The sequence below is a fragment of the Triticum urartu genome, chromosome 5, assembly GCF_003073215.2.
Source record: "Triticum urartu cultivar G1812 chromosome 5, Tu2.1, whole genome shotgun sequence".
Taxonomy (NCBI): Eukaryota; Viridiplantae; Streptophyta; class Magnoliopsida; order Poales; family Poaceae; genus Triticum; species Triticum urartu.
The window spans coordinates 652,809,296-652,881,384 of NC_053026.1; the positions used below are offsets into that span (position 1 = coordinate 652,809,296).

The window sequence follows — 72,089 nt, forward strand, 5'->3', positions numbered from 1 at the left end:
TTACTAAAGAACTCCCACTTAGATAGACATCCCTCTAATCCTCTAAGTGATCACGTGATCCAAATCGACTAAACCATGTCCGATCATCACGTGAGATGGAGTAGTTTCATTGGTGAACATCACTATGTTGATCATATCTACTATATGATTCATGCTCGACCTTTCGGTCTCCGTGTTCCGAGGCCATATCTGTATATGCTTGGCTCGTCAAGTATAACCTGAGTATTCCGCGTGTGCAACTGTTTTGCACCCGTTGTATTTGAACATAGAGCCTATCACACCCGATCATCACGTGGTGTCTCAGCACGAAAAACTTTCACAACGGTGCATACTCAGGGATAACACTTCTTGATAATTAGTGAGAGATCATCTTAAAATGCTACCGTCAATCAAAGCAAGATAAGATGCATAAAAGATAAACATCACATGCAATCAATATAAGTGATATGATATGGCCATCATCATCTTGTGCTTGTGATCTCCATCTTCGAAGCACCGTCATGATCACCATCGTCACCGGCGCGACACCTTGATCACCATCGTAGCATCGTTGTCGTCTCGCCAATCTTATGCTTCCACGACTATCACTACCGCTTAGTGATAAAGTAAAGCATTACAGCGCAATTGCATTGCATACAATAAAGCGACAACCATATGGCTCCTTCCAGTTGCCGATAACTCGGTTACAAAACATGATCATCTCATACAATAAAATTTAGCATCATGTCTTGACCATATCACATCACAACATACCCTGCAAAAACAAGTTAGACGTCCTCTACTTTGTTATTGCAAGTTTTACGTGGCTGCTACGGGCTTAAGCAAGAACCAATCTTACCTACGCATCAAAACCACAACGATAGTTTGTCAAGTTGGTGCTGTTTTAACCTTCGCAAGGACCGGGCGTAGCCACACTTGGTTCAACTAAAGTTGGAGAAACTGACACCTGCCAGCCACCTGTGTGCAAAGCACGTCGGTAGAACCAGTCTCACGTAAGCATACGCGTAATGTCGGTCCAGGCCGCTTCATCCAACAAATACCGCCGAACCAAAGTATGACATGCCGGTAAGCAGTATGACTTATATCGCCCACAACTCACTTGTGTTCTACTCGTGCATATAACATCAACACATAAAACCTAGGCTCGGATGCTACTGTTGGGGAACGTAGTAATTTCAAAATTTTCCTACGCACACGCAAGATCATGGTGATGTATAGCAACGAGAGGGGAGAGTGTTATCTACGTACCCTCGTAGACCAACATCGGAAGCGTTATGACAACGCGGTTGATGTAGTCGTACGTCTTCACGGCCCGACCGATCAAGCACCGAAACTACGGCACCTCCGAGTTCTAGCACACGTTCAGCTCGATGACGATCCCCGGACTCCGATCCAGCAAAGTGTCGGGGAAGAGTTTCGTCAGCACGATGGCGTGGTGACGATCTTGATATTCTACTATCGCAGGGCTTCGCCTAAGCACCACTACAATATTATCGAGGACTATGGTGGAGGGGGGCACCGCACACGGCTAAGAGAACGATCTTGAAGATCAACTTATGTGTCTAGAGGTGCCCCCTGCCCCCGTATATAAAGGAGCAAGGGGGGTGCGGCTGGCCCTAGGAGGAGGCGCGCAAGAGGAGTCCTACTCCTACCGGGAGTAGGACTCCCCCCTTTCCCTAGTTGGATTAGGACTTGGGGGGAAGGAGGAGAGGGAAGAAAGGAAAGGGGGGGCGCCGCCCCCCCTCCTTATCCAATTCGGACTTGGGGGGAAGGGGCGCGCGGCAGCCCCTAGGCCTCCTCTCCTCTTCCTCCACTAGGCCCATTAAGGCCCATTAGGTTACCGGGGGGGTTCCGGTAACCTCCCGGTACTCCGGTAAAATGCCGATTTCACCCGGAACACTTCTGATGTCCAAACATAGGCTTCCAATATATCAATCTTTATGTCTCGACCATTTCGAGACTCCTCGTCATGTCCGTGATCACATCCGGGACTCCGAACAAACTTCAGTACATCAAAATATATAAACTCATAATGAAACTGCCATCGTATCGTTAAGCGTGCGGACCCTACGGGTTCGAGAACAATGTAGACATGACCGAGACATGTCTCCGGTCAATAACCAATAGCGGAACCTGGATGCTCATATTGGCTCCTACATATTCTATGAAGATCTTTATCGGCCAGACCGCATAACAACATACGTTGCTCCCTTTGTCATCGGTATGTTACTTGCCCGAGATTCGATCGTCGGTATCTCAATACCTCGTTCAATCTCGTTACCGGCAAGTCTCTTTACTCGTTTCGTAATACATCATCTCGCAACTAACTCATTAGTTGCGATGCTTGCAAGGCTTATGTGATGTGCATTACTGAGAGGGCCCAGAGATACCTCTCCGATAATCGGAGTGACAAATCCTTATATCGAAATACGCCAACCCAACATGTACCTTTGGAGACACCTGTAGAGCTCCTTTATAATCACCTAGTTACGTTGTGACGTTTGGTAGCACACAAAGTGTTCCTCCGGCAAACGGGAGTTGCATAATCTCATAGTCATAGGAACATATATAAGTCATGAAGAAAGCAATAGCAACATACTAAACGATCGGGTGCTAAGCTAATGGAATGGGTCATGTCAATCACATCATTCTCCTAATGATGTGATCCCGTTAGTCAAATGACAACACATGTCTATGGTTAGGAAACATAACCATCTTTGATTAACGAGCTAGTCTAGTAGAGGCACACTAGTGACATTTAGTTTGTCTATGTATTCACACAAGTATTATGTTTCCGGATAATACAATTCTAGCATGAATAATAAACATTTATCATGATATAAGGAAATAAATAATAACTTTATTATTGCCTCTAGGGCATATTTTCCTTCACATGGGAGTCTTAAAGAAATATCTTCATAATCGTGCTAGGCCAGAAGGAAGCATCTCCAAGGGCCATGAAAATGAGGAGGTCATTGAGTTTTGTATTGACTTTATTCCTGACCTTAAGCCGATTGGTGTTCCTGAATCGCGGCATAAGGGCAGACTAGATGGAAAAGGCACGCTAGGAGGGGAACAGATAATATGTATGGGCGGACATTCTCTCACTGAAGCACACTACACAGTTCTACAGAATTCCGCCTTGGTGGCTCCGTATATGGATGAACACAAGAATTTGCTATGCTCCAAACACCCGGAGCGGTCTGATGACTGGATTACACGTAAACAAACCAGGAGTTTCGCCAGCTGGTTGCAGACACGTACCATGCATGACACCTCTATTGAAGATGACCTGTACTTGCTGTCCCAGTTACCATCTTCGAATATAATGACTTTCAAAGGGTACGAGATAAATGGTAATACATTTTACACGATCGCCCAAGATAAGAAGAGCACCAACCAAACAGTGGTGTCCGCTTTGATGTAGAAACCAAGACGGGAAAGGAAACATATTATGGTTATATACAGGACATATAGGAACTTGATTATCGACGTGGTTTGAAGGTCCCTTTGTTTCGGTGCAAATGGGTCAATATGACACGAGGCGGGGTAACGGAAGACCCGCGGTATGGAATGACAACAGTGGATCTCAACAATCTTGCGTATGCAGACGAACCATTCGTCCTAGCCAATGATGTGGCACAGGTTTTCTATGTGAAGGACATGTCTACCAAGCCAAGAAAAAGAAAAGATAAGGAAGCGAATGCATCGTACGATGAGCCAAAGCGGCACATAGTTCTTTCTGGGAAGAGAAACATCATGGGAGTGGATGACAAGACAGACATGTCAGAAGATTATGAAAAGTTTGATGAAATTGCTCCATTCACAGTGAATATTGACCCGAGCATCCCGTTAAATGATGAAGATTTTCCATGGTTACGGCGCAAAGGGACACACGCGAAGAAAAAGTTTCACACCCAAAGATCTGGGATGTGATCGGCTTCACTATCATCACTTTCTTCTGTGTTTCACACCTAGGAGGGAATCTCTGTAATAGTTAGGGTAGTTATGTGTTTTGGCATTTGAAACGCGAAAATTTTTATGTGCAAACAAATTCTTTCATGCCTTTACTGATTTTTAAAGTTAAGTTATTTACAAACTAGTGATTCACACTAATTTCAAATAATTCAAAATTTAAACTATTCAAATTTGAAAACTACGGGCACTAACAGAAAGTTTGTAATTTTTTGTACCTAAAGCAAAAATATTCACAAAGAAACTCTAAATACACAAAAAAACAACTCAAAAATAAATAAAGCAAAAAAAATAAAAAAAGCCCGCCTACTGGGCCAGAGCGGCCTGCATACGACTAGAAACCCAACCTGTTGTTGGGCCAGGATGCAGGCCCGCAAAGGCCCAGTAGGCCCACAGGGCAGCACAGAACATGTAGGCCCAGTAGGCCTGCTTTGGAGAGGAGCTCGAGAGAGCTACCGCACGGGGGGTTACAAACCAGTGCGGACGCCCCTCGGCTAGCGAGGTGGGACTAAACTTGCCGCACAGCACCTGCGCCAACGCACCCCCTTTAGTACCGGGTGGTGGCACGAACCGATACTAAAGGGGGGGGCCTTTAGTACCGATTGGAGCCACCACCCGGTACTAAAGGGGGTGCGCTTCCCGCCGCTTGGCCTGGCCAAAACAGGCCTTTAGTATTCGAGGGATCTCACTTCAGCTATGATCCTGTGAGGGTTCCTTCTCTTTGGGTGTCCACCGCCCGCGCCGCAGGAACCGCGAGTGTCCTAGATTCTTCTGTAGTATTCGATCTTTATTAGCTACCTAGCCAGTGATGTATTCGATATATAATATTCGAGACGATGTATTCGAGATTATATATTATTCGAGACGATGTATTCGAGATTATATCTATTATTCGAGACGATGTATTCGAGATTATATCTATTATTCGAGACGATGTATTCGAGATTATATCTATTATTCGAGACGATGTATTCAAGATTATATCTATTATTCGAGACGACGTATTCGAGATTATATTGGATGATGCTTATTATGTACTATGATTGATTCAGTTTTTCCTTATTAATTGATTGCATCCATGCATTGTAATTTGAATATATTTCTTTTGGATTAGTTAAACAAAACCTATGGCGGATAATACCGGCAGAGAGGGAGAAGAGGCCCTGTTCAATATCATACGCAATCCTCGCGGGCCAGATGATGATCAGAATGAAGAAGATTATGACGGCTCCGAATATCTAAACAACACTGGGGAGGGTGATATGATATTTGATCGCAACGACCGAATTGATGAAGTCATGAACTATGAACATGACGAAGAAAATGTTGATCTTGAAACAACAAAGACCGGCGAGGTATATATATTTATATAAGCAGGCATCTGGTGATCATCACATGTTTTAAATGACTTGAAGATATATTAACGAATCGATCTTTCTTCTTTCAGCCATCCGGATCGAGCAAATCTTCAGGCAACAGGACGAAACGAGGCCCGAACAAAAAGTTGAAGGAGGGCGTAAAGTACAATATCGAGGCAATCAGACCTAATGGCGAACCATTAGCGCCTAAGAAGATTGCGGACAAGTTCATTCGTCAGTGCGGAGTTCTTGTGAAGGACCAACTCCTGATATCCCTTCAAGAATGGAGAGAGCCAGCAAAGCCACGTCTAGGAGTTACTTTTGTCGACGACAGTCAAAAACATTTGCTTTGGGAAACGCTCATGGAACATTTCACCCTACCAGATCATTTCACAGATGCAGATGTGGAGAAAGTCAAGGGCGCTGCTCTTAGGAAGATGGCGGTTGCATTCAAGAACCACAAGATTCGTGAATGGGCCAAGTACGTCAAGGGAGGAAGGAAGACTCCAGTATTCGAGGGAACACTAGAGAAGCAAAGTGCTCATTGGGACGATTTCGTGAAATTCAAGGATTCGGAATTATCTAAGGAACGTTCCAGAATAAACAAGGCCAATGTCGCAAAAAAGGATAAGTTCCATAAGCCGGGGCCAGGTGGCTATGCGGTGGGAATGCCTAAGTGGAATAAGTCTGAGAAAGAGATGCTGGATGCAGGTGTCACTCCAGAAACATTGAGCTGGCCCCCCAGGTGCAGGACTTGGTTCTATGCGCATGGGGGGAGTTGGACCCGAAGACAGGCAAAGTTTCGAAGAAGGCATGTCTGGACAGAGCCGAAGATAAGCTACTTGTTGCAATAGAATAGGCTCGATCGGGGTTGTTCGAGCCCAACAGAGAGAACGACGAGCTTACGCGTGCCCTGGGAAATCCTGAACACCTGGGAAGAACATGAGGCATGGGTGCTATTCCATGGTATGAGGGGTTTTCGGACTGGAACGCCGACTACAGAACCCGTGCGAGAAAGAAGATTGCGGAGGAGAAGAAGAGGAAGATGGAGGAGGAGCAGAGGAAGCTAGACTATGAACGCCTTCAAGGCCTAGAATCAGCGCACGCGGACTTGGCAGTCAAATTCCAGCGGCAGCAGGAGCAGATCGACTCACTTAGCTAGCAAAGGGGGTCTCAGCAGCTAGCGGATGATCCACCAATGGATAGCACCGTCCCATCCATGCCGAGAAGCAGCATGGGTTCCGCCCCGGGCGACACATTGCTGGATAGCTACCCAGTGGATGACATCACGGAGAACACTAATTGCGAGCTACACTTCAAAATGAAGAACATATCCATGAAGGTGTCAGACGCCCTTGCTTTTACAAATCCCCCCGAGGCAACCTTCCATTGCAACCCGATTCCAGCGGGCTATGCTCGTGTCTTGGTTGATGAGGTGGTGGACCAATATTCGGGGCTAGAGCTTGACATTCCTGGAGGTGACGATGAGCACACACTAGGAGAGGCCAACCATCGTATCATCCTACGGAGAAAGGATTGCATCATCTTTCGAAGGCCACCGACACCGCGTCATCCGACTCCTCGTCGCAGTCCGCCACCGAGTCAGCAGACTCCCGCTCCTCCAAGTCCACCAACGCGTCAGGCCACTCCTCCTCCAAGTCCGGCATAGCTTCAGGCCACTCCTCCTCCTCCAAGTTCGGCAAAGCGTCAGGCCACTCCTCCTCCAAGTCCGGCACAGCTTCAGGCCACTCCTCCTCCAAGTCCAGCACAGCTTCAGGCCACTCCTCCTCCTCCAACTCAGCCACGTCAGCCGTCTTCGCCACCTCAGCAATGACGGAAGAGAGCCGCCTCAGCTATGGTGCGTAGCGGTACAAGTCGAGGTAGTACTGGAGGTACAGGCGGAGGCAAGCGATTTCAATATGGTCCAAGCCTCGCGCCTCTTCCGCAGAGGCCTTACGACAAGTCCGAGGAGGAAAACGTAGCCATATCGAAGGCCGAGGTGGAAGCCCATTTTGCACCGAAACCGCCACCGCCGCCAAGGGAGAAAGTGCCTGTGGAAAAGATTGACCACTTCATTCGTATGGCTAGACCACCAGCTCCCAAGCCTGTTGACACAGACTATGAGCGCCACATCAAGAAGTTAAATCGAGCACGTCTACAGAAAGAGGCGAGCTCGAGCTTGAGAAAATCAGCTGGCAAAAGGAGCGGTAAAACCGTTCCCCAGCTGGGAGAACAGGCGGCGCAATCAATCCCCCCGCTTGTTGTGCCAACAACACATGAGAGTAGGCGCGCCCAATATTATTGTGGGCAAACCGTTAACATTCCCGGGATGGGCGATGTGGTAATAACCGAGGAGCATATTGCGCAGGCTGAATCGATCGGCATCATTGTTGGACAACTCCTCGATATCGAGCCCATGTCTCCGACTAGAGAGGAGGAAATAAAACGGAAATATGCCCGGGGCCAACCTTTGGTCGAGCCAGAGGAGGTCAATAAGCTCCCAACGAGAATGTATGAATTGCATCAATGGTACATGGACATTACCAAGATTTCCAATCAAGAGTCCCTCATGGTGAATGTCAACAAGGAGCATTACTACCATGAGAAAGCTGTGACCGTTGAGTATTCAGAACTATTTCAGCTATACAATAAAGACGCACTCGACAAATCTATCGTCAGTTGCTATTGTCTGTAAGTGATTTCTTTATGTAATTTAAGTCTCAAGCTAGCTGTAGTGATCATTTTGATCAATCATTACCTGTAATTATCCTCACTATATTCTTTTCTGTGGTATTATGCAGGATGAAGATTTATGAAATGAAAAAAGGTGGACGCTATGGCATTGGGTTCGTTGACCCAAATACCATTAATGAATACACATGGAAAATAGATCCATATCACGAAAAAAGTGTAGAGGAAAGCATGCTACAGTTCTTCAAGGAACTCAAATACAATGAAGATATACTACTTCCTTACAACTTCCAGTGAGTCACACTGTCTTGTACTACAAATTCTGTTTTTCCCTACTAGCTATAGCTACATGTTTTTGCTTACATATGCCCGCTTAATTAAGACATGCAAACGTGTGTGCATGCAGATTTCACTGGATCTTGTTAATCATTAAAGTTGATGAAGGAACAGTTGAAGTACTAGACTCGCTACTTAAGAAAGCAAGTGACTACATCGTGAAGGGGATAGTCAACAGGTAATTTCAATCATTATTAACTATATCTCGACCTATTTAATTAGTTCGTCATTTCCTGATAACAACTATTTAATAACCCATTTATTCATTTTCTTTGTCGGCGGGCAGGGCTTGGGCAAAGTTCATTAGGGCCACTCCAGGCCCATGGAAACAAAATCTGAAATGGTATCGACCCAAGGTAAGTAATTAAGTAGTACTAGCTAGCTGCCATCTCTTTAATTATCATGCTTGATTAATTATTATCTGATCAAATTCCATTCTCGTAAAGGCCCTGAAGCAGGCGCCGGGGAATGATCTATGTGCATACTACGTTTGCGAGAACATTCGCATGATGGCGTCCGAAAGGAGCAAATCTCAAAGACAGGAGTGGGTACGATATCGATTGTCAGAACACTATTCACAATTTTTACACCATTATCGATATCTAGTCACACAACTAATACACATGCATATTGATCTCCTTCTTAACAGTTCAAAGAGGTGCGGGACAAGCTCCTAGCACAGGACCGCATAGAAGCAATTCAAGAGAAAATAGCGGGATTTTTGCTCGACCAGGTCATAGATCCCAAAGGAGAATACTATTACCCGCTACCGCCCCCACGAACCACTTCCATTTGTTATCGTGCTCCGAAGGCACCAATTAGCTAGGCTAATGCCACTGGCTCCGAAGACACCAATTAGGAGAAATTTTATATATATATATATATATATATATATATATATATTATGATCGGTTCTACTAGAAATTCTATTTATATATATGCATAACGTGTACAATATGTAGTATCGTAAAATACCAGCAAACGAAAAATAATTAAATAGAAAACACAAAATTAAATGAAAAAGAAATCATAAACCCAAAACCCCCCAACATTTAATACCGGTTGGTGACACCAACCGGTACTAAAGGGCTCCTTGCCCCCGAAACTAACTCGTGCCACGTGGTTGCCCTTTAGCACCAGTTCGTGCTGAACCGGTACTAAAGGGGGGGAGAGGGGGCCTTTAGTGCCTACATTTTAGCGCCGGTTACCAAACCGGCACTAAAGGGCCTTACGAACCGGTGCTATTGCCCGGTTCTGCACTAGTGCCTCCACCTCGCCGGTTGTGGGTAGGGCGAGGGTACCTTCCTCCCGTAGTTGTAGATTAGGTGTAGTTTGTCCCTGGTGACTTTGGAGACTTTGGAATCCATGTTCGTTTGTCTATGGAGAAGCCAGTAGATGCGAAGGCATCGTTGGCTTTGGCCTCCTTTGTGTTGGTCTGTATCTCCCTTGTCGATGACTTGCGAATCGGTAGGCTTTGTGGCAAGTTTAGTTAATATCCTCTAGGATCCTGCTGGATCTATGCTCTCCCCCTTCTCTCTTTAGGAGTTGGAGAAGAAATCTATGCCTGCAGATCTTCTTGGTAATTGTTCCTTTTCAATAATAATCCTCTGCAATTTGTTGATGTGCTCTTCGACATTGGTTCTCATCCCCTATCAACTATTGACGTTCTTACTCCTTCTTCAGCCTTGTTTCCTCTTGGTCACGGGGGAAGAGGTTTGGGGATGGGCATGCTCTTCTTTCCTATGCTTATCTAACAGATTCCGGGTCTGTAGAATCGGAAGCTAAGAAAACTCAAAAGGTAAAAACGTTTGAAACACTCATATTTGAGGTAAAAGTAAAACAACTCAAAACAACTCAGTGTTAGCAACTCAGCATATAGAGGCAACACGTGACTCATTCTACAATATCATGTTGCAACACCTGGAGAGAACTGGACGCCCATTCTGCACACGGCTGATTCTATGAGCAGTTTCACATAATCTGATTCTGTGTGTAGTTAAGCTGATAAGAAGTCGACTTAAGCATAGGTGGACCCTTGAACAAAATACGCAGGGCAACCGACAATTATGACCGTAGATAAAGTGGCAGTAGCGTTTGTCAAAATAAAGGACTAAATAGATTCCACAACGCACTGAAACAAAATTAGAACATAATTACGCAGCCACGGTGCTCCAGCATCCTGTCAGGAACTTTGGATTAAGAATTGGTGGAATACCAGGCAATCCGAAACTCTCTTAACTGATATTCAAGAGAAAAGGATTCTCGAAAGATTCATAGAATTAGAAGAACTTTCTCTCTTGGACAAGATGATAAAAGGGAAACTAAAGACACATGTACAAAAACCTCCTACAGGAATACACAAGGAAATAATACAATGGGTCAAAATAAATAATGAGGATCATCTCCATACCATTTTGCATTTCTCGACAAATATAATCTGTTTGGCTATTCTAAGTGGTTCTTTATGCCTCAACATAATGTCAACTACTGCAGCCTTTTAGTACTAGTAGATTACATTTATATAGAGGTTCTTGAGTAAATTTTACTTGTGCTTATAAATTATGTACTCATATCCACTCCCCTACGTCAGTAAAGGGAAAAAACCAAAGACTGCTTCAGGACAATTCACTAGAAATAACAGATAATCTGGAGAGTAGAGCTTCAACGCCTCACGCTCACCCCATCACCAAGACCAAAGTTTAATAAGAAAACAACGAGACTCGGGAATCCAATCCAATGTTAGTACACGTTCTTCCAGATAAACAAATTGGTCATCACGGCGCTCCCGAACTTCTGGGCAATTCCCAATTCAATTCTCGAATTCTGGGCAATAGTACAGAGTCAATGGTGGTGACTGTGCCGAGCAAAACAAACAATCCAAGGAGAAGGCAAGCAAAACAATCTCAGATTTACGTTAACTCGGCATAATGCCAGCCAAAACATGTCAACCATAACCAGAAACCAGCTGCCTCTCCGATGGAGCATGCACAGAAGCCACGCGGAGGATAAGATAACTCAACAGTCTCCAGAAACAAAAACAGATCAATAGGACTTACACTTGATTCACGTACTCCCCCCGATCCGAATTAGTTAACGCAGTCTCTGCACAATGTAAAATGGACATTGCATAGAGGCTGCGTCAATTAATTCAGATCAGAGGGAGTAGTATATGCAATCACCGACATCAGTAAACCGAAAATCCAAAAGCTGGTTCAGAGTAACTCGTTATCAAAAAATAAAAAAAGAGAAGCTTGACAGTCAACAGGCGCGTGACGCTCACCCAATCACATAGAACAAACTTTAAGAGAGCAGCAAGACTCGAGATAGGTCCCAAATATTATTATCACACGACCCACCAGACAAATAAATAAACTGGTTATCCGTGCTACTCTACCTGTACTCAAGATAATAGAATAGGATCACAGCTCCCCCAAAGTTGTGGGCAGCCCAGTCACAATTCCCACAGGCACAGAGGCCAGAAGCGACATCTGACCTAAATCCTGGGCAATAGAACAGAGTCAATGGTGGCTGACTGTGCCCGGCGAAACAATCCAGGAAAAAGCACATGCCGACCATAATAAGTAAGTAAAGATACATGGGGCATGAGCACAAGCCACATGGAGGATAACCAGACGGCCTCCGGAAACAAAAAACAGAATGCATGCTTACGGAGAGTGTCAGATACTCAGAGGAAGATGACAACACCTGAAGAACAATGCCCAAATTGATTATTCATACAGCAAAGGGAAAACCAGAACAGAACATTCACTACCTATCGTGGAGACTATAGTTGTACGATGTCTACTTTGCCATACAATCCAACCCAGGACAGGACACGACAACCATAAAAAAGAAAAAAACATTGTGATTTTGACCGATTAAGCATGTCAGGTTCATTTGCTTCAGTGTTATATAAATTTCACTATCGATCAACCAAGCACTGATGGTTCGCAAGATCCCATCAAACGAATTCGGTAGGATAGGCGAAAAAAAAACTAAATGCAAGGAACCATTCAGCAATCAAACGAGCGAAGTAGGTGGTTAGTTCGATTTAGTTTCCCCCCTTTTCGTTATGACCGCAAAGGCTAAGTTAAACACCACAAATAATGAATGTATTTCTCCTTTTTAAACATCAACAGCTTAACAGAGTGGACTGCAAGATTGTGAATACATGTAAAGTACGCAAATCAGTTTGAAACAGGGTATGGTTGTGTTCTGCAATTTTGTGCATCGTGAAGCAAGACAAACACCGCAAATGATGGTGGGCGTGGCCAAAGCATTTGCACAGGAGTAGCAGTCGTCATTCATAGAAAACTGAAACAGGCTCATATTTCTAGGTGCAGAGTTGCGAGTAGAGAACCAGCACACATCACAAGCACTGGAGTGGCAAAATGGTGAAGGAAGGAGACATAGGAAGTGTTGCATTGCTGTAACCTATCTAACTACATATATCTTCGTAGTCATGACTCATGACTGAATCCTGGTGCTTGGCCACAGCACTGAACACCCAGAACGGCGAAGCATAAGAAACACTGACAGCATGACTGAAATTCCCTAACTGATAACTACTACCATCTGCAAAATTCTCACGGTTATCTACCTATCAATCATGGAAAAGGCGCTACCAGGCTTTGTTCATTTGATAACATCACTGAATGAGAGACGGTGCCAATCAGGTTCGGCAACATTGCTTGCAGGTCCAAGTGGAGGAGGATGCACCCCTGCCCTGCACTGCACTGAAATGTTCAAATGGAGGTGAGATTGGTGGGCATCAGAAATGTGAAATTCAGGGGAGAGAAATTGTCAGTGCTGCATTGCTCTGTACCTGGCGGCCATGGATATGGGTGGGTGGCTAGAAGATGCCGCGCTGGCGGGCGAGCGCGAGGAAGTCCTCCAAGGGATCGTGCTTGCTGGTGGTGGCGGCGGCGGCGGTGGCGGTGGGGATCATGAGCATCGCCCTGTAGAGAGGATCGACGACGGCACGGGGCGGTTGCTCTGGCTGCTGCTGCTGCTTGGGGCTCGGGGTCGGGGCTGGGGTGCTGAACTTGGCGCCCCTGACCTTCCTGGTGCAAACCCTAGGCTTCCGGCGAGGTTTGGCGGCGTCGTCGTCGTCGGAGGGAGGTGGCGAGGGCGACTGGGGCTGAGCGGGACTGGGGGTGAAGGGGAGGCTGCACATGGTGATGGGGTCTTGTTGGGGGAGCTCGGGAGGGGTGGCGAAGACCTCCTCGTCGTCGTCCTCGGCCCCCCGCGCCTGCGAGGCGGAGGGGGCGTTGCCGGCGCCGAGGAAGGAGGAGTTGGCGAGGGTGTCCTCCTGGGACGCCGAGATGTCGCCGCCGCACTCCAGGGCAACCGTCGCCATCATCGGCCCGACCTCGGCGGCGGCGGCCATGGCCGCAGTGCTCGGAGAGGGACGGGGAGGAGGACTCGCCAGACTGAAGCTGTACCTGTTAAAATCAGATCGACACGCGTTAGGTGGACAGTGGTATCCTTAATCTACCAGAATTCAAATTCTGGTGCTCGCATTATTTCTGAATTTATTTCAGGATTTTCGGCAGTCTCTCAAAGGTGTTTATAGGGGTAGGATATGTGTATGCGCGTTCATAGTAGTAAGTGTATGCGCGTATATATGAGCACTTGTGTCTGTACCTATGCTCAAAAAAAAATCAGATCGACACTTGAGTCAATTATAAGGCCTCTTTATATGTCCCATGAAAAAATGTGAGGCTTCTTTCATCCAAATTCAAAGGATTTTCAAACGAATCGAAGGATCCTATTCCTAATATCTCTTTTACTGTTGGTTGCCTTTTCTTTTACACAATATAATTGCAGATGCTCACATACACACACATATACTCATCTCTACTAGCGCACACACACATCCTATTGCTATGAGCGCATTCAAAAAGCTGAGCTGACACAATATGTTGAGATTGACGAAATCACCACATTGGTCGCGTAGTCGACACGAACATCTTCTTGTTTGATTTTTAGGATTGCAATTGGAAAAAAAATCCAAAAAAAATCCTGAATTTGTACAGGAAAGCTAAATCGAACACCGAACTTTCAATCTCTTAACTCAGCACATCAAACTCTCCGATCCCGATCTATTTTGAACTTTGAGTGTGTTTGCTGGTGTTTGCTAACATGGCAAGTTGCTACTTCTTGAACTTGCGTTGATTTTCCCTTCAGAAGGAAAGGGTGATGCAGCAAAGTAGAGATAAGTATTTTTCTCAGTTAGAGAACCAAGGTATCAATCGAGTAGGAGACAACACACAAATCACCAATACCTGCAAAATAATCAAACACTTGCACCCAACGCGATAAAAGGGGTTGTCAATCCCTTCACGATCACTTACAAAAGTGAGATCTGATAGAGATAGATAAAACTAAACAAAAGATAAAGTAAAATTTTTTGAGTTTTTTTTGCTTTATAGATCGAAAAGTAAAATATTGCAAAACAGTAGATCGAAAACTTATATGATGGAAAATAGAATATCGAAAACTAGTATGATGAAAAATAGACCCGAGGCCATAAGTTTCACTAAAGGATTCTCTCAAGATAGCGAATAATACGGTGAGTGAATAAATTACTGTCGAGCAATCGATAGAAAAGCGCAAAGTTATAACGATATCCAAGGCAATGATTATGAAATATAGGCATCACGTTCGTTTCAAGTAGACCGACTCCTACCTGCATCTACTATTATTACTCTACACATCGACCGACTCCTGCCTGCATCTAGAGTATCAAGTTCATGAAGAACAGAGTAACGCTTTAAGTAAGATGACATGATGTAGAGGAATAAACTCAAGCAATATGATATAAACCTCATCTTTTTATCTTCGATGGCAACAATACAATACGTGCCTCGCTGCCCCTACTGTCACTGGGAAATGATACCGCAAGATTGACCCAAAGCTAAGCACTTCTCCTATTGCAAGAAAAACCAATCTAGTTGACCAAACTAAACCGATAGTTCGAAGGGAATTACAAAGATATCAAATTATGCATAAAAGAATTCAGAGAAGATTCAAATAATATTCATAGATAAGCTGATCATAAATCCACAATTCATCGGATCTCGACAAACACACCGTAAAAGAAGATTATATCGGATAGATCTTTAAAAACATCGGGGAAAACATGGTATTAAGAATTAAAGAGATAGAAGAAACCATCTAGCTACTAGCTATGGACCCGTAGGTCTGTAGTAAACTACTCACGCTTCATCGGATGGGCAACAGAGTTGATGTAGATGCCCTCCGTGATCGAATCCCCCTCCGCAGGATGCCGGAAAAGGCCCCAAGATGGGATCTCACGGGAACAGAAGGTTGCGGCGGTGAAAAAGTGTTTCGTGGATGCTTCTGATGGTTTGGGAATATATGTGAATATATATGAGGTAGAATTAGGTCAGGGGAGTCACGAGGGACCCACAAGGCAGAGGGGTGCGCCCTACACCCTGAGCGCGCCCTCCTCCCTTGTCGCCGCCTCGTGGCTCTTCTGACTTGATCTTCGAGTCTCCGGGGTGTCTTCTGGTCCAAGAAAAATTATCGCGAATGTTTTATTTCGTTTGGACTCTAGGTTAATAAGTTAGTCCCTAAAATAATATAAAATAGCACATTAATGCATATAAAACATCCAAAACAGATAACATAATAGCATGGAACAAAAAAAATTATAGATACAGAAGAGACATATCACAAGTCAAATCGGGCCGGCACATTAGAGCAGTCCCTCGCGTGCCCACTCTGCAATCGTCCTCAAAAAAATGCAATGTTTTTTTTTCGTTTTCTTTCATTTTCCCTTTGGGTTTTCCCTTATGTTTCATTGGTTTCCTTCGGCTTTCTTTTATCCATGGCTATATTTTTTCACTAGTTTCTTTTGGTTTTTCTTTCTTTGTTATACTTTTTTTGTTTCTTGTTTTTCTTGTATTGTTTGTTTTTTCTTTTCTCTTTGTATCTTTGTCGGTTTTAACCAATTTTCGTTTTTACAGATGTCTATTTTTCTCACTACACAAAGTACATTTTTAACATGCACATGAAACATTTTTTGATACACTTTCGACATTTTTCAAATACATTATGTACATTTTTTAAATACATGTTTTCAACATTCTTTTGAATACACAGTAAAGTCTTACCAAATACACGTTTAACATTTTCTAAATTACAATAATATTTTACAAAACTATAGGAACATTTTTTACATATTTATTGTTTAAAAATTTACTCCCATTTAAAAAAAATCAAAAAACATTCACACTTTAAAATTTGATTCAGGTTTTAAAATTTGTTCCCATTTTTTTTCAAAAATGTTTATGTTTAAAAAAGTCCTAAAATTTTCAAAATAGATTCTTTTTCAAAAAATTTGTTCATTTTTAATAAAGTATTCAGCATTTTCTCACACATTTGTTGAGGTTCCAAGAGTTGCTCTCATTTTTAAAATTTTCATAAAGTGTTCAAATTTAAAATTTTGTTCAGGTTTCAAAAATTGTTCACGTTTTTTCAAAAAAAATTATGTTTCAAAAAGTGTTCACTTTTTATAAATTGATTCTTTTTCAAAAAGATGTTCAACTTTTATAAAGTATTCAACGTTTTTCTCACACATTTTTTTAAGTTTCCAAAGTTTCTGCCATTTTTAAAAATTTTGAAAATTGTTTGCACTTTAAATTTTTGTTCAGGATTCATTTTGTTTCATTTACTGAAAAAATGTTTATGTTTCGAAAAGTGTTTACTTTTTCAAAATTGATTCTGTTTCAAAAAGTTGTTCATTTTTATAAGTATTCAGAATTTTCAAAAAGTATTCACACTTTAATTTTTTACGTAGACTTCACAATTTTTTATGTTTTCCATATTTGTTTGCCTTTAACAATCTTTTTTTCTTCCAAATTTTGACTTTATGATATGTGGGTAAGTTTATCGGGCTTCTCATTAAATCACTAACGGCCATTTGTTCTAGTGGCTTGCGCGAGGCGCTAGCAATGGTGAGGCACATAGATTAGCTGGAATCGCTACTACCCTTGATATTGGCCGACATTTGTGGCTCATCGATCCACCGGATCATCTTTGTATTCCTTTAAACATCGAGACATGAAATAAAGCACGTTGTTCCTTCTAAAAAAAATGTGTTTTTATTTGTACGTCGCGCCTTATGTAAAAGGAAAAAAAACACTCGCTTAGCACGTGGTGGGCTGGCCCAGTCCCTTCCGCAATCAACAGTTGTCTACTCTTTTTGGTATTTTTATGTCCCATGTTACCTAAAAGAAAAAGAAACGAAAAAATCGGTGGGTAGTTTCTAGTTTCTGCATGTTGGATCCTTTTGATCTACACTTTGCTTCATCGGTGGCGGTTGCTATTCTGGTGCGCTGTTCTTATGAGGGCTTTAGCACGACGACTTCTCGAGTGTCCACTACAACAATGTTTACCTGGCTCCGATGAGGGAGTGGCGATGACGGCGACGCACCTTCGGCTCACTCTAGTGCTTGTAGTCATCGCTAGGTGGTCTACGGACCTGGATGTAATTTTTACTTCTGGTGTTCTTTGTACTAAGTTGACAGTTGATGAGTAGATCGGAAGTTTTCTCGCAAAAAAAAGAGATAATGATGGGTTAATCATTTGTATCTACTCGTATTGGAACCTGTCCAGAAGTGGTGAGAACTAGTCAAGAACGACTTGTAAATAGAATAACATCACCAAAAATGAAATTGGATGGGAAACATGTCATAAAAATGGATATTATATTGCCTTGTCTACGCATCATGATCAATTGTGGAGATTACACATACTTAACATGTATTGCACTGTATACGTACAACTTCCCCAGGTGATCAACCCTCGCATCAAACTTATATAATTTACCAGATATCTATTCTTTCGGGACATGGAGAAAGGAACCCGAATTTTCGGTTTCTTACAGGAAATACAACACATCGGAACCAAACCAACATATCACACAATATGGGCCAAATAAAAAAAATCATATTGTCAATTATTCATAAGGCAGAAATACATTCACGGCTTACAGATGCATACTAGAATGACATATACTACATTCATTTTATAGCTTAGGATGCATATCTAAAACTCAACCAAGTCCTTCATTTGAGCATTGATCTCCCGTGTGATCAACCAAGGTCTGAATTAGTAGTGATTGTTCTCCCAGAATTGAGCCTGGAGATAGTCTATTGTATTCTTTTCCACCTGAAATGCCTTGGCAAGAACATCATCTGATATTGGTGGCTTGGACCCAAACACTGCATTGGCAATTGTGATAGCCCCTGGGTTCTGGCTGCTGAGCGCAGCAATTGCAACAGCTGGCTTGTAGGGGTTGGGGTTGAATTGGAAGTGGATGAGCCCCACAGGGAACACAAATACATCACCTTTGTTAAGCATCTTTGAGAGGAACCTGTTCTCCTGGTTGGATGTCACAAAGCCAACGTACAATGTCCCCTCGAGTACTGTGAGGATCTCAGTGGCGCGGGGGTGCGTATGTGGTGGGTTCTGTCCTAGGGGAGCATAGTCGATGCGCGCGATTGAGATGCCGAGGGTGTTGAGTCCAGCAATCTGCATGACATTGATCAAGGTGACGTTCGATCCAACCTTGTTGGTGACCCTAGGCTTGTCCAGAGTGGCTGCCTTGAAGAAGTCATCCGCGTTGACTTCCATCGGGTTCTTGCAAACAAACCCATTGACACGCACTGGGTGGATAGAGGAGAGGTAAACATGTAACCTTGGATCTTACAAAGTTGTTTCAACTTGCATGTAATCTTCAAAATAATAATTTCAACATATATATTTGCTGATAACATGTCAAGAAACTGGGAAGTATCATAGTACCTGGTGAATGCATGTCAGCGACACAAAAGTCCTGGAGTGGGCTAGGATCGGAGGCAGTGGCCTGCCATGAGACCAATGCAAGGAGAGCGGCAAGGATAATGAATGAAGAGGAGGATGCCATTTGATTGTTTGATTGTAGTTTCTTTGGCTCTTCTTTTCGCTTGTGATTCTGTTTGTGTTGTGGCGTAAGTGATGGTTTCGAATATGCAGGGTATGTATGTGCTTATATAGGCGCAACGAGCAGTGTGAACTTGTGGGCAATAGACATAGTCAAGTGGAATCGACCAATGAGTTGAAATGGTCTCTGGCTGCTGATTGATTTATTTTGCATAAAATTTCAAGTCCCCTTTGAATACGCCTAAGTTACTCCATCATACGCTGAGTAGTAATTATGATTATTTATCCATCTCACCCAAGTCGCCACAATGCATGCAGGGCTGGTTCCAGCAAAAGTCACCACACATCACCATAGTTTATTAGATATCTAACTCGCTTTGGTTTCTAGTACGTCTCATATACTTGGTCGTGGTGAAAACTGGTGCGCACGAGGTCATAGCCAAAGAGCAGTTGGAAAAGCCAAGTGATATAAAGCAATCGTTTTCTTCCTAGAGGCGACATAGACAAAGTCACCTGCTTAGCTTGATCTACCTGGGCTTCCTGGGTCTATGGCTTCTAAAGCCCAAAGTTCCTTCTGCGTTTAACGATGTGTGCTAACAACTTAACATACATACGATTAAAAAAATCATGGTCAGAGATATAATGGAATATCATACCATCCTCCAAAATCAAGGGCAAAACTTTGGAATATGAGTCATCCGGTGATATCAATAAAAATATTAGACTGCTTAGAGACGTAGAGTCTAACAATATAAGATGCCGAAGTAGTTAACGGATTGAGTCAATAAGGAAGAAATCGAGGTGCGTCATTCCATCATGGATGCACCTAGCTAGCACAGCTATTATACTATATATGTATCTGTCCTTGTCATCATCACATTAATCAGATATTTACTTGGTCAAATTTCACTCAAAGTGGTTAAGTACATTAGTCTACGTACGCGTAAACAACGACGATGGAGAGCAGAAACAATTCATTGTGATCTTATTAAGCGTAGTTAACATCCTCTCGCTAAGAGTTTGATCATGACCAATTCAGTGCATAAATCTGACAATCTAGTTGGCCTTTCTTGACTAGTCTCACAACACAACTCAACTTGCGTGATTTGTTAGAGTATAAACAATGCATCCAATGACTAGGCCGGGTGGCCACTCATAAACTGATTAATATCTTGAAAGTGTGTGTTGGTTGTTTTGATACAGGATGTTTCCATCAAATGAATAAAAAGCCTCCAAGAAACAAAACTAGGCCGTCGTCTTCCTGGACGACACGATGGCGATCTCCACCGCCGGCCGTATGCCCCCATTCTCTCATCCTCCCCTCACCGCCATCGGTCGGCACCGCACTGGCAAAGCCCCGGTCGGTGATAGGCAGCGTTGGGGTGTCCTTCCTCTCACCTCAACTCCCCCATTTATGTGGGCTACCGTAGACGATGACAGCAGCGCCGCTGCTATCCTACGCTGGTGGAGGTGGGCCACTTTCCTGAGGCGGCCGGCGTGCCGCAACCCGTCACAAGTAGAAAACAGGGCTTTGGTTGAGGCCTGGCTAGCCCATTAGTCCCGGTTCAACCACGAACCGGGACCAACGGAGGCATACGTCCCGGTTAATGAGCCAGGGGGCCGACCGGGCCTCGTGGGGCATTGGTCCTGGTTCGTCTGGACCCATTTGTCCTGGTTTCAGGCACGAACCGGGACCAATGGTCCTCGCTCCTGTCCCACATCATTGGTCTCGGTTCGTGGCTGGAACCGGGACAGAAGGGGGGGCCTTTAGTCCCGGTTCCTGCCACGAACCGGGACCAATGAGGTGGCTATATATACCCCATTGCCGGCGAGCAGAGCACTCCACACTGCTCTGTTTTTTCTGGCCGGCGAGGGGAGAGCTTTGTGGTGCTCTAGCTCACCTCCTATGCATATGAGGTGTTCGATGAAATGCCCGAGCCACGCTAGTTAAGCTTTCTCCTCTCGAAGCTCGACCTCCAAGCTCCATTTTCCTTGAGATTTGTCTAGGTTTAGCGGTCCGTCAAGTCTTGTCCCCGTATTCACAGCCGTCGATCGCCCGCGCCGATCTCGTCGCCGGCACCACCGTGATGAGCCTCTTGTTCTTATCTTCTTTCTGAAAGAAAAAAATTCTTACTTGTATGATTAGATAGATACTTGTCTAATTTTCTTACTTTTATTATTGCTTGTTATTATATAGTGCGATGGTTTTGGTATCCGCCCCCGTCGGCCCTCGTCCTAGCTATGATTCAAATGTGGTATATATTATCTTTTATAACTATTTGGTTCATTTATTCTTTATGACAATTATGCCGACCACCATGACATAGATTTTATTTAACTAGGAGGTATGTGAACCGGAAATTCGAACTGACCCTATTGTCGAGAGGTTAAATTTAATTGAAGAAGAAAACAATTACTTGAAGGAAAAAATAAAAAAATTGAGGAGGAGAAGATGATATTGGAGTTGCATGTTGTGGATGTCATCGATGATCACAAGATCAAGATGGATGCAATGCGGTTGGAGATTAGAAAGATTAGAAAACATGCCATTCATACCGATGCTTGGTATCATTATGCCATTGGATCAATTGTTACATTGATTGCGATTATGATCACATTTGTTGTTGCATTGAAATGTTTTACATAGTTTCAATGTATGGTTTAATTAGATGCTCCGGAGAGCTATACGTTGTTCAATGAGAACTATGTATGTACTTTGGTTTTAATGTGATGATGAACTTCTATTAATTTGGTCACTTATCTATCCATGATGTTCTGTAATGGTTTTTGACACACTTAATTATATATAATGCATGTAGATGAACCGGTAATGGATGTACGATGACTGACACACCTCTGAGTACATTAAGGGCGTGCATAATTTTCTTGAAGTGGCTGAGGCGAACAAGCACAATGGTTTTATGTGTTGTCCATGCCCTATATGTGGGAATACAAAGTCTTACTCTGACCGAAAATCCTTCACAGCCACCTGCTTTATAAGGGTTTCATGCCACACTATAATGTTTGGACCAAGCATGGAGAAATAGGGGTTATGATGAAAGACAACAAAGAAGAAGAGGACGATGACAACTATGTGCCCCCTGAATACGATGATACTGCAACGGGGGAAGCTGCTGAAGATCAAGAGGAACTAGACAATGTGCCTGATGATGATCTCCGCCGTGTCATTGTTGATGCAAGGAAACAGTGCGGAAGTCAAAAGGAGAAGCTGAAGTTCGATCACATGTTAGAGGATCACAAAAAAGGGTTGTACCCCAATTGCGAAGATGACAACACAAAGCTCGGTACCGTACTGTAATTGCTGCAGTGAAAGGCAGAGAATGCTGTGCTTGACAAAGGATTTGAGAAGGTACTGAAAATATTAAAGAAGAAGCTTCCAAAGGATAACAAATTGCCTGACAGTACGTACGCAACAAAGAAGGTTGTATGCCATCTAGGATTGAAGGTGCTGAATATACATGCATGCCCTAATGCCTGCATCCTCTACCGCGGTGCATACGAGGATTTGAACACATGCCCGGTGTGTAGTGCATTGCGGTATTGAACAAGTCCGGTACCAATTCCACTATTCTTTCATCTAACATTGAGTGATACGAGATACATCCTCAACGTTGGGAAAAGGTAGCTTGGTATTGTTTATCTCATTTCCTACTCACCTTTGCTCGAGTCTTGTGATGGATAGGCAAAGCACATCATCTCCGGTCTACAACCACGACGACGAGTTTGATGCTATGAAGAACTTCATCGACGCCAAGATGGACAAACAAATGGAGGAGCTCGAGGCCCTCATCAAGAACCGCAAGCGATCTTCCTCATCTTCAAGAAGACGCTCAAGTGCAAACACTCCCGAGCTACCATCTTCAGCAAGTACACAGAAGCATCGACATCGACATGACCATGATGAGCGAGCTTCAGGACACACGTTGGCTGCTCTGCCAACCCCGTGCACACGGGCCTTCGACCCCCGTGCACACGACCTCCGACAACCCCGTGCGCACGGGCTATTCAGAGCCGCGACATCAACTACAAGGCTGCGGCTTATTCAACACCTTTGGCATCTTCGCCAAGTAACTTCAAGGCATCTTCGCCTTCGAACGTACGGCATCTTCGCCTACTCCACGAGCTCAAGTCCACTACTCCCTCTTTCTACTACGACGTCGACATCATCGAGGAGATTCCATTCTTTGGGACTATTGACCTCAATGAATACCTCAAGTGGGAGTGCAAGATGGACGACTACCTCAAGCTACATCAAGTACCCTTCGACGATCAAGTGAAGTGCGCCAAAAGTACCTTCCACGACTATGCATTGACATGGTGGCTTCATAGACCTTCAACAAGCTTCACCATGACGTGGCCCACGATGAAGAAAACAACGCGGCAAGAATTTGTGCCTTCCACCTACACGGAACATCTTCAACGCCAATTGGAGAACATCATACAAGGATCCAAGTCCCTTGGCGAGTACTTCAAGAACATGAAGGAAGCCTTGCGACGTGCCGGCGTGGACGACCCCATTTGGATGAAGTTCTACTTCATGATGGGATTGAACAACGCCATCTCCAAGACTATCTTCCTCGAGAACTACAAGTCTCTCAACGACAACTACATTGGTGCTCTCAAGGCGGAGCAAGAACTCATGAAGGCAAAGTCTACTCGACCCCGAGCTCACTTCGCAATGACCATGCTACATGACAGCGAGAGTGATGATGTGCCATCTTCGGCCTTCATCCACGACGAGAGCGATGATGTGCCATCTTTGGCCTTCATCCATGATTAGAGTGGTGATGTGCCATCTTCGGCCTTCAACCACGGCGACGACTACAAGACGGTTGAGCATGGGATTTTCCCTTGGACCACGGCGACGTATGATGACTTGAGTGACTTTTGCCACTATATTGAGAGAGAGTGACTTCACCACTAGCCCCATATATGATGAGTTGCCCCAATTCCCATGTGAGGAGAGCCACCACCCCCACCACTTGAGTGAGATGAGTGACTCCACCATATGTGACATTGAGTGCACCTACCTTGAGGGAGTGACTGAACCACCACATAGAGAGAGTGAGGTAGTTGATGAGGCATATTAGGCCATTTTGCTTTCTAACAACTTAACGTCTCCCTCTATTGTGTCTTCTTGTTTGGTTCTAGGTCCCATATATGATGACGCGCCGATCCTCGACGACTTCGTCCTTCCTTTGGACATGACGATGGCCATGGTGGACTATGATGCACCTCCACATGGTTCCATCAATATGAAGATGATGACCACCATTTGGTCTTTCCCACCTCACGTACATCACATGAGTGGAGTGAGAAAGGTAACATAGGTGAAGGTGATGCTCTTGTCCCACTAGTGGACATTCTTGACATTGATTGCTTGCATGATGTTGATCCCCCATATTGCCATGATTCATGCTAGTATGATTTCCCCATGCGATTATTTACCCATTTATGATGAGTTTGATGATTTCCATGTGGAGTCTATTAGTTGTGATGCCATGTTGCATAGGATCACTTGTGATAATTCTCTTGGTCACATCATGTTTTCCAATCCGCTTGACTTGTCATATGCTATGCATGAGATCCATCATATGTCTTATTTGCAATCTCATCATAGTGTCTATGCATATTCCATTAAAATAAACCCAATTTGCACATATGGCATAGATGACAAGCCTATGGTTATTGGCTTGTTTCTCATGTGATGATATTGACATGCTTCCTTTGCATCATTTATCTCATATGCCATGCCATAGCCACCTAGCTTCGGATATGCATTGTTTTGGATGTCGTCCATTTTCTCCATATGATGTTTGCAATATTGCTCATGAGGAGACCCCCATAGTTTCCTCATACATTTTAGGAGATTTTGATTCATCCCATTCATTGCATGATCCCAATACTTGTGTGCACAAAATGCTTTCCATGAATGATCTGCCATATAATTGCATACTTGATTTGCGTCCTCATCATGTCATACATAACAACTATTCTTTCACGATGGAGACATGTTCTTATACCATGCATCAAATTTCTTTAAGCGATGCTTATCTTGTGCTAACTCACACATGCACATACACATCATGAAGGATGATGTGTACATTTACCATGCACACGTTCTTTCATTTTTGTCTCTTTTGTGTAGGTACCCATGAACACTCGTCAACCTCACAATCCCATGAGTTGACGAAACGAGCTCTAGAGAGCAATGATGACTTGGGATTCCATGGATTGTCCTTACCACCGTTCCCCTTGCGCAACGACTTCACACATCTCTTCTACATGCCCCTCACATGGTTATGGGTTATTTACCACCTCCCCATATTGCCATGTTCACTTTGCATGATATGCTCTTTCCTATGCCTGTGCCATGCATTTGTGACCCATGCTTTGAATTACACATGATGCTTGAATCTAGTACTTTTATGTGTATTTGCAAGCTTGGTGGAGATATCACTTGTTATTACCATGTTTGCTTTGTGCCCCATGCCTATAATGATACTATGATCTTGCTTTGTGTTCGTGCTTGCGATATGTCATGCGCATTGCCTATGCCTATGATTTGCTCACATGACATGATTGCCATGATTTCCTCTAGTATGTTTCATCTTCGCACTACTAGCTTGCATGACTTGTTTACTATGATTGCTTTCCATGTTGCATCCAATTCTTGGATTACTTGCTCCTATCATATCTTTGGTCGCAACAATGTCACTTATTCACATACGCCATCTCCCATTGCTTGTCACATGATTGACTTGATTGCCTCACTCATGATGAACAATTGCTCTTTCCATTGTGTTGAGTGCCACACGATTTTCGCTACACCCCATGCACATTATGCTTGGATTGTCTTGCATTTGACCCATGTGTTTAGATCCTTCATTTCCGTGAATGATTCCTATGCCTACCATCGCCCTTTTGTTGAGCACTTTGCGCACTCTTGCTATGACCATGAGGTAGCACTACTAGGGAAAAGGCTAGCAGCAGTGCGGGTTTTAGGCCTATCAGCAGCGCGGGTACCCGCGCTACCAATAAGGCACTACAGCTAATGTATAGCAGTAGCGCTGGTCCACCCGCGCTACGGCTACACAAGTGTTGCAGCAGTGTGCTTAAAGGAACCTCGCTGCTGCTAATAGCTATAGCGCGCTTCCCCTGTGCGCGCTACTGCTACAACCGCGCTGCTGCTAACTTTTCTGCACTCGCTACTGCTAATTTTAGTTGTTTTTTGTTTTTTTTCGGCATATTTGTTTTGTATTTGAACAGGCTTTATAGAAGAATCTTTAGCACATACAAATGTCATCATGATACACATACAAATGCCCGCGAGACCACAAATGTAATCATAGCATATACATACAAATAGTCTCGTCATAATCATCATCCAACACAAAGTGGTATCTTGTCATCATCTTGAAAATAGCGATACATGCAAGTCTCGAATACTTGCAATTACAACATCATCCATCTAAACAAAGGTATACGCGAGAAGAGCTATCACTATGAGTGAGAGCGGAACTATGCAATACATGAGATGGCGGTTACGAGTCCTCTCTCGCGCTAGCATGAACCTCAAGTAACTAGCTTCTCCTTCTTGTCTGCTTTTGAAGCCTTTATGGCTGGCGTCCGAGAACCCATTCACTTGCGCCTGACACTCATGCCACTCGTTGTACACCCCCGGAACCTTCCCTTTGTACATGACATAGCAGTTCCATCTCGCCATCAAGAAACTAGGTACCTGTTAGAGATGCATGTTCATGAAGAGGATGTACAATCATATATATGCAACAAAATATACTAGAGAACACCGAAAAAGAAAGGGTTAGCAACTAGATGCAACATACAGTACGCAAATTAATTAAGTAGAGGTACGCAGGTCATCGTACGCAAACTAACAAAGTAGCGTTACGCAAGTTCGGCAGGGATCGTGGACATCACAAAGTTGCATCACTACAAATAGTATACAAGTTCAACCGACACATATCATCATCATCAGCATCATAAATCACTAGAAGTTCCATCCTTCCATATCATCGAGGATGGACCCTAGCTTCTTGAACGGCGTGAGGTCTAGACGTTGCATGCCTATGCGAGTTCGGACGTCAGCTCGCGATATAGGGCCGTGGTGGAACATCCCCTTCTCATCGACGAATTCTTTCATGATGATCATCGCAATGTCGCGTTGGATGCGAAAGAAGTCATCTCTAAGTTTATAATCCGCTTCTCCATGAGATTCTAGCCACTTGTGGATATGATCATCATTTCTGCTTCTCATGCGAAGCTTTTGGTGATCCGTGTTGAACTGATTGATGAGATGGAGGATGTACAATCCATCCTTCTTGCTTGGTTTTGGGACTTGGATGCAGGAGAAGTTAGTTTTATGCGCGAAACCCATCTTCTTGTTCCTTTGTTTCCTGATCTGCATGTGGCCACCTCTAAAGCTGAAGTCTTGGAGAGCATCATCTAGAATATTCATTATGTGGGTGTAGTCTTTTTTCTCGTAGTCTCTGGAAGGGTCAAAATACACGGCGTGGGAGACTTGCGGATAAAGAACGATAAGGACGGCGCGCCCGTTGCTGCGGGGAAAAGACACCTGAAATTATTCCCCATAGAGAGAGAAGGAATGATTGAAATGTATGAAAGGGTTTATCAAAACTGACTTACTTTGGATGATAAGGCACGAGGACAATTTCCCGGTCCTTATTCTGTACCATGAAGTTTTGGAGGTAGTCCCTAGCAGTTTCACGCTCAAAGTCGCCGAGACTCAAGAAAGACTCGTGCATGTAGTACGGATCCGCCACACAGATTTGCGAGACTTCTTCACTGTTCATGACAGAGCTCATATGTAGCGCAAAAAGGCAAACGATTGTAAAATCGAGCCGCCTTGTCAGAAACATCTCAAAGATATGGTCAAACCGCAGGAAGAACACCTCCGCGGGCCGTGTCTCAACGTAGCACTTCCCCTCAGGCACACGAGCCGCGTATGTCGGATATCCTGGATCCTTTGAGGCTAGTAGGCTTTTCTCAGTCGACAGCACATGGTCGTGCAGTCTCTTGAGATCCCCTGTTAGTGCCTCCAGTGGTTTCGGCGGTAGCATCGGCTCGCCCGTGAGATGGAACATGGCCGCACCTTTCACGGGTACACGCTCTTCAGAATGCATCGTTTGGCTGCTATGTGCTCTGGCTTGTTTGGAGGTAGCTATCTTCCCTGATCTCTTTCTCTCCTTTTTCTTGGGCACACCTTCTAGACCCTTCCTTAACCCCTGCCCCAGTGTTCCCGGGCTAAGTACTGTACGACCCTCGCGCTGGGATAGTTGAGCCTGTGTTGAGGCGGCATCTTCAGGCGTGTCCTGTGAGGATTTCATGAAGAGAGACTTTTTGCAATCCCTGCTACGACCTTCCTGCCCGAGCATATCATCCATATCCTCATTAGCAAGCTGATAGCCCGATTCGTCATATGGTTGACTCATCAATTCTATGTCACAGTCATACGCGTTTGTATTGAGGAAATCCATAGGGTCGACCTCCGTCTCATCATCCATTCTCTGTTCTACAGGACAAATTACATCAGCCAGCACTATTGCACCCCCTTCATCATGTCGTCCGCCGCTCTCACTCGGCACTACAGGAGCTGGTAATTGCGTAGGCGGGGTGGTGGTCTCCGCACATGCTTGTTGATGTGTGGTTATTGGTGTGCTCTCGGCCGGCTCCAGACGAATAAGATTCTTCGGCCATAGCAGCACCCAACCCTTGCAGCTTCCAATCCACGGCGGGGTCTCATCGTCCGCTCCCACATGCTGTACTGGAGGAGGCAAATCCTCGTGCCCCGATTTCACACTAGACAAGCTAACCCTGAAGTGCCCAGCAGGGATCGGCTGGTTGTGGAACGTGGGTTGCAAGGGGTCCATTATCATCCCCTTTCCCACGTCCACCTTCTGGCCTTTGATCAAGTAGAGTATGGTGCACGGGGTTTCTTTCGCCTGCAAACACATATGTCTGTGGCGTAAAATATCCGAAAGGCAACAAAAATGGAATATTATATATATATATATATGTTGGTGCGACATGTAATTACCGTGACGGCGTCGAGCTCAACCAAAGACGAAGGCCCACCAAGCGCGCCAGAGACTGAGGACGGGCTGCTATGAGCGGGAGCGGCTGCGAGAGGAGGCCCAGTTGCGTGAGCAAGTGATGGTGCGATGGTGTTGTTGTTCATGGAGTTGCTCCCGACGAAACTGGGCAACGGGAAATCATGTACCGTCTTGTCTGGATTTTCCTTCGTCCAGTTGATGATAACTGGAACCAAGTTAGTAGCAAAATCATTTCTGCAGGCACTTACAGCTGCATTGACTGCCTGCTGTAGCAACTCATATTTGTCCTCGGCTGCTTTTTTCACGTCCTCAACTGCTTTTTTCTCGACCGCAAGCTTCACCTTCACGCCGATGTTCGCCTGACTAAACTTCTTTTTCTGCTTCTTGGCCTCCGGGCCCTCGTTGTAAAACACCTTCCATGTGGCGCCATCTCCAGCTCCGTGCACACGACCATATTGCGGCCGCTGGCCCAAAGGGAGTCCCTTAAGTTCGTTCAAGGCCCGGTTGAGAGGGGTGTCCCACTTGGGCCTCATCGGAGAAGTAGGGTTTTCGGCTGCAAGCTGGTGTTGCTTATCCAGTAGTCTAATCAATTTCCTCGTGATCTTGTCCATGTAAAAAACCTTTTTCTCCTTGTCCCACTTGTAGCGGGCCCTGATGAAGTCATGCTCCAAGGGGTTGGTGAACTTTGCGAAGGGGTCTGGGAGACCCGCGGCTTCACGTTCCGCGTCCTCCTTATACCATATGGGCCTTTTACCGAGGTAGCCACGGCTTCCAAGGCGATGCTTCCCCGTGTTCCTTTGCTGAAGGCTCTTTAATTTCGCAGCCTTAGCCTTGGCGTCCTCGGTAGCGCAAGTGTCCTTGAACTTTTCGAACTCCTCTTCCGTAAGTGTCGGATTTTCCTCCAGAATCTTGGACAGGGGTTCCTTAGCCTCAATAGCTCGTTTCACCCTTGATTTCCATGAGGCCAAATCATTGCTGAACATGCCCATGGCGTGATTGTTAAACTTTTTCATCTTCGGATCATCCCACGGCTGTTCTATGTTATCATCCCGATCGGGGAACTTGAATCTCTTGTGCAACTTCGTTAGGAGCAACCGCGTCAAATGTTCTTTACTCCTTAAGTCATCGTCATTGATGCTCGCGCATTCCTGTAGGATGCATCCTACTTGGTTCCCATAGTACTTGCGAGGTTCTTCCGGCTCTAATGGCTCAAACTTGCCAGGTGCCATCTTTGTGATCACAAGTCGTCCAATCCCTAGTTTGTTAGGTTTTCGTATCCTCTGCTTCTTATGCCTCTTTTCGGTACCGGCATCGGCGCCGGTATCTTCCCCGGCGGTACCTTCCCCACCGGTCTCGGCGCCGCCATCGGTGCCGGCGCCGTCGGTGTCGGTGTCGGCGTCAGTACCATCATCGAGGCGGACCTGCAAACCTTGCTTAGTAGTCAAAAAGTCGAGGTAGTCTTGTTCACCCTCATAATCCATCTCGTCTGCATCTTGGTCAGAAGGCCCAGTTTCTTCGTTGTTCGACATGTTTTCTATGATTAAGTGTCCTCATTTATTTCTAAAAGTATGAATAAATGAGAAATGAGATAAAAAAGAAATCTATGTGCCAGCACTCGATATGCCAACTATGTAGCACAAATCATGCCTTTATTCACGGGAAATTTCGGCATGACCTTTGCTAAAAAATGGACATATCGAGCGCCTGAAATTCACCGGAACGGAAATGAATCAACATTCCGGCGTAACATAGGCAACTCGGATCATTTACCAAAACATGACATGTCCAAAACATGACATATCCACATATCACATGTCCAGTTCAAATTTGCATATAAATTCAGCAAATTTTGAAACCTATCTAAATTCATAACTAAATAGATAACCTAATTAACATAACTAAAACCTAAGTAAATTAACCCTAGCTAGCAGAGAGAGAGAGAGAGACGTGGTTTACAGAGGGTGCAGGGCGAGGAGGCAGGCCCGACGACGGCCGAGGTTGGGAGGGGAGGAAGCAGAGGATGGAGGCGAGGGCCGACGGGTCGGGGGCGAGCGCCGGCGCCGGGGGCGAGCGCGCCTGGGTCGGGGGCGGCGGGGTCGGGGGCGAGCGCGCCGGGGTCGGGCACGGCGGGGTCGGGGGCGAGCGTGCCGGGGTCGGGGGCGAGCGCGCCGAGGTCGGGGGCGGGCGCGGCGATGCGACGGGGCCGGGGAAGAGAGAGTGGGGATTTGGGGGAAAAGAGGCGGGATGAAGCAGGGAGAGGGAGAATTTTGGGTTAAGTGGACGTAGCAGTAGCGCGTTTACACAAAACGCGCTACTACTACCTCGACTAGCTGTAGCGGTTTTCTGCAGAAACCGCTACTGCTACCTTGACTAGCTGTAGCGATTTTCTGCAGAAACCGCTACTGCTACCTTGACTAGCTGTAGCTCTTTTTCACTAAAGCGCTGCTGCTATAACCAGTTTCCCTTTTTTCTTTTCCTCAGCATAATAGGAACATATATATTACATCATTGGACCCTTGCATAATAATGTCTAAGTGTGTATACAAAATAGGAACATATATATATAATACATCATTGGACCCATGCATAATAATGGCTAATTAAGTGTGTATACAAAATAGGAACATATATATATATATATCACATCATTTGACCGATTCCTCAGCGCTGACGTTTTCGTTTTTGAGTCAGCTTCTTTCCCTTCTTGTTCGTCGAAGAATAATTGAGCCCCTCATTGTGACTTTGCCTTTTCCATGGAGTACGATTTTTCTTTGGTAATGTAGTATTGATTCTTCTTTTGACGTATACTTCATCATCATCGTCATCTTCCCTCATTGGGTTGCCGTACTGATTATAGTCTTCCTCGTTGGCGACTCCATCCATTCCAATGATGTTTCTTTTGCCTTTCCTCACGACAACACGACTGGGATTGCATGGGTCAGTTATGAAGAAGCATTGTGTCACGTGCTTAGCGTGTACCCATGGCTCGTTTTTTGCGATAGCGTTCACGGTAGCGCTCTTGGCGTCGGGTATAGTCATGGTAGTGAAAATCCGGCTTTCTCTTTCGACATTCTTAGCCCATCTGACACGGAACATCGTCGTGTTGTGCAGTCCAGAGTAGTCAAGCTCCCAGATCTCCTCGACCCTTCCATAAAATCGTTCAGTTGCGCCGTTGTCGCTGCCGGTCATGCATTCCATCGTCACTCCTGAGTTCTGATATTCATCACTGTCCATATCTTTGGCCTCTGTGTAGAACGTGTATCCATTGATATCATATGCCTGATAGGTTACGAGGTTGGGCGAGGGGCCATGTGCTAAGGCGTATATGAGCAATCCGTCCTTAGAGCCCTCCTCCGGGGGATTAGCAATAATATGCTCTTTGAACCAATGCAGGAAAGTGGAGTTGTGCTCTCTAGTAACTTCGGCGTCCGTCCTGCATACCCCCCGGTCACGATACTTCTTTGCGATAATTTCTTTGTGCAGTGCCACAAAAGGATCTACCTCGTCTAGGTGTTGTAGCACTACCAAGTTTGCTCTGTGAAAGTCGCTGCGTTGATCTGAGTATGCCACGTGCAGTTCCCTGCGACCGTTGCAGTGACCTTCTCCTTCGAGCCTCCCATCGTGCTTGTTAACGGGCAAACCAACACTAACACCAGGCGGCTGGTCTGCGCCATATAGAAAATTCTCACAGAAAGAGATGCACTCTTGTGTCAAATAGCCCTGGACGATGCTTCCATCCGGACGGGACATGTTACGAACGAATCCTTTGATGATCCCATTCATCCTCTCAAACGGCATCATGTTGTGCAGGAATGACGGCCCCAGGTCTATTATATCATCCACAATATGGACACACAGATGCACCATCACGTCAAAGAACGCGGGCGGGAAGTACATCTCAAGATCATTCAGTATCACAACGATCTCTTAATGTAGCCTTCGGAGCTGCTTCACACTAATCGACTTTCGAGAGATGACGTCGAAAAAGTTGCAGAGACCAATAAGCATGTCACGGACGTGCTTGTCCATTATCCCTCTAAGGGCAACAGGTAATATCTGCATCATCATCACATGACAGTCATGAGACTTCATCCTGCTGAACCTTTTCTTGTCCGTGTCTAGATATCTACTTATCTTGCCACAGTAACCGGAACTAACTTTGACTCCAGTAAGGCACTTAAAGAATTGATTGATCTCAGCCTGACTTAAGGTGAAGTAAGAATGGGGGGCAATAATCCTCATTCTTTATTTTCTTGCCCTTCTTCTCCCGTGCCTCTGTCTCCGTCTCTGTCTTGTCTGACATTTTACGTGGCGGCATGTGCAGATCTTCCCTGATTTCCAAATCTTGCAAGTCTTTTCTTGCCTTCGGCCCATCCTTGGTCTTATCCGGCATGTTCCTCAGTGTTGCGAGCAAGCTCTCAAGGACATTCTTACATATATGCATTTGATCAAGGCAATGAGGTGTATCGAGTTTGTGCCAGTACTCCAAGTCCCAGAACACAAACCTCGTCTTCCATACCTTCAGCAGCGGCTCCGGCGCCTTTCTCATCGTCTTTCCCGGCGCGGGGCACTCCTTCCAGTTTTTCAACAGCTCATCGATTTCGGCACCGCTCCGCTTATGTGGAGGTCCTCGATGCTCAGCGTGACCATTGAATAGATCTCCACGGTTTCTCCACGGGTCGTCCTGTTCGAGCCATCTTCGATGCCCCATGTACACGATTTTCCCAGACCCGCCATCTTTCCTTGACGCTAGCTGCTGAGACGTCGTATCATCCATGCACCGCGTGCATCCACAATATCCATGGCACACCTGGCCTGCCACATATCCGTAACCAAGATAGTCGTGCACTGTCGTGATCAGTGCGGCTCTCATGTTGAAATACTCGCCTTTGCTGGCGTCCAATGTCTTGGCCGGTGTTTTCCATAACATGTCTAACTCCTCCTGAAGTAGCCCCAGATACAAATTAATATTATTTCCTGGTTGTTTCGGCCCTTGAATAAGCATGCTCATGTGAATGTACTTCGATTTCATGCACAACCAGGGGGGAGGTTGTACATCCATACAAACACGGGCCATGTGCTATGGTGGTGCTCTGGTTGCCAAACGGATTCATGCCATCGGTACACGCGCCGAGCACGATGTTCCTTGCATCACATTCAAAATACCGATAGAAGCTATTCAACGCTCTCCACTGGCTTCCATCCTTGACGTGTCTCAGCTTCGGATCATCTCCATCGTCGGGCTTCTTCCTCTCCGCGTGCCAGCGCATTAGCTTTGCTTCCTTGGGATCTACAAAATACCTCTGGAGACGGGGAGTGATTGGTAAGTACCATACCACTTTCTGGGGACATTTCTTCCCGGCCTTCTTGTATCGATAAGCATTGCACACCGGACAACTTGTTTTTTCCGCGTGCTCCTTTCGATAAATTATGCAATCATTGATGCATGCATGGTATCTAACGTGTGGCAGATCAAGAGGGCACATGATCTTCTTGGCCTCATCAACACTACTAGGACATAGATTACCCTCGGGAAGAACATCCTTTAGGTACTTGAGATGCTCATCGAGGCTAGTGTCGGTCCATTTGTTTTTAGCCTTCGTCTTCAGCACTTGGAGCGTGAAACTCAAGCGGGTCACCTCAGGATTGCAACCATCATACAATGGAGTGGTCGAGTCTACCACCGGTTGCTCCAGCTTAGCCTCCTCTCTAGAAGCAGCTCTCTCAGTACTCGTCTCCTTGCGAAGCAATGCTTGAACAAGAGGGTCCCACATGATTGAACTTAGTACCGACGAACTCTGCTGCGTGGAGTCCATGTCGTTCTCTCCGCCGCCATGTTCGGCCCCTTCTCCGCCGCCATGTCCGGCCTCTTCCCCGCCGCCATTATCGATCATCTCTTCGTCTTGCCCCGTGTCATCATTGCCTGCCCCGTCGGCATCCTCAACATCGTCATCCTCATCTTCAGTTATCCACCGAGTATAGCCATCCATGAAACCAGTCATGAGCAGGTGCGCTTCGACACGACCATCGACATGGGGGTCAAGCCAAACTATTCCTTTGCATTTTTGACACGGACATAAAACCTCTGTCAGGTTATTTTCCTTCATGTCCTGCACCGCCAACCGCAACCACCTGTCCACCATCGTTCCACTAACCATCGTGAACTCTGCACGGTAATAATAAACAAATTGATTATAAAAATGCGTGCATTCATCAAAGTCATACAAAAATTCGGCATGACCTTCCTTAAAAGTAGGACATATATAGATCTAGAGTTTGCTCGGAATTCACCGAAACGGAAATAAATTGACATTTCGGCAAAACATAGGCAACTCAAATGCACAATTTGGCGTCAACTCATGCCACACACACAATTTCCATAAAAATATCACACACACATGCATAAACATATTTCCATTTTGCAAAAGCATGAAATATTAATCACACCTCTATCTCGAGATCGAGCACACGGTGGAGATGATGATGTAGGGAGGTCAAAAGTGCACAAAGCTCTTCTTGACAAAGAAAGATCTAGTTAGGGGGCAAATAGGTCACTTAACTAAATGCTACATCTACCTAGCTAGCTAATTTGGGAGGAGACAACTTCAACTAGTGGAGGGGGGAGGAAAAAGAGAAAGGAGATGAATTAATGGAGGTGGTGTAGTTATAGCTAGGAGTAATGAAGAGAGAGAAAGGTAGGTAGAAGAGGGAGAGTAATGGGGGGAGAAGTATTGAGGAAGAAGAAGAGTGAGAGAGGGAGGATGTGGGAGGGTAGGGGAAAGGGAGGAGAGGAGATGGGGAGGGGGAGGTGGAAAAGGTGGTGGGTCCTGCGTCTTAGCAGTAGCGCGGGAGAGAAAGCGCACTGCTGCTAAGAGCGTAGCAACAGCGCGCTTTCCTGCCACGCGCTACTGCTAAACGGGCCAACCCTGTGCATATTTTCAAAATTAGCAGCAGCGAGGTGACAAAAAAGCGCGCTGCTACTATGGCATTAGCAGCAGCGTGCTCCCTGGCACCGCGCTACTGGTAAACTTATGTCGTTGTGTACTGTCGGTGGATTTTTGTAGCAGCGCGGTTTAAGCGTCACGCGCTACTGCTAAGTTTGCACCAGTAGCGAGCTTTCCGTAGCCGCGCTGCTACTACTTAGCAGCAGCGCCTGTTTTTATGCCGCGCTGCTGCTAAGATTCTGTGTATAAGGTTTTCCCTAGTAGTGTAGATGCTTATTCTCTTGCCACACATATTTGCATCACTTCCTCCCATTTGCATGCTTGTTCCCATGATGTCCTTGATTGTGCTCAACTTATATGCTTAAATGCCATGCCAAACTTCTTTGTCAAACCATATGCTTTGCATGATGACGACACTTGTTTGGTGACTCACCTCTTGAATGCTTGGTTTTGCTTTAATGCCAACCACATTTTTTTCCAAGTGCTTGTTATTATTGCTCCTTTTGAAGGAATTACAAGATGGTGCGACATTGGAGAGTGCCCATTTCAAGCTACAAGATGATGAATGCTTGGTAATCGTCAACTTCTACACGGCAACACAATCTCTTTCCCATGGTGATTTGGATTTTGATTTGAGGTCGGATCTTTCCCAAGGGGGGGGGATGATGTGGAGCATCCTATGGACACACTACTAGAAAAAGGCTAATTAGTGGCGCACCTGTTTTGTCCATTAATGGCCCACTACAGGTGCGCCACTATTATAACGCCATTAGTAACAAATAGTAATGGCGCACCTCTGGTGCGCCATTACTATGCCTATATGGCTTAGTAATGGCGCACCACATAAAAGTGTGCCATTACTAACAATTTTTTTCAATTTGTTTTCAGAATTTTTTCTTCAGATTTTTTCTTAATCCCGGGTCACTATGGCTTAATCTCAAGTCAAATCGCACTCTGTGGTCCTGGCAGTTACCCGGGAGGTCACAGCCTGTGTTCCAATTAATCAGATTATTTCCTGGGCATATCTTTTGATCCTCTGATTGCCTCCCTCGGGAAGCCAACCAGAGTCTCAGGGGCTACTATCTATACACAGGTGTATTTTGTGAATAAAACACAATCGAACATGTTCTAGTACAAACCTCAAAGCCTCTTAGCAGGCCCATGAAGGCCCCATTCAATCCGCTTTTCACGGACATGGCCTTTTCGACCACTGTGCCCATCAGGGTACGATGTTCCTCTGAGATGGACGCCTGCCGCAGCATGTTCGTCAATATATCCGACGCTTCTGGGTCTCCGGAAGCTGCTAAAGGAGTACGGCCTCCCTTTGAAGGAATCCGTTTATTCATATCCGGCTGTAGACCGGACTTCTCGGGACCTCCATTGTCGGTCTCCGGACCCTGGGCCACCGAAGTATCACCTTCGGGTAGTGTCTTCGTCATCCTTTGCACCACTTGTTGATCGGGGGAGACCCTCCGCGACTACACCTCGAAGTCGTCCGCCCTATTGGGCAAGGAGACCGGTGGAGGCATCTCACTTTCCATCATCTCCGGGAGAAGGTCCCCCGAGGAAGAGGATTGTTGGAGAAGACTGCGTGCCAAACTACAAAAACATATATTCTAGACGTTACAAGAAAGGAACGGGACATATTTAAAACACCCTTGTTCACTTACGATTTGGCCTGAGGCTTGTCCTCGTCATGGGACTGTGCGATGACGTCGTCCTCCAAGCCTGAGCCACCCGACAGAGGCATCTTGCTGTGTGAAGCCAGCCCCTCCCGGCAGCCAGACTGAGGACAGTCCAGATGGTCGTCGGCTTGACGAGTGGGCTGAACGTCTCGTCGTAGTCCACGCCAGCCTGCTATGTGAAGCCGCGAAGCACCCAGCGCGCCTTGTACCGGGCGAGAGAGCCGTCAGGATGGAACTTGTGCCAAAAAATCCACTTCCCTGTGACAACATTAGCACCTGCAGGACGGGACACCAAACTCCATGTGTTATTCTGCATCAGTGCGTTATATTCGTCGATCATAGCGTTCTACCAGTTTTCATCCCGGAGGGCAACACGGTAAGAGGAAGGGATGGGCCTAATGGAGGAGGAGGTAGAAGGGGAAGCAGCGAGGGCTTTAGGTTCAGCAAACCCGGTTTTGGCCCGCGTACGCATGTGATGGAGATTGGTGGTTGGTTGCACTGGCACGGCGCGTGGCGGGAGCGCAGGAGCAATGGGCGAACACGCGGGTGTTACGTGCATGTGAATGGGAGGGGCTGGGAGAGGGTGCATGCAGCGGCGGGGAGCCGGGGGAGTGGGATGTGCATGCGCATGGGATGGTGGATTCGGGGAATCTCGGGTTGCTGCATGGGGGGGGGGGCGAAGCGGGCGGGGTGGGGCACACCGATTGGGTGGGCTGATCTGCGGGCGCAGGCAGGTGCGGGAGTGGGCGCGGATTGGGGGAGAGGATCCTAAGGACCCGGCACGTGGGCGTGGGGATCGAGGCGAGGGGGATCCCGAGGAGGGCACGAGCGGATGCGGATTGGAGGGAACGATGATGCGAGGTTCGAGGAAGATTTGTGGCCCGAGATCTTCTGCGACCGGGCGACGGGCGGGCTGCGGTCTGTCGGGAGTAGGACGGTAGGGAAAAACGGATTCGTCAAACGTGACGTGACGGGAAATTATCACCATGCGAGTGTCTAAGTCCAGACACCGATAGCCCTTTGTGTTCCAAGGGATACCCGAGGAAGACCCAACGAGAAGAGCGAGGGGCAAGTTTGTGGGGGCTAGTGGCGATGGTGTTAGGGAAACAAAGACATCCAAAAACGCGCATGTGATCGTACGTGGGGTGTTTTCCGAGGAGACGGAAGTAAGGAGTCTCGGATGCAATGGCAGTGGAGGGTCGCGGTTGAGAATGTAGGTTGCGGTGTGGAGGGCCTCAACCCAGAAGGCGGGGGGTAGTGTGGCATGTATGAGAAGGACTTGAAGTATGTCATTGGTCGTACGGAGTAGGTGTTCGGCTTTCCCATTTTGCGGCGAGGTATAAGGGCATGAGAGGCGAAGGGAGGAACCATAGCGGGAGAAGAGGTCGCGTAGGGAAGTGGTGAGGAATTCGCGGCCATTGTCGCATTGCATGCGCTGGATGGGAACATGAAATTGCATGAGGACGTACGCGTGAAAATGATGGATTACTTCTACATGGTATCAGAGTAAGAGGTCTCGAGTTCAAGACCCGGCTGGCGCAATTAAAATTGCAACCCACTTTTGGTCCACGTTTAGGCCTGAGGGAGCCACGCGTGAGGGGGAGTGTTGACGTATAATGTGCTGCCTAGTATCTTTCATCAGACCGGTCTTTTGGTTGCATTGGCTAGAGCATGCACTTCTACATGGGAGCCGTGCCCACGGCCACGACCGCGCCCGTGGCCACGCTCGCGACCGCCGGTGTCGCAATCGGTGGCGGGAGGGGTGGTGTCGCCTTTGCCCCTGTCGGTGGAGGTGCCCGAGGATCCCGAGGACCCCAAGCCGGATCCGATGGTGAGGGCGGTGGTGGTGGCCTCCGGGAGGGCGTCGAGGTGAGCGCGCTCATTGGTGGAGATTTGCTCCATCAGCAGCCGGGAGCGCGCCTGCACGAACGTCGGGAAGGGTGTCTGCATGGGGAGCAGGGTCACCATGATCTGAAACTTGCGGTTGAGGCTGCAGATGAGCTGAAGGGTCAACGTACGGTCGGTGATGCGCTCGTCGACGTTGCCGAGGTCCGTTGCGAGGGACTTGAGACGCCGACAGTACTCGGCAATGGAGAGGTCCCCCTGGACCAGATTGCGGAATTTCACGCCGAGGATCACCGCGTGACCAGCTTCATTGTCGCGGAAGAGAAAATGCAGTTGCTGCCAAATGTCGAAGGCGGTGCTATTCGGCGTGGCGACCACGTCCAGGAGTTCGTCGGCAACGATGCCGTGGAACCACAGGACGATGATTAGGTCATCATTTCGCTACATGGCGCTTTAGAGAAGTGGCTCGGTGGCCACATCGAGATGGTGATGCACTGGATACTTGCAACAAACGACGTAAAAGATCTGGCACCATTTGGAGTAGTTACCCGATTCGAGTTAGAGCCGGTGGTGGGAGAAGTGGTTGATGGAGGGTGGCAGGCCAATCGCAGCGGTGGAGGAGCCGACGTCGGGCGCGTCGGGACGGAGGGCCAGGGCGCTGCTGGAACTGCCGGGCGCGAGCTGTTGAACGGGGACGCTCCCCGCCGTTCGGAGAGCAGCCGCGGTGGGCTGCGCGGGTGGCGCGGACGCCGGGGCCGAGGAAGTAGGGGCGGCCTCGGGCACGGCCTGTTTGCTACGGAGGACATCATGTGCGAGGAGAGCCGCGTGGGGCGCGGTCGGTCGAGAAGGGGTCGCCAGGGACACAGGCGGAGGAGCTGTGGCTAGAGGGAAGAGGGCGAAGGGGTTGCTCGCCGGCGTGTCGAGGTCGCCGCCGGAGCGCGTGCGGCTAAGGAATCGATGCATGGCGGAAGCGAGGGGATAGGATTGGATGAGCGTCTGATACCAAGCTAGGTTTAGTAACTCTCACACTCTGTATTCCTTGGCCTCGAGGGCTTATATGGTGTTACAAATGAGAAGTACAGAGGGGGAGGGAGAGAGTACAATGGCAGCCCTGTATGGCAGGGCGTGCGGGGCGCAGCAGGCGCATGACCTACTCTAGTCAGTTGGAGACGTGGGGGAGTGGAAGAGGAGGCCGTTAGACTAGCCACAATGGGTAGTAACATAGAGCAGTAATATGTTCATGTTACTATATCTATAGTGGGGAGTAACATATGTGTGGTAAAATGCAATACTTTATTTATTATGCTATAGACTTATCTTGTTTTGATATAACTCATACTAGTAGTAACTAGCTATGTTACTACATGGCTCTCTTTCTTCATTTATTGCTTGTCACATCATCTATTTTATCTAGATATGTGTGATGTTACTACCTATGTTACTCTCACTATTGGTAGTCTTAGCCACCAGAGGGGCGACCTGGAGTGCTGTCGAACAGATATATCTTTACTTGGTCAAATTTCTCTCGCAGTAGCTGAGAATTTGCAGGATGAGGCGACGACATTAATGGACCTGCCTAACCAAAGGGGAGAGATATGACGATCTTAGTAAGAGAGTTAGCATCATCTTGCTAAAAGTTTTATCATGAATAGTTCATGGCATAAATCTAATTATGTCGGTTGCCTTTCCTGCCTAGGTCATGACACCAAACATCACCTGCCCCCCCTTTTTTTGAGTAAATAGTGCATCCAGTGACTAGGTTGGGAGGCCACTCATAAACTGATTGATTTGTCAGAGGTGTGCATTTGTAGGTTTGATAAAAAACAGATCAAAATATTTCCATCAGGCGAATAAAATGCTTATATAAAAAGCTTTTGTTACAAAGAACCAACTCAGATAATAATCATTTCTTGTATATTTGTGCATGTTGTCTATATATGTCGGAGCTGGTTTTTGGAACCTGGTGTTCGGTGTGCCTAGTTTCTAAAATGTAGCAAAAATCATATTTCTAGTTCTAAATTTAAGAAGAACAAATAACAATCATATGTTTTTTTGATGAAATAGCCCCCCCTTCCCCGCTTTGTATTACAAAGCAAACATCACCGATACAATCAGATAGGTGCCGGAGCGGAAGCAACATAGGCACACCTAAAAGAAACAAAAGAGAAAAAGAAAAGAAACAAATGCCGACACTGGCGGATCAACAAAAATGAAGAAGCTTCACGACCGCCGCACCCATCGGGGATCCTTCACTAAGCTCCTATACTCTGAAGCGCCGGTACCAATCAACACTCCAAGAAGGGACGCGATGATGACGACACTGCTGCCAAGGGTTTCCCCCGATACGCGACGAGGATAGAGGAAGGGTACCCCCGACGCCCTCCAGGAAGGTCCGGCGGCACCCTCACGCACCATCGCGTCGGTGTCGGCTCGGCCGACAGGGATTTCTCCCGATCCCAACCTTCACCTCGGGCGCTCCGGGTCACACCACCAAACAAACCACCACTCTGCGCCAAAACGGTCTTGAAGCTTCCGCATCGTCTCACCACGACACCGCGAAAGGGGCCTGCTCAATGAAGAAGAGGAGCCGGGACTCGGAACAACAACATCGTTGGCACACGGGAGGGCCCAACCTCCACCGTCAACGACAGTAACCGACCGGACGCAACAGCAGGAGCATACAAGGCCTGTAGGCCCACAGGCCCGGCCGGGTCCGCAAATGCCCGTAAATCTCTTGCCATCACGCTGCAGAAGGCATGCCGTCGGCGCCACCACCACGAGTCCAAGCTCCTCCTCCTCTGCTCCACGCAGACGTCGAAGCCATGCCAATGGCCGGCCCGCTAGGACCCAGATGGGACTGGGAGGGGACACATCTGGGCCGGGGGCATGTTGCCGGCCACCGCACGTCACCACGCCGTCCCGTTGCCAAGGGGCAGCACCACCACCTCGCCCGCCGCTGGTGACCGCCGCCGGGTCGCCGCCTAGCCGAGCAGCACCGCCGCCGTCCCCTGCCTCGGGAAGGGGAGCCATGCGCGCGGGGGCAGGAGGTCTCGCCGCCGCCAACACCACCCAAGCCAGCGCCGGGGGCGTCCGCCGGCGGTGGCGGGGATGAGCTGGAGGACGGGGACGGCCGAGAGGGAGAGCAGGGGTACGCCGTCCCGGCCACCTCCCGAGGAGGCGGCGCAGGGGCAAGACCGGGAGGGGGGAGGAGGAGGGGGGCGCGGGAGGGGCCGGGGTGCCCGCGCCCGGCGGCCGGAGAGAATCCCTAGCGGAGAGCCGCGAGGGCTGGAGCTGCGGGGCATCTCATATGTTTTTTTAGAGAATAAGACGCCTCATCAATTTCCATTAAACAGCCGACTAATCAGATTTACAAGATTTTCGAACCAAAAGGAAGCTAAAACAAGGCATGCAAGAAAATAGAGCTAACAATATATTTGCCACCGGACTTATCATGAATAATGTTAGCACTAATTTTGATTCAATGTATCCGCATATTTAGTTTTGCTATTTGCATGTAGTCGTAGATGGTTTAGGGAGTAGCTAGCCGGCAAGGTTTCAGTGGAGGCGCGCGAAGGACGCGAGATGCCGGACTGCCGTGCGATACGGCGAGCACGGCGAGATGCCGATGACAGTGTGAAGCTGCAGTTCTGCGCGAGACGACAAGGTCGTGCGATACGGCGATGTTGTGTGAAGCAACAAGACGCGTGATGGAGTCTGACGGCCGGCTGGAAGAATAGCTAAAGCTGAGAAGATTCGGTGAGTTTGTTAGTGCATGCGATATACTAGCTAGCCTCCTGCGTGGGTTTGCACGATGGCCGGTCTTGTGTATATCCTGGAGCGATTTCAGGGGATAGAGACAGAGTCATGTGGTTAGTCTGTTAGTGGTGCGTGCGTGCGTGCATGGTGTGTGGTGACCGAGAGTGCTGACTAGCCAGGACGTGCGTAAGGCTCTCCTATGTATAAATAGTTCCATCGAGTAATGAGAATTAAAGGCCGTGAGGGCTGGTGAGAAAATGTAGCCATTGTGTTAACCAAGGAGAGAGCCTCCCGGCAAAGCTAGCAGCAGGTTTCTTCCTTGGCGTGTGTGTGTGTTTCCTGAGAGTTTCTTTCATGGGTGTGTGTTTGAGAGAAACCACAAAAAGAAGAGTAGTCAGAGGTAGAAGAAGGAGCGGCGCTGCAAGGAGAGGCAGCGCCAACAAATAATACTATGCACAAGATACAATTATACATTTAACGATGTGTGTTAACAACTTAACATACATACGATTAAAAAAATCATGGTTAGAAATGTAATGGAATATCATGAGTCATCCGAGTGATATGAAAAAAAGAAAGAAAAATATTAGATTGCTTAGAGACGTTAGAGTCTAACACTATAAGATGGAGAAGTAGTTATCGGATGGGGTCAATGAGGAAGAAATCAAGGCGTGTCATTCCATGCATGAATGCACCTTGCTAGCACAGCTATTATATACTCTCCCCGCCTCGAATTACTTGTCGTCTGATTTTAGGCACGGCCTTTCTTGACTAGGCTCAACTTGTGTGATTTGTTAGAGTACAAAATGCATCTAATGATATTAATCCGGGTGGCCACTCATAAATGATTAATTTCTTGGAGGTATGTGTTGGTAGTCTTGATACAGAAAAGATGTTTCCATCAAACAAATAAAAAACTTCTAGGCCTCAAAACCTAAGCCATCTCCACCGTCGGCCATAGGCCCCCGTCCTATCATCCTTCCCTTGCCGCCATCGGTCGGCACCATGCTGACAAAGCACCGAGTGGCGGTAGTTAGCGATGGCGTGTCCCTCCCCCCCCCCCCCCCCCCCCCCCCCCCCCCCAACTCCCCCATCTATGTGGGTTACTCTAGACCCCAGCAGTGGTGCCACTGCTAGCCCATGCTGTCGGAGGTGGGCCAGTTGCTTGAGGAGGTATGCCATGACTAATGGGGCCGTGTTCCACCTCACTTGTGTCTGTGGATCAGGGAACTTTGACCGAAGTTGACGCTTCCCCAAATCAAGGGCAGCATCATGGTCATTGACCTATGAGGGGTGATTGCGGCATGCAAGGTATGGCCGCACTCCACTACTCGTGGGTGAGGCTCCTCCGATGGTGAGCTCCTCCATGCACCAACCTGGTGTGGTCATACGGGCTCACTAGCAGTCTTGGGCTCGACCGGATCTTGTTGTGGTTGTGGGCTTGGGTCGGGCCAAGCCTTGCTAGGGTTTGATGTCCTCCAACGATGATCTTGGACCGGCATGTTGGTGGAGGTGCGCAGGGCTGGAGTGTCGGACGCCGGGGCGGCGGCCTTAGATGGTAGGTTGCACGTTAGCTCTCCATTGAGTAGCATGTCGGTGTTTCTTGGCCATGGGGGTGGCAAGGTGCATTGTGGCTAGTAGTCTTGGTGAAGTTGTCACCGTTGGTGGTGGCGAAGGGCTTATCCTGATCTTAGAGTTCTCGACCTATTGTGGTGGTTCTGGTGGCCTGATTCCCCCTTGGCAAGGTGTCTGGGAGGGTCTGAGTGAAAGCTCGGAGCCTCAACGCCCGTGGCCGTGATGCTTGCGGGTGTCATGTCCCTCTTGGGTGCATCGCCATGGTTCTCTCCTCCCTGGTAGTTCAGGATGAATACGCTTGTCCGCCCCGACAGACATGGTGGTAGTGGCGCATTGCGTTGTGACCCTCGTGGGGGTGTCGCCGGTGAGTGACTATCTTTCATCGCGGCTGCGTGTTCAAAATGGTGGGGGAGATCCAATCGACCCTACCTCAACTCCAGTAACTCGTTATATCATTTGCACGTATCTTTTACACACGACGGCGTCCTCCCTTCGTCCTGCCTGCTTGCCGATGTGGATGTCACTTCTTGATTCAGAGCAAGAGGGCAGAGGGTCCTCTCCAGCGGTAGTTGGGCTGTGACGGTACAACAAAGCCGAGTGGTTTCTCCTAGGTGGCGTGTGGTATGATGTTAGTGGCGGTCCTGGTTGGGTAGGTGGTCCGGCCTCTCCTGTGCTTCTTCTCGGCGGCATGCTCGAGGCATCTAGTTGTGCACTTTCTGTGCTTGTTAGCATGTTTGGCTTGTTTTGCTATGCTTTTCTTTGATCATCTTGTATGAGGATTTACTCTACACCATGTATCGTTTGGCTATGTAGCTTCATTTATAAAGCGAGCAAAATTTTGTTTCAAGATAAAATGATTGTATCAGCAGCTTGTTACGAAGAAACAATTCAAATAATAATCATATTTGGTGGTTCAGTAATAATCGCTTCTTTTGTATATTTATGCATGTTTACCATATATGTTGGAGCTGATTTTGGATCCTGGTCCCCGGTGTGCCCAATTTCTAAAACTTAGCAAAAATCATATAGTACTTAACATAAGACAAAAAAATAACGGTCATATGTTTCTTGATACAACAAGCCACCTCATCGATTTCCATTAAATAAACCGTCAATCAAACATACAAGTGTTTTGAACCAAAAGGAAGCTAAAACAAAACATGCTGGAAAATCAAGCTAACAACAACTAAAGCAAGTTAGATAGCAAAGGGACCATAACTTACTTATTACATGCACCAGAAAGTGAGATACCTCAACAACAACTCCAGGAAGCAACTTTTGCAAAATCCAACATTCACATATCAATCCTGAGCACAACCGGGTTCCAACCATGGCATACTTCACATGTATTGCAAGATAATCCTTCGGACGTACGGCATCTTCGCCTACTCCACGAGCTCAAGTCCACTACTCCCTCTTTCTACTACGACGTCGACATCATCGAGGAGATTCCATTCTTTGGGACTATTGACCTCGATGAATACCTCAACTGGGAGTGCAAGATGGACGACTACCTCAAGCTACATCAAGTACCCTTCGACGATCAAGTGAAGTGCACCACAAGTACCTTCCACGACTATGCATTGACATGGTGGCTTCATAGACCTTCAACAAGCTTCACCATGACGTGGCCCACGATGCGGCAAGAATTTGTGCCTTCCACCTACACGGAACATCTTCAACGCCAATTGGAGAACATCATACAAGGATCCAAGTCCCTTGACGAGTACTTCAAGAATACGAAGGAAGCCTTGCGACGTGCCGGCGTGGACGACCCCATTTGGGTGAAGTTCTACTTCATGATGGGATTGAACAACGCCATCTCCAAGACTATCTTCCTTGAGAACTACAAGTCCCTCGACGACAACTACATTGGTGCTCTCAAGGCGGAGCAAGAACTCATGAAGCTAAAGTCTACTCGACCCCGAGCTCACTTCGCAATGACCATGCTACATGACAGCGAGAGTGATGATGTGCCATCTTCGGCCTTCATCCATGACGAGAGCGATGATGTGCCATCTTCGGCCTTCATCCACGATGAGAGTGGTGATGTGCCATCTTCGGCCTTCAACCACGGCGATGACTACGAGACGGTTGAGCATGGGATTTTCCCTTCGACCACGGTGACGTATGATGACTTGAGTGACTTTTGCCACCATATTGAGAGAGAGCGTGACTTCACCACTAGCCCCATATATGATGAGTTGCCCCAATTCCCATGTGAGGAGAGCCACCACCCCCACCACTTGAGTGAGATGAGTGACTCCACCATATGTGACATTGAGTGCACCTACCTTGAGGGAGTGAGTGAACCACCACATAGAGAGAGTGAGGTAGTTGATGAGGCATATGAGGCCATTTTGCTTTCTAACAACTTAACGTCTCCCTCTATTGTGTCTTCTTGTTTGGTGCTAGGTCCCATATATGATGACGCGCCGATCCTCGACGACTCCGTCCTTCCTTTGGACATGACGATGGCCATGGTGGACTATGATGCACCCCCACATGGTTCCATCAAGATGAAGATGATGACCACCATTTGGTCTTTCCCACCTCACGTACATCACATGACTGGAATGAGAAAGGTAACGTAGGTGAAGGTGATGCTCTTGTCCCACTAGTGGACGTTCTTGACATTGATTGCTTGCATGGTGTTGATCCCCCTATTGCCATGATTCATGCTAGTATGATTTCCCCATGCGATGATTTACCCATTTATGATGAGTTTGATGATTGCCATGTGGAGTCTATTAGTTGTGATGCCATGTTGCATAGGATCACTTGTGATAATTCTCTTGGTCACATCATGTTTGCCAATCCGCTTGACTTGTCATATGCTATGCATGAGATCCATCATATGTCTTATTTGCAATCTCATCGTAGTGACTATGCATATGCCATTAAAATAAACCCAATTTGCACATATGGCATAGATGACAAGCCTATGGTTATTGGCATTTGTTTCTCATGTGATGATATTGACATGCTTCCTTTGCATCATTTATCTCATATTCCATGCCATAGCCACCTAGCTTCGGATATGCATTGTTTTGGATTTCGTCCATTTTCTCCATATGATGTTTCCAATATTGCTCATGAGGAGACCCCCATAGTTTCCTCATACATTTTAGGATATTTTGATTCATCCCATTCATTGCATGATCCCAATACTTGTGTGCACAATATGCATTCCATGAATGATCTACCATATAATTGCATACTTGATTTGCGTCCTCATCATGTCATACATAACAACTATTCTTTCACGATGGAGACATGTTCTTATACCATGCATCAAATTTCTTTAAGCGATGCTTATCTTGTGCTAACTCACACATGCACATATCACATCATGATGGATGATGTGTACATTTACCATGCACACACGTTCTTTCATTTTTGTCTCTTTTGTGTTGGGTACCCATGAACACTCGTCAACCTCACAATCCCATGAGTTGACGAAACGAGCTCTAGAGAGCAATGATGACTTGGGATTCCATGGATTGTCCTTACCACCGTTCCCCTTGCGCAACGACTTCACACATCTCTTCTACATGCCCCTCACATGGTTATGGGTTATTTACCACCTCTCACTTTATTCCCATATTGCCATTTCACTTTGCATGATATGCTCTTTCCTATGCCTGTGCCATGCATTTGTGACCCATGCTTTGAATTACACATGATGCTTGATTCTAGTACTTTTATGTGTATTTGCAAGCTTGGTGGAGATATCACTTGTTATTACCATGTTTGCTTTGTGCCCCATGCCTATAATGATACTATGATCTTGCTTTGTGTTCGTGCTTGCGATATGTCATGCGCATTGCCTATGCCTATGATTTGCTCACATGACATGATTGCCATGATTTCCTCTAGTATGTTTCATCTTCGCACTACTAGCTTGCATGACTTGTTTACTATGATTGCTTTCCATGTTGCATCCAATTCTTGGATTACTTGCTCCTATCATATCTTTGGTCGCAACAATGTCACTTATTCACATACGCCATCTCCCATTGCTTGTCACATGATTGACTTGATTGCCTCACTCATGATGAACAATTGCTCTTTCCATTGTGTTGAGTGCCACACGATTTTCGCTACACCCCATGCACATTATGCTTGGATTGTCTTGCATTTGACCCGTGTGTTTAGATCCTTCATTTCCTTTGGTGTTGTGAATGATTCCTATGCCTACCATCGCCCTTTTGTTGAGCACATTGCGCACTCTTGCTACGACCATGAGGTAGATGCTTATTCTCTTAACACACATATTTGCATCACTTCCTCCCATTTGCATGCTTGTTCCCATGATGTCCTTGATTGTGCTCAACTTATATGCTTAAATGCCATGCCACACTTCTTTGTCAAACCATATGCTTTGCATGATGACGACACTTGTTTGGTGACTCACCTCTTGAATGCTTGGTTTTGCTTTAATGCCAACCACATTTTTTTCCAAGTGCTTGTTATTATTGCTCCTTTTGAAGGAATTACAAGATGGTGCGACATTGGAGAGTGCCCATTTCAAGCTACAAGATGATGAATGCTTGGTGATCGTCAACTTCTACACGGCAACACAATCTCTTTCCCATGGTGATTTGGATTTCGATCCGAGGTTGGATCTTTCCCAGGGGGGGGGGGGATGATGCGGAGCATCCTATGGACACACTACTAGAGAAAGGCTAATTAGTGGCGCAGCTGTTTTGGCCATTAATGGCGCACTACAGGTGCGCCACTATTATCACGCCATAAGTAACAAATAGTAATGGCGCACCTCTGGTGCACCATTACTGTGCCTATCTGGCTTAGTAATGGCGCACCACATAAAAGTGCGCCATTACTAACAATTTTTTTTCAATTTTTTTTTCAGAATTTTTTTCTTAATCTCGGATCACTATGGCTTAATCTCAAGTCAAATCGCACTCTGTGGTCCGGGCAGTTACCGGGGAGGTCACAGTCTGTGTTCCAATTAATCAGATTATTTCCTAGGCATATCTTTTGATCCTCTGATCGCCTCCCTCGGGAAGCCAACCAGAGTCTCAGGGGCTACTATCTATACACAGGTGTATTTTTGTGAATAAAACACAATCGAACATGTTCTAGTACAAACCTCGAAGCCTCTTAGCAGGCCCATGAAGGCCCCATTCAATCCGCTTTTCACGGATAAGACCTTTTCAACCACTGTGCCAATCAGGGTACGATGTTCCTCTAAGACAGACGCCTGCCGCGGCATGTTTGTCAATATATCCGACGCTTCTGGGTCTCCGGAAGCTGCTAAAGGAGTACGGCCTCCCTTTGAAGGAATCCGTTTATTCGTATCCGGCTGTAGACCGGACTGCTCGGGACCTCCATTGTTGGTCTTCGGACCCTGGACCACCGAAGTATCACCTTCGGGTAGTGTCTTCGTCATCCTTTGCACCACTTGATCGGGGGAGACCCACCGCGACTACACCTCGAAGTCGTCCGCCCTATTGGGCAAGGAGACCGGTGGAGGCGTCTCGCTTTCCATCATCTCCGGGAGAAGGTCCTCCAAGGAAGAGGATTGTTGGAGAAGACTGCGTGCCGAACTACAAAAACATATATTCTAGACGTTACAAGAAAGGAACGGGACATATTTGAAACACCCTTGTTCACTTACGATTTGGCCTGAGGTTTGTCCTCGTCATGGGACTGCGCGATGACGTCGTCCTCCAAGCCCGAGCCACCTGACAGAGGCATCTTGCCTCGCTTAGGAGCCTTTTCCACCCAATTTTCGGAGGAGGCCCTTCTCTTTCCATGGCGGGAAGAGATGTTGACTTCCCCTTCATTTTTATCTTCGAACGATGGAATCTTGATTCCCCCGGACATAATGTCTGATATACTTTCGGGATGGAGGCCATCTTTGGTCCTCCCACTCTCCGCCTTGCTCTCCCTCACAGGCATCTGGTATGGAGCCGGGGCCAGCATCCTTGTTAATACGGGACCCACTGAGCCTTCGGGAAGGGGGGCCGAACACCTAATTAGTTCCGCTTTCTTTATCCAGCCCTGGAAGAAGATAGTTTGCTCAATAATGTATTACGGCATACTTACATACAAAGTGTTCGAAAGTCAAGTGCTTACCGGGGTGTCTAGACGGTTGCAGTCGAGGCCGGTGTCCACAGTGGTGTCCGGCCAATGTTTTCGTTTCCCAAAAAACAACTTCCACATCCCTTTGTGCGTAATGTGAAGAAGTGTTGGAGGGTTCGTGGTCCTTCTGGATTAAACTACCACATGCGGAGAGGCCTACGTTGGCATGGCAGAGCTCGGCGGACTAGCATTACTTGAACCACGTCGACAAGATCGATGTCCTTCTCAAGGAGGGTTCGGATGCGGCTCTGTAGAGTCTGCACTTCATCAACTGATCTCCAGTCCAACCCCTTATTGATCCATGATGCAAGCTGTAATGGAGGGTCGGAATGAAATGCAGGTATAGCTGCCCACTTGGTACTACGGGGTTCCGTGATGTAAAACCACTCTCTCTGCCATTGGTTGGAAGTTTTGGTGAAAGAGCCTTTTGGCCAGAGAGTGTTGGTAAGCTTGCTTACTACAGCACTGCCACACTCCGCCTGTTCCCCGTCGACTACCTTCGGCTTCACACTAAAGGTCTTGAGCCATAGGCCAAAGTGTGGGGGGATTCGGAGGAAGGCCTCACACGTGATGATAAATGCTGAGACGTGGAGGAGAGAATCCGGAGGTAGATGGTGAAAATCTAGTCCGTAATAAAACATTAGCCCCTGGACAAAGGGGTGGAGAGCGAACCCTAGCCCTCGAAGGAAGTGAGAGACGAATATGACCCTCTCGCCTGATCTGGGGGTTGGAATAACCTGTCCTTAAGCAGGAAGCCTGTGGGGGATCTCTGCGGTCAGGTATCTGGCCGCCCGAAGCTTTGCGATATCCTCCTCTGTAATGGAGGAAGCCATCTATCGACCCTGAGGGCTGGGCCCGGACATGATGGGGAAGCTTGGAGCAATGAAGTCGAACCTTGGGTGCTAGAACTTGAGGTTGGATAGGCTGAGGAGAGGTTTGGTGTAAAAAGACAGCCCTTCATTCCTTTATAAAGGCACCGGGTATTGAACGCCTCCTCCTGAGCCTGAAGACTTGCCTATTCCTAAGGAATCTTTCCAACAGAACGGTTGGGTTACCCACACTCGTATTGATGAGAATCCCGCAATAAGGGGACACGATCTCTGCTTCGACAGGACGTGCCAATAACAACAACGCCTCGAAACGTGGAACGGCGGGATAGGAAACGGTTCGAAATAAATAACCGGGTGAGCGTGATGTCACATTATAAAAATTATCAGCAGATTGGACTCGTAAAATACTATACTCTACGGCTGTGGTACTTGTGTTGCAGGTCCGGTCACTGTCGTTTCGTACGAAGACTATCCTGAAGTATTCGGAAAGGGGAGCCCGCCTTGCAATGCCGAAGACAATCTGCGTGCCGGACACCTCGTTATTGAAGCCTGGTTCAGGGGCTACTGAGGGAGTCATGGACTAAGAGGTCCTCGAGCGTCGTCCGGCCTGTTGGACATGGGTCGGACTAATGGGCTGTGAAGAAACAAGACCGAAGACTCTCTCCTGTGTCCGGATGGACTCTCCTTGGCATGGAAGGCAAGCTTGGCGACCCAATATGAAGATTCCTTTCTCTGTAACCGACCTTGCACAACCCTAGTCCCCTCCAATGTCTATATAAACCGGAGGGCTAGTCCGGATAGAGGCTCAATGATTACCATAGTCATACATGCTAGGTTTTAGGGTTTAGCCATCTCGATCTCGTGGTAGATCAACTCTTGTAATACTCATATTCATCAAGATCAATCAAGCAGGAAGTAGGGTATTACCTCCATAGAGAGGGCCCGAACCTGGGTAAACATCGTGTCCCCTGTCTCCCCCTGTCTCCTGTTACCATCGACCTTAGACGCACAGTTTGGGACCCCCTACCCGAGATCCGCCGGTTTTGACACCGACACTCACTGCCTCTTGGCAAGGTGGTCGGGCGAAGCCCTACCGTCGCTGGCGGCGGTGAGGCCTCTGGCTCTTCTTGCTCGTGTGGGGTTGGTGAGGGTTGGCGACCAGAGCCAGAACATGGTCTGTGTGTGTGTGTGGGGGGGTGCCGCGGCAATACAGTGGGCGAACACGGTGCTCCGGCGCCCTGCTGCCCACTTGCCCGATGGTTTGGTGGATGGGCGTGTCTGGGTGCTGGCGACAGTGGTGATCTAGGCTTCCAGATCTTGATCCAGACGATGCAGGTTGCGGGTGGCTGCCCTCGCCATGGCCTCGGCTGGTGGTAGTGGAGGCGTAGCAGCGATGGGATAGAGGGCAGGTTGGTCACCTCCAGTAGCTCTTACGGCGAACAACGACGAGCTCAAAGGTGGGCATCCCTCGGTGAGCAGTTTTGGTCGATGGCGGTGTTTCATGGGGTTGTCCTTGCCAGTGGTCAGGTGTCATTGGTGGTATCGCGTGGAGCTACATCAACCGCCGAGGTGGGGTAGCACATGGGTTGCTCGGTGTTGAGGTTGGCGAGAGGGATGGCGGCGCCGACATGGTCGGGCCACCCATCACCGGCACAAGGGTGTACTAGACGTGGATGCTTCCTCTCCCCTTCCTCCTGCTTTCTATGCCTCAGCGCGCTGCCATAGCTCCGGCATTGTTCTAGGCGGGACATACTCTTCGGCCCCGTCGGTTGGGGGCTGCCTTTGGACCAAAGCCAAACACTTTGGCTGGTCTTGGAGGGGTTTGGATGCAGGGCAGCGGCCCTGGCGGCGGGAGGCGCGACATTCGTAGGCGGAGCATGCGTCTCAGGTGCGGGCGGGCAACCATGGCCACATGGGTGGCTAGGTTGCGGGTGTTTAGTGGAGCTAGGGTGTGACAGAGGTGTGTAAACGCTAGGGTGCACCACTTGCCCAATCCGTGTCCTGGCCGATGGTGACATCATTGATATGTTGACGTTGTACCCTTCCTGTAGGCTCCATCGCCGTGTTCCGACTCCTTTCATCATGCTTCAGATGAAAACTTGATCTACATGTGGTCGTACCCTTCTGGGAGACACCATTTTGGAGCCCTGGCTTCATCGTTGTCCGTATCACCTCTTCGTTGTGGTTCATGGTGGAGGTCTCCGTCTGCTCCAAACGGTCTTCTTTGCATATCTGTAGTTAGCTTGGTAGTCGGTGGGGTGGTGTGTCAGTGCCCGACACCTTTGTATTTTGTCTTGCGTGTGTGTTGTGTGCGGTGGTGACGAGTGTTTATATCGGCCTACTCGGTTGTAACGCGGTGATGGTTGCTTTATAATATAAAGCGGGGAAAACCCCTTTTTCGTCATAACCAATGGTAGACATCATAGTGCCGCACATGTATAGCACACAAGCACTATATATGTAGAATTTCCTGAGGTGTTCAACCAAACCAGCAAACCTACATTAAATTACTAGATAATCGTTTATTGTATTGGAGAAGAGGAAAAGAACCCTGAATTTCCATTTGTTATGGGAAATACGACGCATAATAACCAAAATAGCATACGACATCATATCAGAGTGATGAAAAAAGATATTGTTGATTATTCATAACATTGAAATACATTGGTGGCTTACAGACACACAGCGGCATGACATACTATCCATTTATTTTATAGATAGGGATGCTCGAGAAATTCAACCAAATATTTGGTTTATGCACTAATCTTCTGTGTAATCAACAAATGACTGACTTAGTTGTGGTTGTTCTCCCAAAATTGAGCCTGGAGATAGTCTATTGTATTCTTTTCCACCTGAAATGCCTTGGCAAGAACATCATCTGAAATTGGTGGGTCTGACCCAAACACTGCATTGGCAATTGTGATAGCCCCTGGGTTCTGGCTGCTAAGCGCGGCAATTGCAACAGCGGGCTGGTGGGGGTTGGGGTTGAATTGGAAGTGGATGAGCCCCACGGGGAAGACAAACACATCACCTTTGTTGAGCACCTTGGAGAAGAACTTGTTTCTGTTGGGGGCGGGCTGGTTGGATGTGACAAAGCCAACATACAATGTCCCCTCGAGCACCGTGAGGATCTCAGTGGCGCGAGGGTGCGTATGTGGTGGGTTCTGACCCAAGGGAGCATAGTCGATGCGTGCAATTGAGATGCCGAGGGTGTTGAGTCCAGCAATCTGCATGACGTTGATCAAAGTGACGTTGGATCCAACCTTGTTGGTCACCCTAGGCTTGTCGAGGTTGGCTGCCTTGAAGAAGTCGTCTGCGTTAACTTCCATCGGGTTCTTGCAAACAAATCCATTGACACGCACTGGTGCATAGAGGAGATGTAACATGTAAACTCAGATCTTAGCAAGCTGTTTCGACTTGAATATAATTTCTAGAAATTCATTTGGTGAAAACATGATGAGAAACCACATAGTACCTGGCGAATGCATGTCGGCGACACAAAAGTCCTGGAGTGGGCCAGGATCGGAGGCAATGGCCTGCCATGAGACCAAGGCAAGAAGAGCAGCAAGGAGAAGGATGGAAGAGGAGGTTGCCATTAGAGTTTAGTATCGTTGGCTCTTCTTTTCTCTTGTGTTCCTGTTTGTGTTTGTGGCCTGAGTGATGCTTTGAACATGCAGGGTGTGTATGTGTTTATATAGGCGCAATGAGCCGTGTGCGAAACTCGGGAGCAATAGACATAGTCAGGTGGAACCGACCAACAGATTGAAATGGTCTCTGGCTGCTGATTAAACTATTTTGCATAAACTTTACAAGTTCCCCTTTACACGTTTTCCCTTCAATGAAGCCATGTAGCGTATACAATTACAGATAGATAAAGCAACTCTATGTGATGTAAGACTCAGTAGTAACTTTATTGTTTCTCCATCTCACCCGAGTCTCCACAATGCATGCATGGCTAATTCCAGGAAAGTTCACCACCCGTCACCATTATTATTTAAGGAAAACATTTATAAACAAGAAACATCCGGCAAGATAAACTAATGAATTTCACTAGTTTAATTAGGTATCTAAGTATCCTGCGTTTCTATCATACTATCATATACCTGGTCATAGTCTGAACTGGTGCGCGCAAAATCAGTCAAAGAGCAGTTGAGAAAAGCCAAGTCATGTAAGGCAACAATCGTTTTCTAGCTCAAGGCGGACATGCACAGACAAAGTCACCTACTAATGCGTGGGTTTCATGGGTGCAAGACTTCTAAAGACATATAGAGTGACTACTACTCATGTACTTTCCGCAAGTTGGTATAGAATGTGTAAAATCAAGCTTTTCAAAGATTTGTCGTGAAGCCCACATAACAATGCACCTGCTATTTTGTAGCAGCCCTTGCTTTCATCACTTCAATCAGATATTTACTTAGTCAAATTTCTCTCGCAGTGGTTGAGTATTTGCAGGAAGAAGCAACGACATTAGTGGACGTGCCTATCTAACCAAACGGAGAGCTATGACAGTACATCCAACGACTAGGCCAGGCGCCACACGATCATAAACCGATTAATTTCTTGGAGATGTGCGTTTAAGTTTCCATACAGACAAGACATTTCCATGATACAAATAAAATGCTGCTATCACAAACTTGTTACAAGGAAATGCAGAGTTTCGTAGTCGGCTTCCTGCAGCGCGACCACAGCAAAGTCGACGGCACCCGGCGCCGGCTGCGACATAGGTCGCACGACCTCCACCTTGGAGCATGTAGTCGCAGCCGCAACCATCACCTGCTCCTTCTCCTACATCATGAACAATTTATGATTTTTCAAATAAAATTCAAAACTCACAACTTTTGTAGTCCCGGATTAATTTGAAGAAGGAAACACAGAAACAGAAATAAGAAAAGAAAAAACGCCCGACCCATGAACGTGTGCGGGGTGGAGGAGGCACTCTCGCTGTTAAGAAAAAAAGTAGGGGAAAACAGCGAGAGAATCCCTAGGAAGCTGTGTCTATTTTTTTTTGGGTCTCAACACTGTATAGAACATGGAAACCAATTTTTTAGGCGACTCACATGTACTAGATAAAATCATAAAACAACCTCTACATATCCTAAAAGCCCTCTATGTAAGCATGTCAGTTCCGTTAGTTATTTACACATCTGTTTGAATTTTTGTGAATATTTTCTAAAATTTACATTTTCAAATTCCTGAATATGTTTTGTGTACATGATCATTTTCCTAAAATCATGAGTATTTTTTTGCGAACATTTTTTCGAAATCATGATTTTTTATAATATGCAAACATTTCTAAAATACTGGACACTTATGATTTTCAAACATTTTTGAATTCATGAAAATTTCATGATTTCTCAAAAGCAATGCATAAAGTTTTTTTAAATATTGGACATTTTATGATTTTCTAAACATTTTTGAATTCATGAACATTTTATGATTTTTCAAATAAAATTCAAAACTCACAACTTTTGAACTCCCGAATTAATTTGAAGAAGGAAAAACAGAAACAGAAATAAGAAAAGAAAAAACACTAGAGAAAAAGTAGGGGGAGAAAAGGGGAGTACTGGGATCGAACGTGAAAGACAACAACTATAGCCATTGCGCTATGCGTGTGCCTCTAGGGAATGTATCATGTGCACCCACACTTATGGTGGTACCGGTGCACCCGATGCCATAGAATATTATAAAAAAATCTAAAAAAAGTCTAACACATTAACACAACATCAATGTATGCTGTCCGAAAATTTTGTATCAAAATTGGAAACACTTTTTAAGATACAAAAATGACAAATTTGACAACAGTGTGATAATGGGCCAAATCTAAAGCGCAAGTTATGTTACATACTATCCAGTGTAGAATTTGTCATTTTTGTTTTTCGAGTTATGTTTCAAATTTTGACTTGAATTTTTGAGACAACCTACATTGATGTTGTGTGAATATGCTAAACTTTTTTTCATAATTTTTTTGAACAATTTAAAAGCGTGATATGAGTTTGATGCACCGGTAGCACCACAGGCTCCGGTGCACCATATATTTCCCCGTGCCTCTAACATATGTAAAGGTATCACTGTATAAGAGCGAACCTGACGACAACAACTTGGGATTTTTTTTTGAATCGTTTTCTTCACTTATTGATGGCATTGTGGGTAATTTCTGACAACTTTAAGGATAATTTTCGTGACGTACCGCCAGAAGCAATAGCTGCTTTATTATTAGGAAAAGATGTCTAACTCACTTTGGTTTCTAGCACGTCTCATATACTTGGTCGTGGTGAAAACTGGTGCGCACGAGGACATAGCCAAAGAGCAGTTGGAAAAGCCAAGTGATACAAATCAATCATTTTCGTCCTCGAGGCGACATAGACAAAGTCACCTGCTTAGCTTGATCTACGTGGGCTTCCTGGGTCTATGGCTTCTAAACCGGAAAGTTCCTTCTGCATAACGATGTGTGCTAACAACTTAACATACATACGATTAAAAAAATCATGGTCAAAGATGGGAATATCATACCATCCTCCAAAATCAAGGACAAAACTTTGGAATATGAGTCATCCGGTGATATCAATAAAAATATTAGACTGCTTAGAGACGTAGAGTCTAACAATATAAGATGTCGAAGTAGGTTACGGATTGAGTCAATAAGGAAGAAATCGAGGTGCGTCATTCCATCATGGATGCACCTAGCTAGCACAGCTATTATACTATATATGTATCTGTCCTTGTCATCATCACATTAATCAGATATTTACTTGGTCAAATTTCACTCAAAGTGGTTAAGTACATTAGTCTACGTACGCGTAAACAACGACGATGGAGAGCAGAAACAATTCATTGTGATCTTATTAAGCGTAGTTAACATCCTCTCGCTAAGAGTTTGATCATGACCAATTCAGTGCATAAATCTGACAATCTAGTTGGCCTTTCTTGACTAGTCTCACAACACAACTCAACTTGCGTGATTTGTTAGAGTATAAACAATGCATCCAATGACTAGGCCGGGTGGCCACTCATAAACTGATTAATATCTTGAAAGTGTGTGTTGGTTGTTTTGATACAGGATGTTTCCATCAAATGAATAAAAAGCCTCCAAGAAACAAAACTAGGCCGTCGTCTTCCTGGACGACACGATGGCGATCTCCACCGCCGGCCGTATGCCCCCATTCTCTCATCCTCCCCTCACCGCCATCGGTCGGCACCGCACTGGCAAAGCCCCGGTCGGTGATAGGCCGCGTTGGGGTGTCCTTCCTCTCACCTCAACTCCCCCATTTATGTGGGCTACCGTAGACGATGACAGCAGCGCCGCTGCTATCCTACGCTGGTGGAGGTGGGCCACTTTCCTGAGGCGGCCGACGTGTCGCGACCCATCACAAGTAGAAAACAGGGCTTTGGTTGAGGCCTGGCTAGCCCATTAGTCCCGGTTCAACCACGAACCGGGACCAACGGAGGCATACGTCCCGGTTAATGAGCCAGGGGGCCGGCCGGGCCTCGTGGGGCATTGGTCCTGGTTCGTCTGGACCCATTTGTCCTGGTTCCAGGCACGAACCGGGACCAATGGTCCTCGCTCCTGGCCCACATCATTGGTCTCGATTCGTGGCTGGAACCGGGACAGAAGGGGGGGCCTTTAGTCCCGGTTCCTGCCACGAACCGGGACCAATGAGGTGGCTATATATACCCCATCGCCGGCGAGCAGAGCACTCCACACTGCTCTGTTTTTTCTGGCCGGCGAGGGGAGAGCTTTGTGGTGCTCTAGCTCACCTCCTGTGCATATGAGGTGTTCGATGAAATGCCCGAGCCACGCTAGTTAAGCTTTCTCCTCTCGAAGCTCGACCTCAAAGATCCATTTTCCTCGAGATTTGTCTAGGTTTAGCGGTCCGTCAAGTGTCGTCCCCGTATTCACCGCCGTCGATCGCCCGCGCCGATCTCGTCGCCGGCACCACCGTGATGAGCCTCTTGCTCTTATCTTCTTTCTGAAAGAAAAAAAAATTCTTACTTGTATGATTAGATAGATACTTGTCTAATTTTCTTACTTTTATTATTGCTTGTTATTATATAGTGCGATGGTTTTGGTATCCGCCCCCGTCGGCCCTCGTCCTGGCTATGATTCAAATGTGGTATATATTATCTTTTATAACTATTTGGTTCATTTATTCTTTATGACAATTATGCCGACCACCATGACATAGATTTTATTTAACTAGGAGGTATGTCAACCGGAAATTCGAACTGACCCTATTGTCGAGAGGTTAAATTTAATTGAAGAAGAAAACAATTACTTGAAGGAAAAAATAAAAAAATTGAGGAGGAGAAGATGATATTGGAGTTGCATGTTGTGGATGTCATCGATGATCACAAGATCAAGATGGATGCAATGCGGTTGGAGATTAGAAAGATTAGAAAATATGCCATTCATACCGATGCTTGGTATCATTATGCCATTGGATCAATTGTTACATTGATTGCGATTATGATCACATTTGTTGTTGCATTGAAATGTTTTACATAGTTTCAATGTATGGTTTAATTAGATGCTCCGGAGAGCTATACGTTGTTCAATGAGAACTATGTATGTACTTTGGTTTTAATGTGATGATGAACTTCTATTAATTTGGTCACTTATCTATCCATGATGTTCTGTAATGGTTTTTGACACACTTAATTATATATAATGCATGTAGATGAACCGGCAATGGATGTACGATGACTGACACACCTCTGAGTACATTAAGGGCGTGCATAATTTTCTCGAAGTGGCTGAGGCGAACAAGCACAATTGTTTTATGTGTTGTCCATGCCCTATATGTGGGAATACAAAGTCTTACTCTGACCGAAAATCCTTCACAGCCACCTGCTTTATAAGGGTTTCATGCCACACTATAATGTTTGGACCAAGCATGAAGAAATAGGGGTTATGATGAAAGACAACAAATAAGAAGAGGACGATGACAACTATGTGCCCCCTGAATACGATGATACTGCAACGGGGGAAGCTGCTGAAGATCAAGAGGAAACAGACAATGTGCCCGATGATGATCTCCGCCGTGTCATTGTTGATGCAAGGAAACAGTGCAGAAGTCAAAAGGAGAAGCTGAAGTTCGATCACATGTTAGAGGATCACAAAAAAGGGTTGTACCCCAATTGCGAAGATGACAACACAAAGCTCGGTACCGTACTGTAATTGCTGCAGTGAAAGGCAGAGAATGCTGTGCCTGACAAAGGATTTGAGAAGGTACTGAAAATATTGAAGAAGAAGCTTCCAAAGGATAACAAATTGCCTGACAGTACGTACGCAACAAAGAAGGTTGTATGCCCTCTAGGATTGAAGGTGCTGAATATACATGCATGCCCTAATGCCTGCATCCTCTACCGCGGTGCGTACGAGGATTTGAACACATGCCCGGTGTGTAGTGCATTGCGGTATTGAACAAGTCCGGTACCAATTCCACTATTCTTTCATCTCACATTGAGTGATACGAGATACATCCTCAACATTGGGAAAAGGTAGCTTGGTATTGTTTATCTCATTTCCTACTCACCTTTGCTCGAGTCTTGTGATGGATAGGCAAAGCACATCATCTCCGGTCTACAACCACGACGACGAGTTTGATGCTATGAAGAACTTCATCGACGCCAAGATGGACAAACAAATGGAGGTGCTCAAGGCCCTCATCAAGAACCGCAAGCGATCTTCCTCATCTTCAAGAAGACGCTCAAGTGCAAAGACTCCCGAGCTACCATCTTCAGCAAGTACACAGAAGCATCGACATCGACTTGACCATGATGAGCGAGCTTCAGGACACACGTTGGCTGCTCTGCCAACCCCGTGCACACGGGCCTTCGACCCCCGTGCACACGACCTCCGACAACCCCGTGCGCACGGGCTATTCAGAGCCGCGACATCAACTACAAGGCTGCGGCTTCTTCAACACCTTTGGCATCTTTGCCAAGTAACTTCAAGGCATCTTCGCCTTCAAACGTACGGCATCTTCGCCTACTCCACGAGCTCAAGTCCACTACTCCCTCTTTCTACTACGACGTCGACATTATCGAGGAGATTCCATTCTTTGGGACTATTGACCTCAATGAATACCTCAAGTGGGAGTGCAAGATGGACGACTACCTCAAGCTACATCAAGTACCCTTCGATGATCAAGTGAAGTGCGCCACAAGTACCTTCCACGACTATGCATTGACATGGTGGCTTCATAGACCTTCAACAAGCTTCACCATGACGTGGCCCACGATGAAGAAAACGACGCGGCAAGAATTTGTGCCTTCCACCTACATGGAACATCTTCAACGTCAATTGGAGAACATCATACAAGGATCCAAGTCCCTTGGCGAGTACTTTAAGAACATGAAGGAAGCCTTGCGACGTGCCGGCGTGGACGACCCCATTTGGATGAAGTTCTACTTCATGATGGGATTGAACAACGCCATCTCCAAGACTATCTTCCTCGAGAACTACAAGTCTCTCGACGACAACTACATTGGTGCTCTCAAGGCGGAGCAAGAACTCATGAAGGCAAAGTCTACTCGACCCCGAGCTCACTTCGCAATGACCATGCTACATGACAGCGAGAGTGATGATGTGCCATCTTCGGCATTCATCCACGACTAGAGCGATGATGTGCCATCTTTGGCCTTCATCCACGATGAGAGTGGTGATGTGCCATCTTCGGCCTTCAACCACGGTGACGACTACAAGACGGTTGAGCATGGGATTTTCCCTTGGACCACGGCGACGTATGATGACTTGAGTGACTTTTGCCACTATATTGAGAGAGAGTGACTTCACCACTAGCCCCATATATGATGAGTTGCCCCAATTCCCATGTGAGGAGAGCCACCACCCCCACCACTTGAGTGAGATGAGTGACTCCACCATATGTGACATTGAGTGCACCTACCTTGAGGGAGTGAGTGAACCACCACATAGAGAGAGTGAGGTAGTTGATGAGGCATATGAGGCCATTTTGCTCTGTAACAACTTAACATCTCCCTCTATTTTGTCTTCTTGTTTGGTTCTAGGTCCCATATATGATGACGCGCCGATCCTCGACGACTTCGTCCTTCCTTTGGACATGACGATGGCCATGGTGGACTATGATGCACCCCCACATGGTTCCATCAATATGAAGATGATGACCACCATTTGGTCTTTCCCACCTCACGTACATCACATGAGTGGAATGAGAAAGGTAACATAGGTGAAGGTGATGCTCTTGTCCCACTAGTGGACATTCTTGACATTGATTGCTTGCATGATGTTGATCCCCCATATTGCCATGATTCATGCTAGTATGATTTCCCCATGCGATGATTTACCCATTTTATGATGAGTTTGATGATTGCCATGTGGAGTCTATTAGTTGTGATGCCATGTTGCATAGGATCACTTGTGATAATTCTCTTGGTCACATCATGTTTTCCAATCCGCTTGACTTGTCATATGCTATGCATGAGATCCATCATATGTCTTATTTGCAATCTCATCATAGTGACTATGCATATTCCATTAAAATAAACCCAATTTGCACATATGGCATAGATGACAAGCCTATGGTTATTGGCTTGTTTCTCATGTGATGATATTGACATGCTTCCTTTGCATCATTTATCTCATATGCCATGCCATAGCCACCTAGCTTCGGATATGCATTGTTTTGGATGTCGTCCATTTTCCCCATATGATGTTTCCAATATTGCTGATGAGGAGACCCCCATAGTTTCCTCATACATTTTAGGAGATTTTGATTCATCCCATTCATTGCATGATCCCAATACTTGTGTGCACAATATGCTTTCCATGAATGATGTGCCATATAATTGCATACTTGATTTGCGTCCTCATCATGTCATACATAACAACTATTCTTTCACGATGGATGACATGTTCTTATACCATGCATAAAATTTCTTTAAGCGATGCTTATCTTGTGCTAACTCACACATGCACATACACATCATGATGGATGATGTGTACATTTACCATGCACACATGTTCTTTCATTTTTGTCTCTTTTGTGTAGGTACCCATGAACACTCGTCAACCTCACAATCCCATGAGTTGACGAAACGAGCTCTAGAGAGCAATGATGACTTGGGATTCCCTGGATTGTCCTTACCACCGTTCCCCTCGCGCAACGACTTCACACATCTCTTCTACATGGCCTTCACATGGTTATGGGTTATTTACCACTTCTCACTTTATGCCCATATTGCCATGTTCACTTTGCATGATATGCTCTTTCCTATGCCCGTGCCATGCATTTGTGACCCATGCTTTGCATTACACATGATGCTTGATTCTAGTACTTGTATGTGTATTTGCAAGTTTGGTGGAGATATCACTTGTTATTACCATGTTTGCTTTGTGCCCCATGCCTATAATGATACTATGATCTTGCTTTGTGTTCGTGCTTGTGATATGTCATGTGCATTGCCTATGCCTATGATTTGCTCACATGACATGATTGCCATGATTTCCTCTAGTATGTTTCATCTTCGCACTACTAGCTTGCACGACTTGATTACTATGATTGCTTTCCATGTTGCATCCAATTCTTGGATTACTTGCTCCTATCATATGTTTGGTCGCAACAATGTCAGTTATTCACATACGCCATGTCCTGTTGCTTGTCACATGATTGCCTCACACAGGATGAACAATTGCTCTTTCCATTGTGTTGAGTGCCACACAATTTTCACTACACCCCATGCACATTATGCTTGGATTGTCTTGCATTTGACCCATGTGTTTAGACCCTTCATTTCCTTTGGTGTTGTGAATGATTCCTATGCCTACCATCGCCCTTTTGTTGAGCACTTTGCGCACTCTTGCTATGACCATGAGGTAGCACTACTAGGGAAAAGGCTAGCAGCAGTGCGGGTTTTAGGCCTATCAGCAGCGCGGGTACCCGCGCTACCAATAAGGCGCTACAGCTAACGTATAGCAGTAGCGCTGGTCCACCCGCGCTACTGCTACACAAGTGTTGCAGCAGTGTGCTTAAAGGAACCTCGCTGCTGCTAATAGCTATAGCGCGCTTCCCCTGTGCGCGCTACTGCTACAACCGCGCTGCTGCTAACTTTTCTGCACTCGCTACTGCTAATTTTAGTTGTTTTTTGTTTTTTTGGCATATTTGTTTTGTATTTGAACAGGCTTTATAGAAGAATCTTTAGCACATACAAATGTCATCATGATACACATACAAATGCCCGCGAGACCACAAATGTAATCATAGCATATACATACAAATAGTCTCGTCATAATCATCATCCAACACAAAGTGGTATCTTGTCATCATCTCGAAAATAGCGATACATGCAAGTCTCGAATACTTGCAATTACAACGTCATCCATCTAAACAAAGGTATACGCGAGAAGAGCTATCACTATGAGTGAGAGCGGAACTATGCAATACATGAGATGGCGGTTACGAGTCCTCTCTCGCGCTAGCGTGAACCTCAAGTAACTAGCTTCTCCTTCTTGTCTGCTTTTGAAGCCTTTATGGCTGGCGTCCGAGAACCCATTCACTTGCGCCTGACACTCATGCCACTCGTTGTACACCCCCGGAACCTTCCCTTTGTACATGACATAGCAGTTCCATCTCGCCATCAAGAAACTAGGTACCTGTTAGAGATGCATGTTCATGAAGAGGATGTACAATCATATATATGCAACAAAATATACTAGAGAACACCGAAAAAGAAAGGGTTAGCAACTAGATGCAACATACAGTACGCAAATTAATTAACTAGAGGTACGCAGGTCATCGTACGGAAACTAACAAAGTAGCGTTACGCAAGTTCGGCAGGGATCATGGACATCACAAAGTTGCATCACTACAAATAGTATACAAGTTCAACCGACACATATCATCATCATCGGCATCATAAATCACTAGAAGTTCCATCCTTCCATACCATCGAGGATGGACCCTAGCTTCTTGAATGGCGTGAGGTCTAGACGTTGCATGCCTATGCGAGTTCGGACGTCAGCTCGCGATATAGGGCCGTGGTGGAACATCCCCTCCTCATCGACGACTTCTTTCATGATGATCGTCGCAATGTTGCTTTGGATGCGAAAGAAGACATCTCTAAGTTTATAATCCGCTTCTCCATGAGATTCTAGCCACTTGTGGATATGATCATCATTTCTGCTTCTCATGCGAAGCTTTTGGTGATCCGTGTTGAACTGATTCATGAGATGGAGGATGTACAATCCATCCTTCTTGCTTGGTTTTGGGACTTGGATGAAGGAGAAGTTAGTTTTATGCGCGAAACCCATCTTCTTGTTCCTTTGTTTCCTGATCTGCATGTGGCCACCTCTAAAGCTGAAGTCTTGGAGAGCATCATCTAGAATATTCATTATGTGGGTGTAGTCTTTTTTCTCGTAGTCTCTGGAAGGGTCAAAATACACGGCGTGGGAGACTTGCGGATAAAGAACGATAAGGACGGCGCGCCCGTTGCTGCGGGGAAAAGACACCTCAAATTATTCCCCATAGAGAGAGAAGGAATGATTGAAATGTATGAAAGGGTTTATCGAAACTGACTTACTTTGGATGATAAGGCACGAGGACAATTTCCCGGTCCTTATTCTGTACCATGAAGTTTTGGAGGTAGTCCCTAGCAGTTTCACGCTCAAAGTCGCCGAGACTCAAGAAAGACTCGTGCATGTAGTACGGATCCGCCACACAGATTTGCGAGACTTCTTCACTGTTCATGACAGAGCTCATATGTAGCGCAAAAAGGCAAACGATTGTAAAATCGAGCCGCCTTGTCAGAAACATCTCAAAGATATGGTCAAAACGCAGGAAGAACACCTCCGCGGGCCGTGTCTCAACGTAGCACTTCCCCTCAGGCACACGAGCCGCGTATGTCGGATATCCTGGATCCTTTGAGGCTAGTAGGCTTTTCTCAGTCGACAGCACATGGTCGTGCAGTCTCCTGAGATCCCCTGTTAGTGCCTCAAGTGGTTTCGGCGGTAGCATCGGCTCGCCCGTGAGATGGAACATGGCCGCACCTTTCACGGGTACACGCTCTTCAGAATGCATCGTTTGGCTGCTATGTGCTCTGGCTTGTTTGGAGGTAGCTATCTTCCCTGATCTCTTTCTCTCCTTTTTCTTGGGCACACCTTCTAGACCCTTCCTTAACCCCTGCCCCAGTGTTCCCGGGCTAAGTACTGTACGACCCTCGCGCTGGGATAGTTGAGCCTGTGTTGAGGCGGCATCTTCAGGCGTGTCCTGTGAGGATTTCATGAAGAGAGACTTTTTGCAATCCCTGCTACGACCTTCCTGCCCGGGCATATCATCCATATCCTCATTAGCAAGCTGATAGCCCGATTCGTCATATGGTTGACTCATCAATTCTATGTCACAGTCATACGCGTTTGTATTGAGGAAATCCATAGGGTCGACCTCCGTCTCATCATCCATTCTCTGTTCTACAGGACAAATTACATCAGCCAGCACTATTGCACCCCCTTCATCATGTCGTCCGCCGCTCTCACCCGGCACTACAGGAGCTGGTAATTGCGTAGGCGGGGTGGTGGTCTCCGCACATGCTTGTTGATGTGTGGTTATTGGTGTGCTCTCGGCCGGCTCCAGACGAATAAGATTCTTCAGCCATAGCAGCACCCAACCCTTGCAGCTTCCAATCCGCGGCGGGGTCTCGTCGTCCGCTCCCACATGCTGTACTGGAGGAGGCAAATCCTCGTGCCCCGATTTCACACTAGACAAGCTAACCCTGAAGTGCCCAGCAGGGATCGGCTGGTTGTGGAACGTGGGTTGCAAGGGGTCCATTATCATCCCCTTTCCCACGTCCACCTTCTGGCCTTTGATCAAGTAGAGTATGGTGCACGGGGTTTCTTTCGCCTGCAAACACATATGTCTGTGGCGTAAAACATCCGAAAGGCAACAAAAATGGAATATTATATATATATATATATATATGTTGGTGCGACATGTAATTACCGTGACGGCGTCGAGCTCAACCAAAGACGAAGGCCCACCAAGCGCGCCAGAGACTGAGGACGGGCTGCTATGAGCGGGAGCGGCTGCGAGAGGAGGCCCAGTTGCGTGAGCAAGTGATGGTGCGATGGTGTTGTTGTTCATGGAGTTGCTCCCGACGAAACTGGGCAACGGGAAATCATGTACCATCTTGTCTGGATTTTCCTTCGTCCAGTTGATGATAACTGGAACCAAGTTAGTAGCAAAATCATTTCTGCAGGCACTTACAGCTGCATTGACTGCCTGCTATAGCAACTCATATTTGTCCTCGGCTGCTTTTTTCACGTCCTCAGCTGCTTTTTTCTCGACCGCAAGCTTCACCTTCGCGTCGATGTTCGCCTGACTAAACTTCTTTTTCTGCTTCTTGGCCTCCGGGCCCTCTTTGTAAAACACCTTCCACGTGGCGCCATCTCCAGCTCCGTGCACACGACCATATTGCGGCCGCTGGCCCAAAGGGAGTCCCTTAAGTTCGTTCAAGGCCCGGTTGAGAGGGGTGTCCCACTTGGGCCTCATCGGAGAAGTAGGGTTTTCGGCTGCAAGCTGGTGTTGCTTATCCAGTTGTCTAATCAATTTCCTCGTGATCTTGTCCATGTAAAAAACCTTTTTCTCCTTGTCCCACTTGTAGCGGGCCCTGATGAAGTCATGCTCCAAGGGGTTGGTGAACTTTGCGAAGGGGTCTGGGAGACCCGCGGCTTCACGTTCCGCGTCCTCCTTATACCATATGGGCCTTTTACCGAGGTAGCCACGGCTTCCAAGGCGATGCTTCCCCGTGTTCCTTTGCTGAAGGCTCTTTAATTTCGCAGCCTTAGCCTTGGCGTCCTCGGTAGCGCAAGTGTCCTTGAACTTTTCGAACTCCTCTTCCGTAAGTGTCGGATTTTCCTCCAGAATCTTGGACAGGTGTTCCTTAGCCTCAATAGCTCGTTTCACCCTTGATTTCCATGAGGCCAAATCATTGTTGAACATGCCCATGGCGTGATTGTTAATCTTTTTCATCTTCAGATCATCCCACGGCTGTTCTATGTTATCATCCCGATCGGGGAACTTGAATCTCTTGTGCAACTTCGTTAGGAGCAACTGCGTCAAATGTTCTTTACTCCTTAAGTCATCGTCATTGATGCTCGCGCATTCCTGTAGGATGCATCCTACTTGGTTCCCATAGTACTTGCGAGGTTCTTCCGGCTCTAATGGCTCAAACTTGCCAGGTGCCATCTTTGTGATCACAAGTCGTCCAATCCCTAGTTTGTTAGGTTTTCGTATCCTCTACTTCTTATGCCTCTTTTCGGTACCGGCATCGGCGCCGGTATCTTCCCCGGCGGTACCTTCCCCACCGGTCTCGGCGCCGCCATCGGTGCCGGCGCCGTCGGTGTCGGTGTCGGCGTCAGTACCATCATCGAGGCGGACCTGCCAACCTTGCTTAGTAGTCAAAAAGTCGAGGTAGTCTTGTTCACCCTCATAATCCATCTCGTCTGCATCTTGGTCAGAAGGCCCAGTTTCTTCGTTGTTCGACATGTTTTCTATGATTAAGTGTCCTCATTTATTTCTAAAAGTATGAATAAATGAGAAATGAGATAAAAAAGAAATCTATGTGCCAGCACTCGATATGCCAACTATGTAGCACAAATCATGCCTTTATTCACGGGAAATTTCAGCATGACCTTTGCTAAAAAATGGACATATCGAGCGCCTGAAATTCACCGAAACGGAAATGAATCAACATTCCGGCGTAACATAGGCAACTCGGATCATTTACCAAAACATGACATGTCCAAAACATGACATATCCACATATCACATGTCCAGTTCAAATTTGCATATAAATTCAGCAAATTTTGAAACCTATCTAAATTCATAACTAAATAGATAACCTAATTAACATAAGTAAAACCTAAGTAAATTAACCCTAGCTAGCAGAGAGAGAGAGAGAGGTGGTTTACAGAGGGTGCAGGGCGAGGAGGCAGGCCCGACGACGGCCGAGGTTGGGAGGGGAGGAAGCAGAGGATGGAGGCGAGGGCCGACGGGTCGGGGGCGAGCGCGCCTGGGTCGGGGGCGGCGGGGTCGGGGGCGAGCGCGCCGGGGTCGGGCACGGCGGGGTCGGGGGCGAGCGTGCCGGGGTCGGGGGCGAGCGCGCCGAGGTCGGGGGCGGGCGCGGCGATGCGACGGGGCCGGGGAAGAGAGAGTGGGGATTTGGGGGAAAAGAGGCGGGATGAAGCAGGGAGAGGGAGAATTTTGGGTTAAGTGGACGTAGCAGTAGCGCGTTTACACAAAACGCGCTACTACTACCTCGACTAGCTATAGCGGTTTTCTGCAGAAACCGCTACTGCTACCTTGACTAGCTGTAGCGATTTTCTGCAGAAACCGCTACTGCTACCTTGACTAGCTGTAGCTCTTTTTCACTAAAGCGCTGCTGCTATAACCAGTTTCCCTTTTTTCTTTTCCTCAGCATAATAGGAACATATATATTACATCATTGGACCCTTGCATAATAATGGCTAAGTGTGTATACAAAATAGGAACATATATATATTACATCATTGGACCCATGCATAATAATGGCTAATTAAGTGTGTATACAAAATAGGAACATATATATATATATATATTACATCATTTGACCGATTCCTCAGCGCTGACGTTTTCGTTTTTGAGTCAGCTTCTTTCCCTTCTTGTTCGTCGAAGAATAATTGAGCCCCTCATTGTGACTTTGCCTTTTCCATGGAGTACGATTTTTCTTTGGTAATGTAGTATTGATTCTTCTTTTGACGTATACTTCATCATCATCGTCATCTTCCCTCATTGGGTTGCCGTACTGATTATAGTCTTCCTCGTTGGCGACTCCATCCATTCCAATGATGTTTCTTTTGCCTTTCCTCACGACAACACGACTGGGATTGCATGGGTCAGTTATGAAGAAGCATTGTGTCATGTGCTTAGCGTGTACCCATGGCTCGTTTTTTGCGATAGCGTTCACGGTAGCGCTCTTGGCGTCGGGTATAGTCATGGTAGTGAAAATCCGGCTATCTCTTTCGACATTCTTAGCCCATCTGACACGGAACATCGTCGTGTTGTGCAGTCCAGAGTAGTCAAGCTCCCAGATCTCCTCGACCCTTCCATAAAATCGTTCAGTTGCGCCGTTGTCGCTGCCGGTCATGCATTCCATCGTCACTCCTGATTTCTGATATTCATCACTGTCCATATCTTTGGCCTCCGTGTAGAACGTGTATCCGTTGATATCATATGCCTGATAGGTTACGAGGTTGGGCGAGGGGCCATGTGCTAAGGCGTATATGAGCAATCCGTCCTTAGAGCCCTCCTCCGGGGGATTAGCAATAATATGCTCTTTGAACCAATGCAGGAAAGTGGAGTTGTGCTCTCTAGTAACTTCGGCGTCCGTCCTGCATACCCCCCAGTCACGATACTTCTTTGCGATAATTTCTTTGTGCAGTGCCACAAAAGGATCTACCTCGTCTAGGTGTTGTAGCACTACCAAGTTTGCTCTGTCAAAGTCGCTGCGTCGATCTGAGTATGCCATGTGCAGTTCCCTGCGACCGTTGCAGTGACCTTCTCCTTCGAGCCTCCCATCGTGCTTGTTAACGGGCAAACCAACACTAACACCAGGCGGCTGGTCTGCGCCATATAGAAAATTCTCACAGAAAGAGATGCACTCTTGTGTCAAATAGCCCTGGACGATGCTTCCATCCGGACGGGACATGTTACAAACGAATCCTTTGATGATCCCATTCATCCTCTCAAACGGCATCATGTTGTGCAGGAATGACGGCCCCAGGTCTATTATATCATCCACAATATGGACACACAGATGCACCATCACGTCAAAAAACGCGGGCGGGAAGTACATCTCAAGCTCATTCAGTATCACAACGATCTCTTCATGTAGCCTTCGGAGCTGC

At 46.7% G+C, this 72,089-nt stretch overlaps 3 protein-coding genes across 4 annotated transcripts; all 3 read right to left on the minus strand.

Moving 5' to 3' along the window:
• Positions 1-12,670: 12,670 nt before the first annotated feature.
• On the minus strand, positions 12,671-13,817 carry LOC125511616 (predicted GPI-anchored protein 58). 2 transcript variants are annotated; one of them, XM_048677041.1, is made up of 2 exons: positions 13,186-13,817; positions 12,671-13,091 (listed from the first exon to the last, which is right to left on the minus strand). In XM_048677041.1, the coding sequence occupies exon 1, from the start codon at positions 13,747-13,749 to the stop codon at positions 13,213-13,215; it is 537 nt and encodes a 178-aa protein (XP_048532998.1). In that variant the 5' UTR covers positions 13,750-13,817; the 3' UTR covers positions 12,671-13,091; positions 13,186-13,212. The 2 variants fall into 2 exon arrangements, with proteins under 2 accessions (XP_048532998.1, XP_048532997.1); XM_048677040.1 differs by having other exon boundaries at positions 12,671-13,096.
• A 4,510-nt stretch (positions 13,818-18,327) lies between these two features.
• Positions 18,328-19,391, minus strand: LOC125506504 (germin-like protein 8-11). The gene is made up of 2 exons (XM_048671308.1): positions 19,197-19,391; positions 18,328-19,057 (listed from the first exon to the last, which is right to left on the minus strand). The coding sequence occupies exons 1-2, from the start codon at positions 19,315-19,317 to the stop codon at positions 18,501-18,503; spliced, it is 678 nt and encodes a 225-aa protein (XP_048527265.1). The 5' UTR covers positions 19,318-19,391; the 3' UTR covers positions 18,328-18,500.
• A 35,403-nt stretch (positions 19,392-54,794) lies between these two features.
• Positions 54,795-55,836, minus strand: LOC125506505 (germin-like protein 8-5). Its single transcript, XM_048671309.1, has 2 exons — positions 55,650-55,836; positions 54,795-55,535 (listed from the first exon to the last, which is right to left on the minus strand). The coding sequence occupies exons 1-2, from the start codon at positions 55,768-55,770 to the stop codon at positions 54,967-54,969; spliced, it is 690 nt and encodes a 229-aa protein (XP_048527266.1). The 5' UTR covers positions 55,771-55,836; the 3' UTR covers positions 54,795-54,966.
• Positions 55,837-72,089: the final 16,253 nt, after the last annotated feature.

What these genes read in the sequence shown, in the direction of transcription:
- LOC125511616 (XM_048677041.1), bottom strand. Translation starts at nt 13,749, where the DNA reads ATGGCCGCCGCCGCCGAGGTCGGGCCGATGATGGCGACGGTTGCCCTG.
- LOC125506504 (XM_048671308.1), bottom strand. Translation starts at nt 19,317, where the DNA reads ATGGCATCCTCCTCTTCATTCATTATCCTTGCCGCTCTCCTTGCATTG. An exon ending in CGCTGACATGCATTCACCAG is followed by an intron (nt 19,058 to 19,196) that starts GTACTATGATAC and finishes CTATCCACCCAG; the next exon opens with TGCGTGTCAATGGGTTTGTT.
- LOC125506505 (XM_048671309.1), bottom strand. Translation starts at nt 55,770, where the DNA reads ATGGCAACCTCCTCTTCCATCCTTCTCCTTGCTGCTCTTCTTGCCTTG. An exon ending in CGCCGACATGCATTCGCCAG is followed by an intron (nt 55,536 to 55,649) that starts GTACTATGTGGT and finishes TCTATGCACCAG; the next exon opens with TGCGTGTCAATGGATTTGTT.